This window comes from Mustelus asterias, chromosome 28, assembly GCF_964213995.1.
Source record: "Mustelus asterias chromosome 28, sMusAst1.hap1.1, whole genome shotgun sequence".
In the NCBI taxonomy this organism is placed as follows: Eukaryota; Metazoa; Chordata; class Chondrichthyes; order Carcharhiniformes; family Triakidae; genus Mustelus; species Mustelus asterias.
This window is the reverse complement of record NC_135828.1, coordinates 21,184,674-21,256,762: the sequence shown is the minus strand read 5'-3', so window position 1 is coordinate 21,256,762 and position 72,089 is coordinate 21,184,674. Positions and strand designations below refer to the sequence as shown.

Sequence of the window (72,089 nt, the reverse complement as noted above, 5' to 3'; positions counted from 1 at the left end):
TAACCACTGTGCCACCCAAAAGAATCCCTTCAAACTACAATGGTCATTTAGAAATGCCATATTTATACTGAACCATTGAAAACTATAGCAGATCACAATGTTGGTTAGAAGTCAGTAGTTAGCAGTAATACCCCTCAGAGTGGGCACAAGTTCAGAGCAACAGTGATGCAGAATTTCTCCCTCAAGCTGAGTGCAGATGTTAGATAGTGAATGAATACAATACCTTACACTATATTCTCATCTGTGCAAACTCCATCTTCTCTTTTAGAAATGTAGCGACGACAGAACCTGGAGATAAATTTTTGAAAAGTTTAAAGTTCATTTATTAGTGTCACAAGTAGGCTTACATTAACACTGCAATGAAGTTACTGTGAAAATCCCCCAGTCGCCCACACTCCGACGCCTGTTCGGGTACACGGAGGGAGAATTTAGCATGGCCAATGCGCATGTCTTTCAGAATGCGAGGGGAAACCGGAGGAAACCCCACGTAGACACGGGGAGAATGTGCAGACTCCGCACAGACAGTGACCCAAGATGGGAATCAAACCCGGGTCCCTGGCGCTGTGAGGCAGCAGTGCTAACCACTGTGCCACCGTGCCGCCCCGGGTCCCTGGCACTGTGAGGCAGCAGTGCTAACCAGTGCCACCATGAAAAAGTTAATTAACCCAATCTTCTTTTGGTCAAAGATTTAAAGGTCATGTCATTCAAATCAGGTGCTAAAACGCAGTTTTGTGGTTTATGATTATTTTATTATAACATGTTAGCAAAGATTCAAGGCTGTTACATTATGGAATACTTTAGAAGTCAAGATCTAAAATGATTACAGCAGGGAGCCATCGATATTATGGCTGAATGGTTTATGGGGGGTTTCTTTTCCTCAGAGCAGTACAGCCCAGTGTCAGAAGCCAACAATTAATTCAATTAGAGCCCAAATCTTGGCAAAGTGTACCAAGCAAGTCCACATTTTGGAACAACGGATGTCGTCACGTGAATCCTTGCACCACCTAGTGGTGGGGCAAGAAATCCAAGCACACACAGCGCCCCGGGAGAATTCAATCATCTATGGACAAGGATGATTACACTCTTCCAACATTTAAGGTGTCCTTAACATGGGTTAAGCATCCTAAAGTGCATCACAAGAAGCAGCATCAAACAAAACGGCCTCTGGCTCCGTGACAGATTAAACACTTGGGTTAAAGAGATAAGGTTTTTGAAAGGAGAGTCTCAAGGAGGAATTTCTAGAATTAGAACCTTGGATCCACTGTTGATGACTGCGGCCTCAGCTGTCACTCAGGGATGAAAGATGCCAGAATTGGAGGCTTGCAGGGTTGTGGGAAGGAGCATGTAGGAGAACAAGGGAATAATGTGGATCTGCAAGGACAGAGTTGGCGGAACAGGGCTTTTGCGAGTTACACATGGGCTGCATAGATGTGGTTGTGTGGATAGAATTATAGAATCTCTACAGAGCAGAAGGAGGCCATTCGGCCCATCGAGTGTGCACCAACCTCAATCCCACCCAGGCCCTATCCCCTTAACCCCATGCATTTACCCTAGCTAGTCCCCCTGACACTAAGGGGCAATTTAGCGTGGCCAATTTAGCGTGGCCAATCCACCTAACCAGCACATCTTTGGAGTGTGGGTGGAAACCGGAGCACCCGGAGGAAACCCACGCAGACACAGGGAGAACGTGCAGACTCCGCACAGACAGTGACCCAAACCAGGAATCGAACCCAGGTCCCTGGAACTGTGAGGCAGCAGTGCTAACCACCGTGCCACCCTCGATAGGGTCAAGGAATCTGGAGTCATGACAAGATAGGATTCTTATTCGAGTCCAGCATTTCAACTATGGATCATGGTCTTGTCCAGCTGACAGACACACTGGAGAAGGATGGCATGGTCAACTAGGTCAAAAGGTTGCAGACAGGTCAAAGGTTGGCAACCCCACTGTTAAAATAAGTGGTTGCTCATTTAATACAGACGAGGAGAAACTTTCTCTGAGTGATGAGTGTCTGGAACTCTCTCCCTCAAAAGGCAGTGGAAGCAGAGTCTTTGATTTGATACTATACTCCTGGAACACCTCTGACTGTGTGGCCTCTCCAACTTGATTTTCAAGCTTGCTGACAACACCGTAGTGGGTCGGATCTCAAACAATGATGAGACAGAGTACAGGAATGAGATAGAGAATCTGGTGAACCGGTGCAATGACAATAATCTCTCCCTCAATGTCAATTGTCAATGATTATTAAGTTAATCCCTCCCTTAATGTCAACAAAACAAAAGATTGCCATCGACTTCAGGAAGCATAGTGGAGAACATGCCCCTGTCTACATCAATAGGGACAAAGTAGAAAGGGTCGAGAGCTTCAAGTTTTTAGGTGTCCAGATCACCAACAACCTGCCCTGGTCCCCCCATGCCGACACTATAGTTAAGAAAGCCCACCAATGCCTCTACTTTCTCAGAAGACTAAGGAAATTTGGCACGTCAGCTACAACTCTCACCAACTTTTACAGATGCACCATAGAAGGCATTCTTTCTGGTTGTATCACAGCTTGATATGGGCTCCTGCTCTGCCCAAGACCGCAAAGAACTACAAAAGGTTGTGAACGAAGCCCAGTCCATCATGCAAACCAGCCTCCCATCCATTGACTCTGTCTACACTTCCCACTGCCTTGGCAAAGCAACCAGCATAATTAAGGATCCCACGCACCCCGGACATTCTCTCTTCCACCTTCTTTCGTCGGGAAAAAGATACCAAAGTCTGAGGTCACGTACCAACCGACTCAAGAACAGCTTCTTCCCTGCTGCTGTCAGACTTTTGAATGGACCTACCTTATATTAAGTTGATTTTTCTCTACACTCTAGCTATGACAGTAACACTACATTCTGCACTCTCTCCTTTCCTTCTCTGTCTGTATCACATGCAAGAAATAATACTTTTCACTGTATATTAATACATGTGACAATAATAAATCAAATCACAGAAAGAGAGTACCAGAGGAGAGGGGTTCATTAATACCAATTAACATTGGTCCTTGGAAGCAAAGTCAGGTGGTTAGCAGTTTGTTGGGGATAGGGTCAAGGGAGCTGGAGTTTGGATTCATGGACAAGATGGGCTTGGAGAGGGTATAGAAGAGAAATGAGGGGAAGGGGAGAGTTCCGCACTGGAGTGGCAGGGACAGCGAGACATTCACTGGTTATCCAATATGCACTGATTGGATTCTTCAAAACCGGAGAGTTAAAAAAACTCAATCCAACAGTCCGATATATATTTATCATCCCGAAATTTACCAGGGAGCGCGATTCAAATTTACTTGCGAGTTGAATCATCGTAGAATCATAGAAACCCTTCAGCACAGAAAGAGGCTATTCGGCCCATCGAGTCTGCACCGACCACAATCCCACCCAGGCCCTACCCCCATATCCCTACATATTTTACCCACTAATCCCTCTAACCTATGCAACTCAGGACACTAAGGGCAATTTTAGCATGGCCAATCAACCCAACATCTTTGGACTGTGGGAGGAAACCGGAGCACCCGGAGGAAACCCACACAGACACGAGGAGAATGTACAAACGCCACACAGACAGTGACCCAAGCCGGGAATCGAACCCAGGTCCCAGGAGCTGTGAAGCAGCAGTGCTAACCACCGTGCTACCGTGCCGCCCAAGTTTGTATCTTAAGAAAAAAGGATTTCTGTATATAACCCTTCAGACAACATTAGACAAATGTTCACTAAATCTTACCGTACGCAAAGGCAGTACGTCGTAGCCATACTTGTAGCCAGAACAGGAATCATGACAAACATGAGAATTTTCCTCGTCTCTGGATTCTCAGACAACACAAGCAGGAAGTCAAAATTCTGACATCGGGATCCAGTGTATCCTGTCGGACACCTTGAATTGAAGAGGGAGGGAGAGCGGTGTTAGGGCAGTGCAGTTTGTAATTGGTTTGTTTCCCTCTAGGCAGTTGTTGTTACTCGCAATTGATTCTGTTCCGTTGATCAATCAACTTCAGTGACCCAAAGAAAATTATTTTCCAAAGTGTTTATTGCAAGAGCGAGTGCCAACATCTCTGATCAGCTGAAGGCAGTGGAGATGGCCAAAGCTACAGGCCCTGACAACATCCTAGCTGTAGTACTGAGATTGATGTTCCAGAACTAGCCACACTCCCTGTTACAGTACAACTGAACACTGGTATTTACTGGACATTGTGGAATCTTGCCCATATCCTGTTTATAAAAATCAATCAAGCCAATTATCACCCCATCAATCTATTCGCCATCTGGCAAAGTGACAGAGGTATTGTCGGCAGTGCGGTCGAGTGATACTTACTCCGCAATGACCAGCTCACTGTTCAGTTATCGGGTTCCACCAGAGCCACTGGAACCAGAATCTCCACAGTGCAAAAGAGGCCATTTGGCCCTTCAGGTCTGCACCAACTCTCTGACAGAGAGTCTTACCCAGGCCCTCTCCCCGTAACACCACACATGTACTATGGCTAATCCACCTATCCTACACATCTTTGGACACTAAGGGGCAATTTAGCATGGCCAATCTACCTAACCTGCACATCTTTGGTGTGGGAGGAAACTGGAGCACCCGGAGGAAACCCACACAGATATGGGCAGAATGCGCAAACTCTACACAGTCACACGAGGCCAAAATTGAACCCGGCTTCCTGGAGCTGTGAGGCAGCAGTGCTAACCACTGTGCCACCATGCCAAGGGTGGAATGTCAGATGCAAAATGAGAGTGATTCCAATGCTGCATTAATATCAAGGGCAAACTGTGGCATCCAGTGAAATTGAAGACAACGGGAATGGAGGACAAGAGTTCTCCACTGGTTTGATTCATACCTAGCACAGAGGAAGATAGTTATGGTTGTTGGAGGCCCATCGTCTCAACCCCAGGAGATCACGACAGGAGTTCCTCAGGGCAGTCACTTAGGTCCAATCATCTTCAACTGCTTCAATGGACCTTCTCTCCAATGTGAAGTCAGCAGTGGGGATGTTTCCAGTGTTCAATGGCATTTTGCAACTTAAGATGCTAAAGCAATCCATGCCAACTGGACACAAATCAGGTTTGGGCTAGAGTGGTTGTGAATGTTAGTTGGCACAAGTGCCAAACACTGACCTTCCCCAACAAGACAGTCCAACCACTCCCCTTGATATTCACATTAGTCCCAGCGCCAATCTCACAACAACTTCCTGGGGGGCATAAAAAAGGAATTACCCTTCACTGGATAGGTGACTGGACCAACCATACGAACACCGTGTCTACAAGAGCAGGTTAGAGGGGAGTAACTCATCCCCTGATTGTCCAAAAATCTCTGTCCACCATCTACAAGTCAGGAGTGTGATCCCCACTTGCCTGGATGGGAGCAGCTCCAACAACACAAGAAGCTCAACACCATCCAGGACAAAGCAGCCCCGCTTGATTGGCACCCCTATCACTGGTGCATAATGACTGCAGTGTACACCATCTACAAGATACTCCACAGGAATTCACCAAGGCTCCTTAGGCAGCACCTTCCAAACCCATGACCACTACAACTTAAAAGCACAAGGACAGCAACTGGGTAGGAAAATAGCACCCTGAGAGTTCCCCTTTAAGTTTACTTATTAGTGTCATAAGTAGACCCACATTAACACTGCAATGAAGTTATTGTTAGTCACCACACTCCAGTGCCTGTTCAGGTACACTGAGGGAGAATTTAGTGTAGCCAATTCACCTAACCAGCACGTCTTTCGGACTGTGGGAGGAAATTGGAGCTCCTGGAGGAAACCCACGCAGACACGGGGAGAATGTGCAAACTCCGGAAAGACAGTGAACCAAGCCAGGAATCGAACCCGGGTCCCTGGCGCTGTGAGGCAGCAGTGCTAACCACCATGTCACACACACACACACCATCACGACTTGGAACCATACAATCATTTCCTCACCGTTGCTGGGTCAAAGTCCTGGAACTCCCTCCCCAACAACATTTTTGGGCTGATCAAAATCTGCAGTTGTGAAAGAGGTGAACCAAGAACCTGCAGTAGTAGGCCATTCAGCCCCTCGAGCCTGCTCTGCCATTCAATACGATAAATGGTTGACCTCATCTCCCATCTGGGCGGCATGGTGGCACAGTGGTTAGCACTGCTGTCTCAGTGCCAGATGTGAATGTGTGGGTTTCCTCCCACAGTCCAAAGATGTGCGGGTTAGGTGGATTGGCCACAAGTGTCAGGGGGATTAGCTAGGGTAAATGCATGGGGATAGGGCCTGGATGGGATTGTGGTGAGTGGAGACTCGATGGGCCGAATGGCCTCCTTCCGTACAGTAGAATTCTATGATTCCCACCCACTCCCTATAACCCTTCATCCCGCGACTAATTGAAAAACCTATCCATCTCTTCCTTAAATCTGTTTAGTGTTCCGTCGTCCATTTGTCTCTGGGATACAGAATTCCACAGATACACCCCTCTTTGAGCGAAGCAAGTTCTCCTCCTTTCCTGTTTTCAATCTGCCACTAAAACTATGACTGTGAGAGTGCACCATCTTCAAGGACAATTCGGCTGGGGAACAAATGTTGGCCTCGGTTACAATGTTCACATCTCATGAACAAAACAGCGATTAGGTAATTGGGATTTACACAATGCTGTTCCAAGGGCTATAGAGGCCAGAGTATCAATACACACACACACACACAAAAGCATGCAGCTTTTATCTAGATTATGTAGCATTGGACCCATAACCATTGGTTACAATAACCTGCGGTGTTCAACTTCCAAAGACATTTAGCAAATCCCAAAATTGGTGTTCGAAACAAAGGAAATAAAGTTTTAAAAGAAAGTGCCCCCACAGCTACTTACATGCAAAGTATAACGTCTGTCGGTAGTTGATGCTTGCATGTTCCGTGAATGCAGAAACCAATGCCAGAACTGGAGCAGCCTGCAAATGGTTCCTGAGCACCTGTCACTTTTTTGAGAGAAAAGATAGCAAAAAAAAAAAGAACAATGCTTAAGATCAAACATTTGGTACAACAGCCTTCAAAAGCCAGCAACATTGGTTAGGGCAGGCTATTGATTAGTTTATTTATTTGTCACAAGCAGGCCTACATTAACACTGCAATGAATGTTACTGTGAAAATCCCCTAGCTGCCACATTCAGGCACCTGTTCAGGTACACTGAGGGAGAATTTAGCTCCAAAATATAGCACAAACATTGAGCACAAAATAGTTAAGTTTATGCAGTAAAGAAGAAATTTACTAGTGATACAAGCTGTTCCGAAGTGTTGGACCACTGGCGGCATGGTGGCACAGTGGTTAGTACTGCTGCCTCACAGCGCCAGGGACCTGGGTTCAATTCCCAGCTTGGGTTCACTGTCTGTGAGGAGTCTGCACATTCTCCCCGTGTCAGCGTGGGTCTCCTCCGGTTTCCTCCTACAGTCCCAGAGGCGTGCTGGTTAGGTGCATTGACCCGAACAGGTGCCGGAGTGTGGCGACTAGGGGATTTTCACAGGAACTTCACTGCGGTGTTAATGGAAGCCTACTTGGAACACTAATGAACATTAAAAACAAACTTGTTATACCAAACAAGGGGGAAAAAAAATGTACAGGTTACCAACTTCCCCATAAATATCTCCACACGTAACCATTGGTTACAATAACCTGCGGTGTTCAACTTCCAAAGACATTTAGCAAATTCCAAAATTGGTGTTCAAAATAACAGGTTAAAATTAAATATTCCATGTATTTGGAGAGATCCAAAACTCTCATGTAAACCCAGTTCCTATAAATATTTACAGTTTTTTGTGAAGCAAAGTATACAGCAATTATGCTGCATCCTAGCTGGGTGCAGAGCTCCACACATTCCGTGTGACATTCTACCAGAATGGATGTGTGAGAGAAAAAAGTAATTGCTTAGCTGTCTACAAGCCTTTGTCAAAATAAAATAGGTTTGTTCCAAACGCATTTCAGCAATTATTTATGCTTGCTTTGAGTTTATGGCAACCTACGTCACTAAAACAAACCCAAGAAGTTTTAGTCCAATTTTGATATTGTGCAGTTTGACATAAAAGTCCAGTCACTTGATGGTTTATTGGGCAATTTCAAGATTCACTTCATCTTTAAGTCTCTCGGTGAGTCTTGCAAGTTACTCATTTTCCTAGTTAGCACACTCTTGGGGAACTCAATTTTTTCCAGCCCAAGATTTGCGGTCAAGAGGGCAGCACAGTGGTTAGCACTGCTGCCTCACAGCTCCAGAGGCCCAGGTTCAATTCCAGCCTTGGAAGACTGCCTGTGTGGAGTTTGCACGTTCTCCCCGTGTCTGCGTGGGTTTCCTCCCATGGTCCAAAGATGTGTATGTCAAGTGGATTGGCCATGTTAAAATTGCTCCTTAGGTGTCCAAAGATGTGGTTAGGTGGATTGGCCATGCTAAATTGCCCCTTAGTATCCAAAGGTGTGTAGATTAGATGGATTGACCATGGGAAATGTGTGGGGTTATGGGGATAGGGCCTGGGTAAGATACCCTGTCAGAGTCAGTGCAGACTCGATGGGCTGAATGGCCTAGTCTGCACTGTAGGGATTCTATGATGAGATTCTACAACCTGAAAAAACACGATCTATTCTTACCCAGACCCTATCCCCATAACCCCTACACATTTACCATGGCCAATCCATCTAATCTACACATCTTTGGATCGTGGGAGGAAACCAGAGCAGGTTGATAGGACTATTCCTAAAACTCGGAATTTGAAAAATTTTCCAACATTCAGAAAGATTAAAGGGTAAACCATTGGTTTTATTCATTGCAGTTGCTATTGAGCTGTGCGTTCTACAAGGGTATTAAAGTAACCAGTGATTAAGAATAGATTGCAAATCTAACAGGACCATTTGTCATACTGGAACTAAACATTACCAAGTGTTCATTATTACATCAGGGTCTCCCCTTACTGCAAAACAGTAGAATGAACAAATTAGAGTTCCTAGTCAGTGTCTATCTGAGAACCAAATATCACCAGTTGGGAGTGAAGCAAATCCGATGTGAAGTTGTATGCACAACCCAAGTAGATTGCTTTATGCGCTTGCAAGTAACCTTCTATTAGATGTCTTCACACTTGCCCACCCCCCACCCAAGGAAATGGTGCCAATTCATAATTAATATAGATTGAATGGGTGCATCACAACACAAATGTCTGCGTGGGTTTCCTCCCTCAGTCCCAAGATGAGGTTAGGTGGATTGGCCATGCTAAATTGCCCCATAGTGTCCAAAGATGTGTACTTTGGGGGGGGAATTAGTGGAGTAAATAAATGTGAGTTGCAGGGATAAGGTGGGTTTGGGCCTAGGTAAGTTACTCTGTTCGAGAGTGTTCCAAGAAGTGCACGTTCAGGGGATTAGTGGGGCAAATAGTTTAAAGTTCATTTATTAATATCACAAGTAGACTTACATTAAACACTACAATGAGGTTACAGTAAAAATCCCCTAGTCGCCACACTCCAGCGCCTGTTCGGGCACACCAATGGAGAATTTAAGCACGGCTAATGCAACATCTAACCAGCACGTCTTTCAGACTGTGGGAAGAAACTGGAGCACCCATACAGACTCCGTACAGACAGTGCCCAAGCCGAGAATCAAACCCGGGTCCCTGGCAATGAGGGGCAGCAGTGCTAACCATTGTGCCACCAGAGTGTCCCAAGACGTGTAGGTTAGGGGGATTAGTGGGGTAAATACATGACAAGGATAAGGCAGGTTTGGGCCTGGGTATGGTACTCTTGTCGGATAGTCGGTGCAGACTTGATGGACCGAACGGCCTCCTTCTGCACTGTAGGGATTCTATGGATGACTATTATAAACGGCAGATGTTGCTTGATGCAAACTGGAGACTCATTTGCGGGAATTCAAGGCAGAGTGTGAATTTATAATTTTGTAAGAAGCTTTGTACATATTCCATCGACAAAAGCAACCTTCTTCACCAGCCTGACACTGGAAGCTATCAGTTTGATTTGCCAGGAAGCTCAATTTATATATATTTTAAATGGTTAATCTCACTTCTGTTAACATAGCTGATTGGGTGAAGGAATTAGATGCAATTCTAATTGTTGGAACAAGATGCACAAATTCAAACTATCTGGTTGTTAAAACTGGTTCACTTAAAAAGATTTTTAAAAGTTACATCAATGGGAATACAGAGATTTAATTGCTGTGATCTAACTTTACAAAGGTTTTCTTTGTGGTATTAACACATCTTTCACAACACCTCAATATCCCATTGATTCTAAAATGCTTTTTGTCATTAATTTTGGACATTGCACCATTGAAGTGTTAGTTGCTTTGGATAATTTTGGCAAAAACAGAATAAATCCAGCAGTGTATCAACCAGGCTCGGTAAAATCAGGACCTTTCACCAGGATGCTGCATGGGATGGAACATTTAAGTTATGAAGAGAAGTTGGGTAGGCTTGGGTTATTTTCGTTGGAGTAGAGAAGACTGAGGGGGCGATCTGATCGAGGTGTTCAAGATCATGAGGGACATGGATAGGGAGCAACTGTTCCCCATTAGTTGAAGAGTCAGTTACAAGGGTACACAAGTTAAAAGGGAGGGGTTGGAGGATTTGAGGAAAAACACATTTTTTTTTAACCCAGAGAGTGGCGACGGTCTGGAATGCGCTGCCTGGGAGGGTGGTGGAGGCAGGATGCCTCACATCCTTTAAAAAGTACCTGGATGAGTACTTGACACACCATAACATTCAAGGCTATGGGCCAAGTGCTGGGCAAGTGGGATTAGGTGGGTAGTAAGAAGTTTAACAACACCAGGTTAAAGTCCAACAGGTTTATTTGGTAGCCCAGTCCAACGCCGGCATCTCCACATTAGGTGGGTAGGTCAGGGCATGTCATGCATCAATGCAGACTTGATGGGCCAAAGGGCCTCTTCTGCACCGTAGGATTCTGTGACCTCCATAACTCACCAATTTTGAAAAAAAATGATAAATTCAATTCATGCTTAACCCAGTCTTAATCAGCTCAAAAATATAAGTTGGATTCAGTTAATAAATATTGCGCAAGTCATTTTGCTTAGAAATGTTTAGGATATTTATGGGTAGTTTAAAAATTGTAGGTATGCATTTTACATTTACAAAAGGCATTTAAAAAGGGCAACAAAAAAAAAATTACCTTACCTGTTAAAAGCAGCAAGAGTCCATACAAAGTGTTCACTCCATGTTGTGAACTACCAGTCATTTCTAGCTAAGGAGAATCAGTGGGAGGTAATGCTTCAACACAGGCTGGATGTGGGGACTGGCAAGTCAGAAACAAACATTCAGCAGAATAGTGGAAGGACACTAATTAGCCTCAAAATTGCAGCAAGGGTGGGGGGAAAAGATTAGTGCAATCCATATAACCAACAAGTACCAGAGAACAGAAATAAAAGCTCACCAAACAGGAGCAAGAATGCAGATCCAAAAAATTCCCCTCAATTAATTACTTTCCCCTTCCTACTTCCACTCCCACCACCACCAAAAGAACACATCACTCTGATTGCCAGACTTTTCCTTATTCACTATTGCACACCTATAACTCGTTTTGGATTAAGTTTGGAGGCAGAGTCACTAATGTTGTGTTTAACAAGGGGGTAATTGAGTTTGTTTGATTCTCATTGGTGACACATTGTTCTGATCCAACATTCATGGAGAAATGTTTCCATATGAAAAATATTTTATTCCTATATGTAATTTGGAGTTTATTATTTATGCCTGACATTATATTTCCCCTGCTTGTTGTCCTGGTCATTATTTATTTTAACCATGAGTCAAAGCTTGGGTTAAGAATATCTGATCCCGGCCATATAAAACCTTGGTTCGGCCGCATTTGGAGTATCGCGTGCAGTTCTGGTCACACAACTGCCAGAAGTACGTGGAAGTTTTGGAGGGTGTGCAAAGAAGGTTCACCCAGATGCTGCCTGGCCTCGAGGGTGTTGGCTATGAGGAGAGGTTGAATAAATTAGGATTGTTTTCACTGGAAACACGGAAGCTGGGGGGAGACCTGATAGAGGTCTACAAAATTCTGAGAGGTCGCCAGAGTCTTTTTCCCAGGGTGGAAGTGTCAATTACAAGGAGGCACAGATTCAAGGTGAGAGGGGGGAAGTTTAAGGGAGATGTGCGGGGGAAGTTTTTCACGCAGAGAGTGGTGGGTGCCTGGAACGCGCTGCCGGAGAAGGTGGTGGAAGCAGGAACATTAGCAACATTTAAGAGGCATCTGGATGGGTCCATGAATAGGGAGGGAATAGAGGGATACGGACCGAGTAAGGGCAGAAGGTTTTTTTTTAAGTTTAGTTAGGGCATCATAATTGGTACGGCTTGGAGGGCTGAAGGGCCTGTTCCTGTGCTGTACACTTCTTTGTTCTTTAATATTTTCTAGAAGACATCCTGCAAAAGGTTTCTCCATAGATTTCAACGCTGGGTTCCGATTCTTTTTCGGACTTCCTGATACAGGTTGGTACAACTGAAGAAGATTGGAACTTAGGAGACAGGGGCAAAGGACAGAAAGACCAAGCTTCCCATCATCATAAGGTCATAAGAAATAGGCCAGTTGGCTCAAAGAATAAAGAAAATTACAGCACAGGAACAGGCCCTTCGGCCCTCCAAGCCTGCACCGACCATGCTGCCCGACTGAACTAAAACCCCCTACCCTTCCGGGGACCATGTCCCTCTATTCCCATCCTATTCATATATTTGTCAAGACGCCCCTTAAATATCACTATCATGTCTGCTTCCACTACCTCCCCTGGCAGCGAGTTCCAGGCACCCACCACCCTCTCTGTTTAAAAAAGACTTGCCTCGTACATCTCCTTTAAACCTTGCCCCTCGCACCTGTGGTGAACGATTGTTGGTTACCACCAGAAGTGCTGAGCCATGGTCTGGCCAGTACTATGAGTCTGTAGATATGTTACTGTTGGGGTTAGGGTTGGGCTGTTCTACCTGGTAATATAGTCCTATGGTACACTCCAGTTGGCTCTGCCTTCCGGGAGAGGTATAAAGATCACTGCTCTGCCTGGTGACCCTTTACTCTGGGATTGTATATTGTATATAGTAGCTCCGTTATTGTTGGTAATAAAAGCCTTTATTTCCCGGGTACATCCAGCCTCCCGTGTGATTTATCGCGCATCAGCACCTTAAACCTATGCCCCCTAGTAATTGACTCTTCCACCCTGGGAAAAAGCTTCTGACTATCCACTCTGTCCGTGCCCCTCAGAATTCTACAAGATTATATCAGGTCGCCCCTCAACCTCCGTCGTTAGTGAGAACAAACCAGGTTTCTCCAACCTCTCCTCATTGCTAATGCCCTCCATACTAGGCAACATCCTGGTAAATCTTTTCTGTACCCTCTCCAAAGCCTCTACATCCTTCTGGTAGTATGGCGACCAGAATTGCACACTATATTCCAAGTGTGGCCTAACTAAGGTTCTATAAAGCTGCAACATGACTTGCCAATTTTTAAACTCAATACCCTGGATGAAGGCAAGCATGCCATATGCCTTCTTGACTACCTTCTCCACCTCCGTTGCCACTTTCAGTGACCTGTGTACCTGTACACCCAGATCCCTCTGCCTATCAATACTCTTAAGGGTTCTGCCATTTACTGTATATTTCCCATATGTATTAGACATTCCAAAATGCATTACCTCACATTTGTCCGGATTAAACTCCATCTGTCATCTCTCCGCCCAAGTCTCCAACTGATCTATATCCTGCTGTATCCTCTGATGGTCCTCATCGCTATCCGCAAATCCATCAACTTTGTGTCATCTGCAAACTTACTAATCAAACCAGTTACATTTTCCTCTAAATCATTTATATATATTACAAACAGCAAAGGTCCCAGCACTGATCCCTGAGGAACACCACTTGTCACAGCCCTCCATTCAGAAACGCACCCTTCCACTGCTACCCTCTGTCTTCTATGACCGACACAGTAAGGAGTCTAACAACACCAGGTTAAAGTCCAACAGGTTTACTTGGTTTATTTCTATGACCGAGCCAGTTCTGCATCCATCAGTTCACCTCTGATCCCGTGCAACTTCACCTTCTGTACTAGTCTGCCATGAGGGACCTTGTCAAAGGCCTTACTGAAGTCCGTGAAGGCAACATCCACTGCCCTACCCTCATCAATCATCTTCGTCACTTCCTCAGAAAACTCAATCAAGTTGGGTTCTTCAAGCCTGTTCTTCATTCAGTAAGATCAGGGATGATACGAGGGTCTCAATTCCAGTTTCCTTTCCGCCCCTGCCATTGTTCACTTGTTAATCAAAAATCTCTCCACCCCAGTCCTGAATATATTCAATGACCTCTGGGGGACAGAGTCCCAAAGACTAATGACCCTCTGAGAGAAATTTACCCGTGTCCCCATCTTAAGTGGGAGACCAGCTAATTTTTTAAGCTGTGATCAAGGCAGCTTGTGAAGGAGTTTGGTGAGGAACTTAACGGTAATACTGAGGAAATTTCAAAAAAGAAAGCAAATAAAGACTTACATTGATGTAGCGCCTTCCAGAATATGCAAAGCGACTTATGGCCTAGTTGTTGTTGCAATGTGGGGAAATGCGGCAGCAATTTTACATAATGGAAAGATGCCACAGCAATACCCCACAGCAATACCCCATAGCAATACCCCACAGCAATACCCCATAGCAATACCCCACAGCAATACTCCACAGCGATACCCCACAGCAATACCCCATAGCAATACCCCACAGCAATACCCCATAGCAATACCCCACAGCAATACCCCACAGCAATACCCCACAGCGATACCCCACAGCAATACCCCACAGCAATACCCCATAGCAATACCCCACAGCAATACCCCACAGTAACACCCCACAGCGATACCCCACAGCAATACCCCACAGCAATACCCCACAGCGATACCCCACAGCAATACCCCACAGCAATACCCCACAGCAATACCGTACAGTAATACTCTAAGGTAAGATCCCACAGTAATACCCTACAGTAATATCCCAGCATGACAGTGACAGACATAATCTGCCTTTATGTTTTTGTGGCAATTTTGATTGAGAGATAGATATTGACCAGGTGGCAGGGTGGCACAGTGGTTAGCACTGCTGCCTCACAGCGCCAGCGACCCGGGTTCAATTCTGGCCTTTGGTCACTGTCTATGTGGAGTTTGCATGTTCTCCCCGTGTCTGCGTGGGTTTCCCCCGGGTGCTCTGGTTTCCTCCTACAGATTGAAATTCGTGCTGGTTAGGTGGATTGGCCCTGCTAAATTGCCTCTTATTGTCAGGGGATTAGCAGGGTATATATGTGAGGTTATGGGGATAGGGCCTGGGTGGGATTGTTGTCGGTGCAGGCTCGATCGGCTAAATGACTTCCTTTTGCACTGCACAGATTCTAGGATACCGGAGAAAACTCCCCGACCCTTCTTTGAATAATACCATCTGGTTCACTAATGTCCTTTAGGGAAGGAAATCTGCCGTCCTTACCCGGTCTGTCCTACATGTGACTCCAGAGCCACAGCAATGTGGTTGACTCTCAACTGCCGTCTGAAATGGAGGACAGTTAGGGATGGGCAATAAATGCTGGCCCAGCCAGCGACGCTTCCCTTAAAAATGAATTTAAAAACAATATAGGATCTTTCGCATCCCACCCAAGGGAGCACCAGTTTAATATCTCCTCTGATAGGCCTCTTGATAAACCAATTTAATGGATTGTTTGGCCTGGATTAGGGGCACTCAGCCATAATATTGTTCCCACTAACTGACAGGAACAGAGGAAACAGGGAGAAAATGAGCAACGTTTGAGAAGATTGTTGGAAGATTCGACCCCTGGTTTGCGAAAGAGGTGAATTAAAATCGGAAGTTCCGACTTCATACCTCAGCATTCATAGAATCATAGAATCCCTACAGTACAGAAGGAGGCCATTTGGCCCATCAAGTCTACATCAACCACAATCCCACCCCACATATTTACCCTGCTAACCCCCTGACACTAGGGTCAATCTACCATGGCCAATCCACCTAACCCGCACATCTTTGGAGTGTGGGAGGAAACCGGAGCACCCGGAGGAAACCCACGGAGAGAACGTGCAAACTCCACACAGACAGTGACCCGAGGCTTGGAATTGAACCCGGATCCCTGGCGTCGTGAAGGCAGCAGTGCTAACCACTGTGCCACCGTGCCGGGCATTGGCAGCTCTGCTTTTGACGAGGGCAGAGCTGTTACTTGTGGGGAGAACGGTTGAAAGAAAATCCTCCAGCTTTTAGACATGTGAAGGATTCCCAATCAGTACAAATTGCTGAAAGCTTTGTGTGAATGAGATCATGCAAGTGCAACAGCGCGGAACAACTTTGAAAGCAAGGGATACATTGGCCACAGTGGCGAAGGTGATAGAAGAACCAAGCAGAGATTACAAAGAATAAGTGATGGGTCATTATAACCACTTAACCATCAAACAACACCCAGTGGGGAGAAGTTCAGGATTGGAGCTTAAATTGAAGGGAACTTGGAAGGAATGCTGCAGCTTGAAGGCTTATTTGGATTGCTATGTTCTGAGGTTGTTTTCACAGGAAGAATTAATTAAACAGTGATTTGAAAACATGCCTCAGAGTGAAGGGCATTCGCGCAAGTTTGAAAACCTGTGGTGAGTGAGATGCCAACCAGCCACCTGTGCTTCCTGTAGGCAAGTGCTCAGTACATAACTAAGGAGAGATGTTGGCCAAGTGGTATTATTGCTAAACTATTAATCCAGAAACTCAGCTCATGTTCTGGGGACCTGGGCTTGAATCCCGCCATGGTGGAATTCGAATTCATTTTTTTAAAAATCTGGAATTAAGAATCTACTGATGACCATGAAACCATTGTTGATTGTCGGAAAAACCCATCTGGTTCACTAATGTCCTTTAAGGAAGGAAATCTGCCGTCCTTACCTGGTCTGGCCTACATGTGACTCCAGAGCCACAGCAATGTGGTTGACTCTCAACTGCCTTCCAAGGGCAGCTAAGGATGGGCAATAAATGGTGGCCCAACTAGTGACGCCCATGTCCCACGAATGAATAAGTAAAAACATGACTAAAGAAGCATTTCTTTACTATAACTCACCCTGGTCACCTGTTCCTGCAGGGTAACTACCTCGCTAACCCCGCAGTTTCATGTCGGATTCTTTGTGGGCATGGAGTTTGTGCCAGGGCACCGCCTCAGTCCTTGTGCCCACCTGTGGAGCGATCACCTTCAGCTTGTGAACATTATACACGCCCCAGGCTGGTGCCTGACCTTTGCTGTTTCTTAGAACATGTGTCCACTTGCCTTAGCACGATTAATAATGGCATTGAGTGCAAGGACCTTAGAGGGATGTCTGACCACCCCACCCCCCAACCCCTTGCATAAGAACTAGGAGCCCCCCTCGCGCCCCCCCCCCCCCCCCCACCCTCCACCAAACCCCTTGCATAAGAACATAAGAACTAGGAGCAGGAGTAGGCTATTTGGCCCCTCGAGCCTGTTCCGCCATTCAATAAGATCATGGCTGATCTTTTCGGTCCCCATAACCCTTAATTCCTTTACTGTTCAAAAATCTATCCATCTTTGCCTTAAACATTCAATGAGGTAGTCTCAAATGCTTCACTGGGCAGAGAATTCCACAGATTCACAACTCTTTGGGTGAAGAAATTCCTCTTCTACCCAGTCCTAAATCTGCTCCCCCTTATTTTGAGGCCATGCCCCCTAGTTCTAGTTTCACCCGCCAGTGGAAACAACCTCCCTGCTTCTATCTTATCTATTCCCTTCATAATCTTATATGTTTCTATCAGATCCCCCCTCATCCTTCTGAATTCCAATGAGTATAGGCCCAGTCTACTCAGTATCTCCTCATAAGCCAACCCTCTCAACTCCGGAATCAACCTAGTGAATCTCCTCTGCACCCCCTCCAGTGCCAGTATATCCTTTCTCAAGTAAGGAGACCAAAACTGCACACAGTACTCCAGGTGTGGCCTCACCAGCACCTTATACAGCTGCAACATAACCTCCCTGTTTTAAAACTCCATTCCTTGCAGAGGTGGTAGATGGGACAGACTCTGAGCAGGCTGAATGTGTATGTCTTCCTCCTCCTCATGATCTAGGCTAACTTCATAATACACCTTGGAGTTTCTAATATGACCCCTAACAGTACATCAAGACTTCCATTAATTATAACACGAAACATGAAATGCAAAGTACCTCATTCAGGAGTGTAAGACATAAAACGCAATAAAATCCATCACTCCCTGAAACTGTCATTTTACTGTTTATTGAAGCGTTATAATGTACAAAGCTAGCTAGTCAGGAAGCAATGGCATTGCAATATGTTTGCTCATGCAATAAACATATGTCGTAGCATTGTTGAAAACAGATACACATCGTCAAAGCTTTTCATCTTGCACCCATCAGGACAGTTCGCAAGAATTCCAATGGTAAAGGGAACAACAATTTAGACTGCATGAGGAGAGCATGCTGATTGCGTGGCAAGTGGACTCTGATTGGCAGTGGCATTTCTATGGAGAATGCACTGGAGAGCAGTTAACTGCCGATGTTTGGATTCAAAGCTGGTCAAGATTGGTCACGACATCGCCATGAGGAATGAACCAGGAAATGGCTGTCCCCCAGTTTCCTGTTCAGTTGAAAAGGGCTCAATGTGAACAGTTGAGGGGATGATGTGGTGCCGGGTATGAAGGCTGTGCCCAAAGTCTGTACCGCCAAACAACCATACATTTATAGTATTCGATATTTTACTGTGTAATGGAAGATAAGAGAAGACATAAAAAGATGCCACCTCAGAAGGGAGACCACAATCTCCCTCGACCAAAAGGAAAAACAAAATATTTACGAATATTTAGAACAATAAATACCTTCCTTTATTCATCTGTTCCTTAATTTGAATTTCATTGAAGCTCCCACATCCTTTGAAACTGTAAACTTATCACAAGTTCAGAATCAACATGACTGGTAAGCAGTGAAAACCTCTGTGATCCTCTATCATAGGATCCCTACAGTGCAGAAGGAGGCCATTCAGCCCATCGAGTCTGCACCGACCACAATCCCACCCAGGCCCCATTCCCGTAACACCACATATTTACCCTGCTAACCCCAAGGGTTAATTTAGCATGGCCAATCCACCTAACCTGCACATTTTTGGAGTGTGGGAGGAAACCGGAGCACCCAGAGGAAACACACACAGACAACGTGCAAAGATAGTGACCCAAGCCGGGAATCGAACCCGGGTCCCTGGTGCCGTGAGGCGGCAGTGTTAACCGTTGTGCCACCGTGTCGCCCTATCACTGGAGGTGGGATGGAGGTTTGCTTTACAGGTAGGTTGTTATATTCTAGAATGCAATCTAAGGGTGTGGCCAAGTAGATCCAATCAAAGCATTCCAAAGGGTATTGAATAAGTATATGACATTGGAGGGCTACGGGGAAACAAGTTGGTGAATGGAACTAATTGGTAGCTTCATCCGCAGTGCTGGCATGGGCAGCTGAAAACATCTGAGTTTTCGCCTTGCCCTCCTCTGAGCTCTTGGGTGGAATTTGATGCCCTCCTCCTGGTGGGTTTGGTGCCAGCTCCACCACCCACATGAAGGCCCACCAAATCGGCCAAAAGGGTGCGAAAGGAAACTGTGATACCCGCCACAAGGTCCATGGGGAATCACTGATTCCCGTAGGACCAACGGTATAAATGGGGGATTGGTTCCTGAACCAAGGCGAGAAATCATTCAAGGAGCACCGGTATTTCAACTCTTGTCCAGTCAAGTCTCATCACAAGTTGGGGCGGCACGGTAGCACAGTGGTTAGCACTGCTGCTTCACAGCTCCAGGGTCCCGGGTTCGATTCCCGGCTCGGGTCACTGTCTGTGTGGAGTTTGCACATTCTCCTCGTGTCTGCGTGGGTTTCCTCCGGGTGCTCCGGTTTCCTCCCACAGTCCAAAGATGTGCGGGTTAGGTTGATTGGCCAGGTTAAAAATTGCCCCTTAGAGTCCTGGGATGCGTAGGTTAGAGGGATTAGCGGGTAAATATGTGGGGGTAGGGCCTGGGTGGGATTGTGGTCGGTGCAGACTCAATGGGCCGAATGGCCTCCTTCTGCACTGTAGGGTTTCTATAATTTCTATGATTTCTATGAAGTCACTGAGGTGACCCTTCAAGCCTGCACGCCTTAGCACAAGTTCCTCGGTTAATGTGGGGAGATACAATGAAACCATCATTCACTGTCTGTTTCCTGTTCAACAATGAGCTTCTGCGAATCTGACCACATATTCAATACAACACAAGCTTAAAAGTGCATAAAAATCGCAACAGTGATGGCAAAGATGTTTTAACAAATTAAAGCATTTGTTTCCAACATGTCCAGTCACACAGATGGGCGAAGCAGAACGTCAACACACATGTCAGTGTAGCATCGTAAAGTTGAAAGCGACATTTTAAGTCGAAATGAGATGTCAATTTCCAAACATTGTTTGGGCCGTTCGTCATAACCCAAACATTGCAAAGTCAAGGGCTGCCTGGATAGAGTGGACGTGGGGAAGATGTTTCCATTAGTGGGAGAGACTGGGATCCGAGGGCACAGCCTCAGAGTGAAGGGACGGACACTTTAGAACCGAGATGAGGAGGAATTTCTTCAGCCAGTGGGTGGTGAATCTGTGGAATTCATTGCCACAGAGGAGGCCAGGTCATTGAGTGTATTTAAGACAGAGATAGATAAGTTCTTGATTGGGAAGGGGGTCAAACGTTACGGGGAAAAGGTAGGAAATTGGGCTTGAGAAACTTATCAGCCATGATTGTACAGCGGAGCGGACTCGATGGGCCGAATGGCTTAATTCTGCTCCTATATCTCACGGTCTTATGCATTTAATTGGCTGTAAAATGCTTTGGGCTATGAAAGAGACTGGTTAAATGTAAATCCTTCTTTCAGTTGAACTGGATCCCATTGTATTTTTGAAACAATCTGATTAAAATATGTTCCAGGCACCCAGTTTTACTCAACTAAATGACCTTAGACAATGGTAGCTACACAAACATCATTGGTAAATGTATATCAACACCAGACACAACAGAAAGGAAAAACATTCAACCGTGGCCTGACGTAGATGGTATCTCCTGGCGAGAGTGGCAAGGAAGGAATTCTAAGTGTCCAGGCTCGCTAATCGCCCGTTTGTAAGTCACACACCAGTTCAACTCCACGTGTTCAATCTGGTCATTTCTCTTGGACTTGACTTGGTGTTTGGGATGGAGTTCTCCTGCCCAGGCCACCTGCCTCACGGACACGTTGGGCTTCTGCGCGCGAACCGCGACGTTCCGACGCGGCCGGTGAGCGCAGCAGGACAGGAAAGAGAAGCAATCGTTCTTGAAGGTTTCATTCAGGAAGGTGTAGATGACGGGATTGTTGAAGGAGTTGAAGAATCCAATCGCTTGCACGACGGCGATGATCATGTTGATGGTGACATCATCGTATTCCTCCTCCAGTTCGTCTGCGGAAACAGAATTCCGTCAACGTTAAGGAAATGGAGGCAATGGAGCGGAACGTGGCTCCAGCCCTGAGGTATTAGATAACCAGTTACCAGATAATCAGCAAGATAACCAGTTGTAAGCAACAAAATGGAGTCCAGTCATAATGCCTCAGTAGCTCAAGGCAGTGATAGGTCACCATGTTCTCAAGGCAAGTTTAAGTTCATTTATTAGTGTCACAAGTAGGCTTACATTAACACTGCAATGAAGTCACTGTGAAAATCCCCTAGTCACCTGTTTGGGTGGCACGGTGGCACAGTGGTCAGCACTGCCGCCTCACAGCACGAGGGATCCGGGTTCAATTCCGGCCTCGGGTCACTGTCTGTGTGGAGTTTGCACATTCTCCCGTGTCTGCGTGGGTTTCCTCCGGGGGCTCCGGTTTCCTTCCACAGTACAAAGATGTTCAGGTTAGGTGGATTGGCCATGCTAAATTGACCCTAGAATCAGGGGGATTAACAGGGTGAATATGAGGGGTTACGGGAATAGGGTCTGGGGGGGATTGCAGTCGGTGCAGACTTGATAGGCCAAATGGCCTCCTTCTGCACTGTAGGGATTTTATGAGCTGCTTTCTTGAATCGCTGCAGCCCACGTGATGGAATGTTCCCATGGGGGGTTGGGGGGGAGCCAGAACTATTATTTTCATTTACTTATTAGTGTTACAAGTAGGCTTACATTAACACTGCAATGAAGTTACTGTGAGAATCCCCTAGTCGCCACACTCCGGCGCCAGTTTCGGTACACTGAGGGAGAATTTAGCACGGCCAATACACTTTATAAGCACGTCTTTCAGCCTGTGGGAAGAAACTGGAGCACCCGGAGGAAACCCATGCAGACATGGGGAGAACATGCAGACTCCACACAAACCGGGAATCAAACCCGGGTCCTTGGCACTGTGAGGCAGTAGTGCTAACCACTGTGCCACCATGCTGCCCTTGCCATCCAACTGGAGATGGTCAATAAATGTTGCTTCAGGAAAGGTAATGGCCTAGTGGTGTTATCGCTGGACTATTAATCCAGAAACTCAGCTAATGTTCTGGGGACCCGGGTTCAAATCCCGCCACGGCAGATGGTGGAATTTTAATTCAATAAAAAATATCTGGAATTAAGAATCTGCTGATGACCATGAAACCATTGTCGATTGGTGGAAAAACCCATCTGGTTCACTGCTGTCATTTAGGGAAGGAAATCTACCATCCTTACCTGGTCTGGCCTACATGTGACTCCAGAGCCACAGCAATGTGGTTGACTCTCAATTGCTGTCGGGCAACTAGGGATGGGCAATAAACGCTGGCCCAGCCAGCGACGCCCATGTCCCACGAATTAATTAAAAAAAGACTCACATTCTGTACTCCGTGAAAAAAGGAAAGGAACAGGAAAAACTCTATTCCTTTTCCCAAGATCAATCCTACCTTCACAACCTTCCACCACGCACCTTATTTCATAAGTAAGAATATACTAAGGAAAAGTTGGTGTGATGGAACTCATGGTGCGATGGGACTCTGTACACATACCAGTATACCTCTGGTCTAATTTTCTTTCCTCACTCAACATTCCCCCCCCACCCACCCCATCCCCCCGCCTTTTCCTTCACTGGGACTTCACTTGTCTCCAACCTGGGCTTCAATCATTTCCTTTTGATTTGAAGTGTTTCAGGTGCTGATCAGTTTTGGGGTAACAGCCAGCCAGCCAGCAGAATATCTCTGGGTCATTTGCCCATTTTCTCTTCTGGGAAATCAAAAGGCAGCACCTGAAGGATTGGGAAAAATTAGGCCAGAGTTTCCTCTACAACTTTGCGATGGGAGAGGGGTAAATACTGGGAGCTCAAACCTGTAACTGATGCGCATTCGCCCAGCTCGACTTCACTCCCCCCAACCCCACAGCCACCTATAATTGCTGCCCTACTCCCAGTCTCCCGAAGGGGGTAGGCCCAAAACAGCCCCACACATTTTTCAAACACCCTTCCTTCAAGGTGCAGTCCGAAAGACGTGCTGGTTAGGGTGCATTGGCCATGCTAAATTCTCCCTCGGTGTACCCGAACAGGCGCCAGAGTGTGGCAACGCGAGGATTTTCACAGTAACTTCATTGCAGTGTTCATGTAAGCTTACTTGTGATACTAATAAATAAATTAAAAACTTGTAAAACTTTAGACCCTTGATGGGTGCTGGTGTGGGAGAGGAGAACTGAGGTCAACAGGGGGCCGACCAGGGAGCCAGGAAAATTAGCAGCACCCTCACTGTTTCTGCACATACATGAAATAGTCAGCGCAGACAAAGGGGATACTTCACTCTATCTATCAACAGTACACAGCTGAATGTCCTTGCCAACATCATCAAAACTGTGATAAAAGACATGATTAAGTAACCATTGTCTGAATGGACATTCCATCCGTCTACCACAATAAACATTACTGATGGGACGCGATTAAACAGCTATTGCCTTGGGCTACCTCTTTGTATCATATGTAAATAATTTACTGGTGTGTGTGACTGGAAACAATTATCTTTACTAGAAGTTGTAAGAAATGCCCTATAAAAAAGGCTGACTGCACACAATTGAGCAGGGCAGACTGAAGAAGCCTTAGGAATTCTCCAGTTCTCCTCTCCTTATCGATAAGAAGGCAATAAAGGATCCATCACTCATGAACGCTGTGCCTAAATATCTTTTTCACTCCAACACTGGTGATGGATGCAGAGTAGCCCCAGTAAGAGCCCCAATATGTCACTGAACTAGTAACCCAGAGACCCAGGGGTAATGCTCGAGAGACCCGGGTTCGAAGCAGGTGGCAAAATTTGAATTCAATAAAAATCATGAGTTAAAAGTCTAAATGTGACCATGAAACCATTGTCGTAAAAACCCATCCGATTCACTAGTGTCCTTGAGGGAAGGAAATCTGCTGTTCTTACCTGGTCTGGCCTACATGTGACTTCATACCCACAGCAATGTGGTTGACTCTTAACCACCCACTGAAATGGCCTAGCAAAGATGTGCAGGTTAGGTGGATTGGCCATGCTAAATTGCCCTTTAGTGTCCCAGGATCTGTAGGTAAGGTGGATCGGCCATGCTAAATTGCCCCTTAGTGTCCAAGGATGTGCAGCTTAGGTGGATTGGCCGTGCTAAATTGCCCCTTAATGTCCAAAGATGTGCAGCTTAGGTGGATTAGCCGTGCTAAATTACCCCTTAATGTCCCAAGATGTGTAGGTTAGAGGGATTAGCAGGGTAAATATGTGGGGTTAAGAAGATCAAGTCTGGGTAAGATGCTCTTTCAGAGAGCAAACTCGATGGGCTGAATGGCCTCCTTCTGTACTGTAGGGATTCAATGATTCCATGTCTTGACAATTTAAGTGCTCATCCAGATACTTCTCAAATGTTATTTAGTTCCCAACACCACCCCAAATGAGACCAAATAACTCACAACCTGTCCAAGTGTCCAGTGAGATTTTGATCACCCATCGCAATATCTCCTCCTGTGGTTCGCTGTCTAACTTTACTGGGTGAGACCTCTGCGAAATGACCTGGGCCCTTCCTGGGCACTGCACTAAAGGTGTTGCATCAATGGCAGTTGTTGCTGTTGTTGAGAGTTGAACGAATTAAAGAGGGTTAATAAAAGAAGAAGGAGTTTACTTACTGAACTCAAACAGCATGTGCACCACATGGAACGGGGCCCAACATATGGTGAAGAGTGCGACGATAGTTATCATGATAACAACAGCCCGCTTCTTCTTACTGGAAGCGACATCAATCAGTGTCAGTCCTTGATGAGAAAGTGTATTCAACAGATGCACATTTCACATCTTCTGCCTTACATATTTTACATACACTACCTGCGGAAATCTCCAGCCCTTCCACCTGGCCAGATTTTCCAGTCCCACCATCAAAGCCGATGGGCTTTTGGATGGTTCGCCGTGTTTTCCGCCTCAGGCCCTGCCCCCTGCTGCGACGGCGCTGTAAAATTCCACCAATAATAATCAAAGAGCACCAACATGCAAATGCATTGCGATATCATGGAACCCCGACAGTGCAGAATTCGGCCCATCGAGTCTGCACCAACTACAGAGCATCCTATCCAGGCCCTATTCCCACATATTTACCCTGTTAATCGCCCTAACCCACACACCTTTGGACACTAATGGGCAATTTACCATGGCCAATCCACCTAACCTGCACACTTTTAGACACTAAGGAGCAATTTAGCATGGCCAACCCACCTAACCTACACATCTTTGGACACTAAGGGGCAATTTAGAATAGCCAATCCACCTAACATGCACAACTTTGAACACTAAGGGGCAATTTAGCATGGCCAATCCACCTAATCCGCACATCTTTGGAGTTTGGGAGGAAACCGGAGCACCCGGAGGAGACCCATGCAAACACAGGGAGAACGTGCAAGGTCCACACAGACAGTGACCCAAACCGGGAATTGAACCCGGGTCCCTGGCATTGTAAGGCAGCAGTGCTAACCACTGTGCCACCGTGCTGCCCCCAGTAAATGATCTATTTAATGCTAGAGAAGCTTCAAAGAACATGGGGGTCACCGTCTAAAACTAAGGGCCGGATTCACGAGCCTCGCACGCCGTATTGTGTTCCCCCACACATTTTACCCGCTAATCCCTCTAACCTACGCATCCCAGGACTCTAAGGGACAATTTTTTTTTAACCTGGCCAATCAACCTAACCCGCACATCTTTGGACTGTGGGAGGAAACCGGAGCACCCAGAGGAAACCCACGCAGACACGAGGAGAATGTGCAAACTCCACACAGACAGTGACCCGAGCCGGGAATCGAACCCGGGACCCTGGAGCTGTGAAGCAGCAGTGCTAACCACTGTGCTACCGTGCCGCCCTAGTGCGGGTTAGGTGGATTGGCCATGCTAAATTGCCCCTTAGTGTCAGGGAGACTAGCTAGGGTAAATGTATGGAGATAGGGCCTGGGTGGGATTGTGGTCGGTGCAGACTCGATGGACCAAATGGCCTCCTTCTGCACTGTAGGGATTCTATATCTATGTCAAACGGCAGTGGAAGCAGAATCTTTGAATATCTTTAAGGGAGAGTTAGATTAACAAGGTGGTGAAATGTTATCGGGCTCCGCAGGAATATGGGGTTGAGGTTTCAATCAGATCATCCATGATCTTGTTGAATGGTGGAGCAGGCTCGAGGGGCTGAGTGGCCTCCTCCTGATGCTAATTCCTATGTTCGGTTGAGTTTTCCTCCTCTTAAATGCGTGGAAATAGAACGCCATTCAATGTTAGCACTCAGGATACACTCAAACATGGGGTATGGAAACAGCTGCTTGTGGGGAAAGCTACAGAAGAGCAGTAGGGGACATTCAATAAAGAAATGGGGATGACACACACTCAACATGTTCCCTCTCAGGTGACAGGAAGGAGCAACAAGCCCAGAGAACCATGGATGACCAGAGATACTCAGGGTACAGTGAGAAGGAAAAGGGAGACTTTTAGCAAGGGGAGCAAATCAGCTGAGGCATTCGTAAAGTACAGGAAATGTAGGGTGGAGTTAATAAAGCAATTAGGAAAGTTAAGACGGGGTATGAGAAAGCTCTGGCTGGTAAAAGTATGGGAAATCCCAAGATATTCTATCAAGAAAGTTTATTTATTGGTCACAAGAAAGGTTTACAATAACACTGCAATGAAGTTACTGTGAAATTCCCTTAGTAAGGTGCCTGAAGATTGGAGGGTGGCAAATGTTGTGCCTTTGTTTAAAAAGGGCTGCAGGAAAAAGCATGGGAGCTACAGGCCGGTGAGCCTCACATCTGTGCCCTCACATCTGTGGTGGGTAATTTGTTGGAAGGTATTTTGAGAGACAGGATCTCAAGGCATTTAGAGATGCAAGGACTGATTAGGGACAGTCAGCATGGCTTTGTGAGTGGAAAATCATGTCTCACAAATCTGATTGAGTTTTTTAAAGGGGTAACCAAGAAGGTAGATGAGGGCAGTGCAGTTGATGTTGTCTACATGGACTTTAGCAAGGCCTTTGACAAGGTACCGCATGATAGGTTGTTGCATAAGGTTAAATCTCACGGGATCCAGGGCGAGGTATCTAAATGGATACAAAATTGGCTTCTTGACAGAAGCCAAAGGGCGATTGTAGACGGTTGTTTTTCAAACTGGAGGCCCGTGACCAGCGGTGTGCCTCAGGAACCAGTGCTGAATCCACTGTTATTTGTCATTTATATTGATGATTTGGATGAGAATTAGGAGGCATGGTTAGTAAGTTTGCAGATGACACCAAGATTGGTGGCATAGTGGACAGTGAAGAAAGTTATCTCCAATTGCAACGGGATCTTGATCAATTGGGCCAGTGGGCTGACAAATGGCAGATGGAGTTTAATTTAGACAAATGCGAAGTGATGCATTTTGGTAGATTGAACCAGGGCAGGACTTACTCAGTTAATGGTAGGGTGTTGGGGAGAGTTACAGAACAAAGAGATCTAGGAGTACAGGTTCATAGCTCCTTGAAAGTGGAGTCACAGGTGGACAGAGTGGTGAAGAAGGCATTCAGCATGCTTGGTTTCATTAGTCAGAACATTGAATACAGGAGTTGGGACGTCTTGTTGAAGTTGTACAATACATTGGTAAGGCCACACTTGGAATACTGTGTACACTTCTGGTCACCCTATTATAGAAAGAATATTAAATTAGAAAGAGTGCAGAAAAGATTTACCAGGATGCTACTGGGACTTGATGGTTTGAGTTATAAGGAGAGGTTGGATAGACTGGGACTTTTTTCTCTGGAGCGTAGAAGGCTGTGGGGTGATCTTATAGAGGTCTATAAAATAATGAGGGGCACAGATCAGCTAGATAGTCAATATCTTTTCCCAAAGGTAGGGGAGTCTAAAACTAGAAGACATAGGTTTAAGGTGAAAGGGGAGAGATACAAAAATGTCCAGAGGGGCAATTTTTTCACACAGAGAGTGGTGAGTGTCTGGAACAAACTGCCAGAGGTAGTAGTAGAGGCAGGTACAATTTTGTCTTATAAAAAGCATTTAGACAGTTACATGGGTAAGATGGGTACAGAGGGATATGGGCCAAATGTGGGCAATTGGGATTAGCTTCGGGGTTTTAAAAAAAGGGCAGCATGGACAAGTTGGGCCGAAGGGCCTGTTTCCATGCTGTAAACCTCTATGACTCTATGACTCTAGTCACCACACTCCAGCGCCTGTTTGTGTTAATGCCCCTAACCAGCACGTCTTTCAGAACGTGGGAGGAAACTGGAGAGCCCGGAGGAAACCCACGCAGACACGGGGAGAACGTGCAAACTCCACACAGACAGTGACCCAAGCCGGGAATCAAACCTGGGCCCCTGGCGCTGTGAAGCAGCAGTGCTAACCACTGTGCTACCGTGCTGCCCATATAAGTACATCAATGGGAAAAGGATAACCAGGGAAAGAGTAGGGCCCATTAGGGTCCAAGTGGGCAATCTGTGGGTGGAGCCAGAGGACAATTGGTAGAGTGTTGAACGAATACTTCACATCCATCTTCATGAGGATGAAGGTATAGTCATTGGGGAGAGAGGTTGCGAGGTTCTTGAGCAAATTGCCAGAGGGAAGAACAAGGTATTGGAGGTGTTGGCAGCTTTAAAAAGGGACAAATCTCCAGGTCTGGATGAATTGTGTCCTAGGCTGCTGTGGGAAGCAAGAGAGGAGATTGTAATGTCTCTGACCCATATTTTTAATTACTCTCTGGACATGGGGGAGGTCATGGTGTGGGGATGCCGGCATTGGACTAGGGTAAACACAGTAAGAAGTCTCACAACACCAGGTTAAAGTCCAACAGGTTTATTTGGTAGCACAAGCTTTCGGAAAGTCGCTCTTCTTCAGGTGAGTGGGAGTTGTGTTCACAAACAGGGCATATATAGACACAAACTCAATTGACAAGATAATGGTTGGAATGCGAGTCTTTACAGGTAATTAAGTTTTAAAGGTACAGACAATGTGAGTGGAGATGGGGGGGCGCCGATAGGATCTTCCAGTCCCGACAAGGTCAATGAGGTTTTTCAAGGCTGGCCGCATTTTCTGCCCCCCCCCTCCCTTGCCCCCACCGCGATGGAGGTGGGAAAATTCCACCCCTCCCCTCCATGATATTTGGGTTAAAAATGCTCACCTTGTAATCTTGGACATTTCCCTCTTGTTCAGGGTGTTTAAGAAGGAGTTATCCCCAACACGTTTCTTAACCCACAGCTCAAAAACGATTCTGGTGCAAAGCAGCAGCATTACCGTGAGGGGCAGCAGGAAGAGAGCCACCAAGATGAACGTGGCGTAGACTCTGCGGAGCGATGGCGAGTCCCAACGTTCGAGGCAGGAAACGTAATGGCGGTCATAGAGAAAATCGTACTTCACCTGTGGAGCAAATCACCACCTGTAGCTTATTGTTGGATTTCTACTGCTTGACTCACCAAAAATGAGCCAATCATTTACGCCAATTAAATGCGGACAATTAATTTTACTTTGGCCCAAATTTACCAGATGATGAATTTGACCAGTTCCCAAGCCAATCTCACACCAACTAGAACAAAGAACAAAGACAATTACAGCACAGGAACAGGCCCTTCGGCCCTCCAAGCCTGCACCGACCATGCTGCCCAACTGAACCAAAACCCCCTACCCTTCCAGGGACGGTATCCCTCCATTCCCATCCCATTCATGTATTTGTCCAGACGCCCCTTAAATGTCACTATCATATCCACTACCTCCCCCGGCAGTGAGTTCTGGGCACCCACCACCCTCTGTGTAAAACACTTGCCTCGTACATCTCCTTTAAACCTTGCCCCTCGCACCTTAAACCTATGACTCCTAGTAATTGACTCTTCCACCCTGGGAAAAAGCTTCTGACTATCCACTCTATCCATAGAACCATAGAACCATAGAAAATTACAGCTCAGAAACAGGCCTTTTGGCCCTTCTTGTCTGTGCCGAACCATTTTTTGCCGAGTCCCACTGACCTGCACTTGGACCATATCCCTCCACACCTCTCTCATCCATGAACCCGTCCAAGTTTTTCTTAAATGTTAAAAGTGACCCCGCATTTACCACTTTATCCGGCAGCTCATTCCACACTCCCACCACTCTCTGCGTGAAGAAGCCCCCCCTAATATTCCCTTTAAACTTTTCTCCTTTCACCCTTAACCCATGCCCTCTGGTTCTTTTCTCCCCTAGCCTCAGCGGAAAAAGCCTGCTTGCATTCACTCTATCTATACCGATCAAAATCTTATACACCTCTATCAAATCTCCCCTCAATCTTCTACGCTCCAGGGAATAAAGTCCCAACCTATTCAATCTCTCTCTGTAACTCAGCTTCTCAAGTCCTGGCAACATCCTTGTGAACCTTCTCTGCACTCTTTCAACCTTATTTACATCCTTCCTGTAACTAGGTGACCAAAACTGTACACAATACTCCAAATTCGGCCTCACCAATGCCTTATATAACCTTACCATAACACTCCAACTTTTATACTCGATACTCCGATTTATAAAGGCCAATGTACCAAAGGCACTCTTTACGACCCTATCCACCTGTGACGTCACTTTTAGGGAATTCTGTACCTGTATTCCCAGATCCCTCTGTTCAACTGCACTCTTCAGAGTCCTACCACTTACCCTGTACGTCCATGCCCTTCATAATCTTGTAGACTTCTATCAGGTCGCCCCCTCAACCTCCATCGTTCCAGTGAGAACAAACCAAGTTTCTCCAATCTCTCCTCACAGCTAATGCCCTCCATACCAGGCAACTCAGGTACACTGACTACCCCTATGCACCCTGGCTCTCGGTATTGCGATGTCTTTTAAGTTTATTTACCAGTGTCACAAGTAGGCTTACATTAACACTGCAATGAAGTTACTGTGAAAATCCCCCAGTCGCCACACTCCGGCGTCTGTTCGGGTACACCGAGGGAGAATTTAGCACGGTCAATGCACCTGACCAGCACGTCTTTCAGACTGTGGGAGAAAACCGGAGCACCCGGAGGAAACCCACACAGACATGGGGAGAACGTGCAGGTTGTATCACAGCTTGGTATAGCTGACTATAGCCATGTTGACTATCCCTGATCAAGTCTTACCTCTCCAAGTAGAGATAGATTCTGTCCTTCAGAAGTTTCTCCAATAGTTTCTCTACCGCTGACGTGAGACTCACTGCTCTGCCCAACACCGCAAGAAACTACAAAAGGTCGTGAACGTAACTCAATCCATCACGCAAACCAGCCTCCCATCCATTGGCTCTGTCTACACTTGCCGCTGCCTCGGCAAAACAGCCAACATATTCAAGGACCCCACGCACCCCGGACATTCTCTCTTCCACCTTCTTCCGTCGGGAAAAAGATACAAAAGTCTGAGATCACGTACCAACCGACTCAAGAACAGCTTCTTCCCTGCTGCTGTCAGACTTTTGAATGGACCTACCTTGCATTAAGTTGATCTTTCCTTATACCCTAGCTATGACTGTAACACTACATTCTCCACTCTCTCCTTTCCTTCTCTATGAACGGTATGCTTTGTCTGTATAGCGTGCAAGAAACAATACTTTTCACTGTATGTTAATACATGTGACAATAATAAATCAAAATCAGACTCTGGACAGATAGTGACCCCAACCAGGAATTGAACCCGGGTCCCTGGTGCTGTGAGGCAGCAGTACTAACCACAATGCCACCGTGCCACCCATTTCAAATCTACAAGGAATACAATAGCATTTAAATAACACCCTCAATATCATTAACATGTCTCAAGCTACGATAACATTTCCAAAGATTTGCAAGTTAGGTTGATTGGCCATGCTAAATTGCCCCTTAGTCTCAGGGCCTGGGTGGGATTGGTGTCAGTGCTGGTTCAATGGGCTGAACAGCTCCTTCTGCACTGTAGGGATTCTATGATCTTGTGAAAATTTGACACCGGACGGAAATCTGCGACCTCGCCCGCGGTTGGGATTCTCCAGTCCCGCTGCCGTGAATAGAGATTTGGCTGGGCGCCAAATTCTCCGTTCTTGTTGCCAGTGGTTACCGCTGGGGGGGGGGGGGGGGGGTGGGGAGGAGGGGGGGAGAGAGGGAGCACCAAGTCACCGAAGACAATAAAAAATCAGGTGACCAAAAGCTCAATCAAAGAAGTTTTTTAAAATATATATTCAGTCTTGGATTGTGCACATCACAGCCTGGGTTACCCATTCCGAAATGCCCTTAACAAGGGTGGGTGCTGGGCCGCCTTCGCACACAGCTACAGTTCCAAAAGACCATAAGAAATAGGAGCAGAATTAGGCCATTCGGCCCATCGAGTCTGCTCCGCCATTCAATCATGGCTGGTATGTTTCTTAATCCCATTCTCCCACCTTTTCCCATAACCTTTGATCCCCTTACCAATCAAGAATCTATCTATCTCTGCCTTAAATACACTCAATGACCTGGCCTCCAAAGCCTTCTCATAGAACCACAGAATCATAGAATCCCTACAGTGCAGAAGGAGGCCATTCAGCCCATTGAGTCTGCACTGACAACAATCCCACCCAGGCCCTATCTCTGTAACCCCACATATTTACCCCGCTAATCCCCCAACAATAAGGGGCAATTTAACATGGCCAATCCATCTAACCGGCACATCTATGGAGTGTGGGAGGAAACCAAAGCATCCAGAGAAAACCCATGCAGACATGGGAAGAATGTGCAAACTCCACACAGACAGTGACCTGACGCTGGAATTGAACCCAGTTCCTGGTGCTGTGACGCAGCAGTGCTAACCTCTGTGCCACCGTGTGAATTCCATAGATTCATCACCCTCTGGCTGAAGAGATTCCTCCTCATTTCGGTTCTAAAGGATCGCCCCTTTACTCTGAGGCTGTGCCCTCGGATCCCAGTCTCTCCCACTAATGGAAACATCTTCCCCACATCCACTCTATCCAGGCCTTTCAGCATTCTGTAAGTTTCAATGAGATCCCCCCCTCATCCTTCTAAAAACCATCGAATAAAGACCCGGTGTCCTCAGACACTCCTCATACGTCAAGCCTTTCATTCCCGGGATCATTCACGTGAACCTTCTCTGGACCCTCCCCAAGGTCAGCACATCCTTCCTCAGGAACAGGCCAGCCAGGAGAACGTGGGAATGTTCAAGTTCAGCTGGTCTAGATGGGGGCAGAGTGCTGTTAGACTGGGAACTCCAGGAATTTGATCCGGCTACAGTGAAGGGACGGCGATATATCTCCAAGCCAAGATGATGAGTGACTTGGAGGGAAACCTACAGATGGTGGTGTTCACTGCCTTGTCCTTCCAGAGGTTAGAGGTTTAAGAGCACCTTAAAAGAGGAAAGTGAGAGAGGCGAAGAGGTATAGGGAGGAAATACCTGACTTCAGGGTCTTGGCAACTAAAGAAATGGCCACTGGAAAATGGCCACTGGAAATGACCACTGCGACTAAGGCGAGAATTCATTAATTACAGCGATGTAGGGTGGGGGAGATGGTGAATTAAGCAGCGGCAAATCCATGGAGGGATTTGAAAATGAGGATGAGAATTTAAAATACTGCCAAATATTGGTCAGCGAATGCAGGAACAAATGGGTGAATGGGTTTTGATTTGATTTGATTTGATTTATTATTGTCACATGTATCAGTATACAGTGAAAAGTATTGTTTCTTGTACGCTATGCAGACAAAGCATACCATTCATAGAGAAGGAGAGAGTGTAGTGTAGTTAGGGTGTAGAGAAAGATCAACTGAATACGAGGCAGGTCCATTCAAAAGTCTGACGGCAGCAGGGAAGAAGCCGTTCTTGAGTCGGTTGGTACGTGACCTCAGACTTTTGTATCTTTTTCCCGACGGAAGAAGGTGGAAGAGAGAATGTCCGGGGTGCGTGGGGTCCTTAATTATGCTGGCTGCTTTTCCGAGGCAGCGGGAAGTGTAGATAGGGTCAATGGATGGGGGGGCTGGTTTGTGTGATGGATTGGGCTACATTCACGACCCTTTGTAGTTTCTTGCGGTCTTGGGCAGAGCAGGAGCCATACCAAGCTGTGATACAACCAGAAAGAGTGCATCTGTGAAGGTTGGTGAGTGTCGTAGTGGACATGCCAAATTTCCTTAGCCTCCCAAGAAAGTAGGGGCATTGGTGGGCTTTCTTCACTATGTTGTCAGTGTGGAGGGATCAGGACAGGTTGTTGGTGGTCTGGACACCTAAAAACTTGAAGCTCTCGACCATTTCTACTTCGTCCCAATTTGTTTATTCATTTGTTTAAATTTATTTACTAGTGTCACAAGTAGGCTTACATTCACACTGCGATAAAGTTACTGTGAAAGTCCCCCAGTCGCCACACTCTGGTGCCTGTTCAGGCACACTGAGGGAGAATTTACCATGGCCAATGCATCTAACCAGTACATCTTTCGCACTGTGGGAGGAATCCGGAGCGCCCGGAGGAAACCCACGCAGACACGGGGAAAACTCTGCACAGACAGTGACCCAAGCCAGGAATTGAACCCGGGTCCATGGCGTTGTGAGGCAGCAGTGCTAACTAACCACTGTGGTGATGCAGACAGGGGTCTGTCCTCCATTATGCTTCCTGAAGACGATGACAATCTCCTTCGTTTTGCTGACTTTGAGGGAGAGATTATTGTCGTTGCATCAGTTCACCAGATTCAGGTATTGCAGTGAGTTGGGCCACGGGTAGAAGTATTTTGTTGAGCTCAGGTTTACAGAGGACAGAGGTGGGGGGGGGAGGGGGGGGGGGGGGGGCAGCCAGGAGAACATGGAAATATTCAAGTCTAAAGGTAGCAATGGCATGGAGGTGGTTTCCACAGCAGAGGAACTGAGATGGAGTGGAACTGGGCGATGTTTGACTCTGCTCATCTGAGGCACTGAGGGATGTTTTTGCTATATAAAGGTAAAATCTGGGCCATTATCTCAAAAAGCCTCTGACAGCTGACCGTTTGAGATAGTTCTGTTTAAAATGTCCCCTTTAACTTAAGGTTCGGCACGGTAGAACAGTGGTTAGCAATACTGTCTCACAGTGTCAGAGACCCCGGTTCGATTCCTGGCCTCGGGTCACTGTCTGTGTGGAGTTTGCACATTCTCCCCGTGTGATCTGGCATGCGAGCTGGCAGTTACTTTGGAACTGTTCCAATAATGTTATATATCTCCCAGTGAAGTGCAGCATACAGTGAAAGGAGTTGAAAGGTCGCATTAGTTAATTCATGCAGAACTATATTTTCTTTAGTTTCATGTATTAGTTGCCTGTTTGACCTCTATTGATTTTGGGGTTTTTTTTTCAGTAAAAGTCTTACAACATGAAACCTTGTCCTTCTGGGCTTTCCATCCTTGTTTTTAAGTTATTGGTCTCAATGAGAATCATACCACATACAGTAACTTGAATCAATAATTCAAGAACATTTTCATTTTGAATAATGTAGAGTAAATGGTAGAACTTGCCTCAAGCTGTTGGACATACAACATAGGAGCTCCAACGATGATAGCCACGACCCATGCAAACCCTGGCAATGAATAATACATATTAAAATGGCTCACACTAGAAAGATTTCCAGTCAACTTATGAGGACAACAGACCTTACAGCACAGGAGGATGCCACAGATGGAGAGATGGACTACGCGGTAGTTACTCTGGTGCATAGATTCAAGCGGTACCTCAAGCTGCTTCCAAGATCCTAACATGGAGCCATGCTCAGAGTTAGCAGCAGTTTGAGAATCAGCGCAGTACGGTGGCACAGTGGTTAGCACTGCTGCCTCACAGCGCCAGGTATCCGGATTCAATTCCGGCCTCGGGTCACTGTCTGTGTGGAGTTGGCACTTTCTGCCTGTGTCTGCGTGGGTTTCCTCCGGGTGCTCCAGTTTCTTCCCACACTCCAAAGATGTGTAGGTTCGGCGGATTGGCCATGCTGAATCGCCCCTTAGTGTCCAAAGATCATAGAGTCACAGAATCTCCACAGTCCAGAAGGAGGCCATTTGGCCCATCGAGTCTATGTTGACCACAATACCACCCAAACCTATTCCTGTAACCCCACACATTTATCCTGCTTATCCCCCTGACACTAGGGTCAATTTAGTATGGCCAATCAACCTAACCCATGCATCTTTAGACTCTGGGAGGAAACCCACGCAGACACAGGGAGAAAGTGCGAACTCCACACAGACAGTGACCTGAGGCCAGAATTGAACCCAAGTCCCTGGCGCTGTGAGGCAGCAGTGCTAACCATTGTGCCACCGTGCCACCCAGATGTGCGGGTTAGCTGGATTGGCCATGCTAAATTGCCTCTTAGTGTCCAAAGACGTGCGGCTTAGGTGGATTGGCCGTGCTGGCCCCTCGAGCCTGCTCTGCCATAGATCAAGCCCAAAGCCTCTTACTTCTGGCCTTTCCATGATCTTTTACATTGATCAAGATTCAATTTGTCCGAATCAGGCCCCACCCCAGGTCGACGCCTGTCCATTACACTGACTCAGGAAATTTCTTCAAGTTGTAAAGGCATAAAACTACTGGAAGCCTGAAATAAAACCAGGAAGTGCTGGAAAAACTCAGCAGGTCCGGTGAGAGGAAGTAAGTTAACATTATGATCCGATTTGCCAATAGTACTCTAAACATTATTCTGTTTCTCTCTCCACAGATGTGGACCAACCTGCTGAGATTTTCTAGCATCTTCTTTTCATAGAATCCCTACAGTACAGAAGGAAGCCATCAGGCGCATCGAGTCTGTATCGACTTTCTAACAGAGCATTTTACCTAGGCCCAAACCAACCCCATAACCGCACACATTTACCCCGCTAATCCCCCAACCTGCACATCTTTAAACACTAAGGGGCAATTTAGCACGGCTAATCCCCCAACCTGCACATCTTTAAACACTAAGGGGCAATTTAGCACGGCCAATCCACCTAACCTGCACAACTTTGGACACTAAGGGGCAATTTAGCATGGCCAATCCACCTAACCCACAAATCTTTGGACACTAAGGGGCAATTTAGCATGGCCAATCCACCTAACCCACAAATCTTTGGACAGTAAGGGGCAATTTAGCATGGCCAATCCACCTAACCCACACATCTTTGGACACTAAGGGGCAATTTAGCATGGCCAATCCACCTAACCCACAAATCTTTGGACACTAAGGGGCAATTTAGCATGGCCAATCCACCTAACCCACAAATCTTTGGACACTAAGGGGCAATTTAGCATGGCCAATCCACCTAACCCACAAATCTTTGGACACTAAGGGGCAATTTAGCATGGCCAATCCACCTAACCCACAAATCTTTGGACACTAAGGAGCAATTTAGCATGGCCAATCCACCTAACCCACAAATCTTTGGACACTAAGGGGCAATTTAGCATGGCCAATCCACCTAACCCACAAATCTTTGGACACTAAGGGGCAATTTAGCATGGCCAATCCACCTAACCCACAAATCTTTGGACACTAAGCAGCAATTTAGCATGGCCAATCCACCTAGCCCACACATCTTTGGACACTAAGGGGCAATTTAGCATGGCCAATCCACCTAACCCACAAATCTTTGGACACTAAGGGGCAATTTAGCATGGCCAATCCACCTAACCCACAAATCTTTGGACACTAAGGGGCAATTTAGCATGGCCAATCCACCTAACCCACAAATCTTTGGACACTAAGGGGCAATTTAGCATGGCCAATCCACCTAACCCACAAATCTTTGGACACTAAGGAGCAATTTAGCATGGCCAATCCACCTAACCCACAAATCTTTGGACACTAAGGGGCAATTTAGCATGGCCAATCCACCTAACCCACAAATCTTTGGACACTAAGGGGCAATTTAGCATGGCCAATCCACCTAACCCACACATCTTTGGACACTAAGGGGCAATTTAGCATGGCCAATCCACCTAACCCACACATCTTTGGACACTAAGGGGCAATTTAGCATGGCCAATCCACCTAACCCACAAATCTTTGGACACTAAGGGGCAATTTAGCATGGCCAATCCACCTAACCCACAAATCTTTGGACACTAAGGGGCAATTTAGCATGGCCAATCCACCTAACCCACAAATCTTTGGACACTAAGGGGCAATTTAGCATGGCCAATCCACCTAACCCACAAATCTTTGGACACTAAGGGGCAATTTAGCATGGCCAATCCACCTAACCCACAAATCTTTGGACACTAAGGAGCAATTTAGCATGGCCAATCCACCTAACCCACAAATCTTTGGACACTAAGGGGCAATTTAGCATGGCCAATCCACCTAACCCACAAATCTTTGGACACTAAGGGGCAATTTAGCATGGCCAATCCACCTAACCCACAAATCTTTGGACACTAAGGGGCAATTTAATATGGCCAATCCACCTAACCTGAACATTTTTGGACTGTGGGAGGAAACTGGAGCACCCGGAGGAAACCCACGCAGACACGGGGAGAATGTGCAAACACCACACAGTCACCCAAGGCCGGAATTGAACCCGGATCCCTGGCGCTCTGAGGCAGCAGTGCTAACCCACTGTGCTACCGTCAGGAGGAGAGGACTAGTAAACAGCACTTAGAGAGTTGCTCATTTGAAGAGCCAGGGCAGACATGACGGGCCAATTTGACCCCGTTCCGTGTTGTAACGTGTGCTGTGATCACGTGTGCCACTGAAAGGAGAGGAACGAGATTTACTTTGTCAACATTCCTCCCTAAAACCGACAAGTGCAACAACATTCATTTACCAGTAGCTCATCGCATGGCCTCTCAAGGGGTGAAGGTTTGGTGGAATGTGAGCTCTGGAACAAAAAAGTAATTGTTCCATTGAAAACCTACCGAGCATTGTGTACACCCTTGTGTTCAGGTCATGTCTCTTGAGTGGGTGTACTATGCCTTCATATCTCTCCACAGCTATGCACATCATTGTTAGGATGCAGCTCACAACAGCTGTAGTCTGAACAAAAGGAACCATCTTGCAGACAAAAACCCCTGCAAATGAAATTTCAGACAAAAGATTGAAAACGATCCGCTGGAAGTTTCTCTGACAACGCAAAGCCACTTGGCATTGCAAGGTTTAATGGAATGGCTGCTCCATTCAATAAGAGACTGGGAAAGAAAATTGTGCAGCAAAATGGCCGCCGGATTTTTCGGCCGACATTCCATACCTGAATAATACACCCTACCATTAAAAAAAGGTTCTGGTTTTTAATGACATTGCAATAATTGCCTTGAAGTGCCAAGTGGTGTAGTCAATAAATAAATCTGAAACATTGGCAAATCAATTAGCAGATGTGCGTGGAGTTATTTTTCTTTGCTTTCCACCATCCAATAGTAACTCTTCACATACCCATTGCTGCAACGTGTCAACCAGATTCAGTCAATTGCTCCTTGATGTTGCACCCTCTTTAAGATTAAACTCATCTAAAACCCTGCAGCCCCTACCCTGATTGGCACCTAGACTCGTTTACCCATTACCCTGGGTGGTAAAGACTTGCCTCCATTCTCATGTACAAAATATTTTGATTTTTAGAGCTATTCTAAACATCAATATGTATGCACTTAGAACCATAGAATCCCTACAGTGCAGAAGGAGACCGTTCAGCCCATCGAGTCTGCACCATCTTTCTGAAAGACCATCTTTACCCAAGCCTAACATGCACTCCTGCTCTATCCCCACAACGCACGCATTTTCCATGGCTAACCCCCAATGTTGTCCATATTTGGACACTAAGGGGCAATTTAGCATGGCCAATCCACTTAACCTGGGCATCTTTGGACACTAAGTAACAATTTAGCATGGCCAATCCACTTAACCAACATATCTTTGGACACTCGGGGGTAATTTAGCATGGCAAATCCACTTAATCTGGGCATCTTTGGACACTAAGGGACCATTTAGCATGGCCAATCCACTTAACCAACACATCTTTGGACACTCAGGGGCAATTTAGTATGGCCAATCCACTTAACCAACACATCTTTGGACAATCAGGGGCAATTTAGCACAGCCAGTCCGACTAACCAGCACATCTTTCAGACTGTGTGAGGAAAGCGGGGGAAACCCACGCAGACACGGGGTGAACATGCAGACTTGGCACAGACAGTGACCCAAGCCGGGAATCGAACCATAGAACCATAGCGTGTCACAGCACACGTTTTGGGGACCGTTGCCCTAGACTGATAGTCTCCACTTTGCGTAATAAAGTATCTGTGTGTAATAAGGCAGAAGTCACCAAAATCCCTTTATTTACAAGTCTGACAACAGCACACAGAGCGCTTTCAGTTAGCAGCCTACACTCGGAGTGCCAGAGGAACTGACACGCCTGGTTAAATACAAAGCAAGAGGCTCCCTGATTGGCCCATCAATTGGGCCCTTAATCAGGGAGTCCATATTCTAACTGGCCCGCCTCAATTGCCTGATTAAACCCATTGGACTGTGTCACCCTGTTACTGGAATAAACTTTCTTCTCTCAAGCCTTCAGCGCGGTTGAACATCTATCTGTTCCTTTTTTATTTGTCCTATCCTTCACTTTTCATTCCGACTTCCTGACAGTTTACCCTCGGAGACGCTTAAAATTGTGCTTTTAAACAAATACCTTGATTAAGAGATGGAAGGAAACCAGAGTGTGTTACGCAAGTAATTATGCTGTTATACAGATCAGTCATCTCAACTCATTATGTGGACTCCGCCCCCACGCTTTACAAGTGAATTTCCTGCAATTAACTGATTCAGAGTGAATAGAAAATTGAGCCCAGAATTTTAAAATCAGCAGGAAACAAAATAATTTCCTTTGATTTATTGCAAAGTGTCAATCCAGTTTTCTTTAGTGGACAACACTTGTGAAATGCTAAGTCTGTGCCATTTCTTTCAGTAAGTTTGAATGGCGTCTGGACCTGTCATTATAAAAATTAGGAAGTTTCCATAATTACAGGCGCCTGGGCTCAAGAAACATGTGGCCAATTTCCCACTGTGTGCTCACACGTGGTTAAACGTGCTACAGGAGGCTCGCACAGTCCACAGTGTGCCTGCATTTCTTAAAGTCAGCCTCACCACCCCTCTTCAAGGGGCCGCGGACTCGGGTTACAGCACCTCAGGAGAATCTTCGATGGAAGGAAAAAGTGGAGCTGCAGTGCGGAGGAAGAGGGCTCCCAGTCTCTCAGCTGCCCTGCTGGAAGGTCGAGAGGAGCAGAGGGAGAAGATGGTTCCACAGGAGGGGACAGGAGGCACGCTCCCCAGAGGCAGTGGGAGGAGGCAACCACAAGGAAGTCAGGGCTCTGTCCACACGGAGGCGGCAGAATGGCACAGTGGTTAGCACTGCTGCCTCACAGATCCGGGTTCGATTCCCGGCCCTGGGTTACTGTCCCAGCTAATTGAGCCCAATCCCAAAACAGCCTTCTTGCTTTCCAGGGGCTCTTTATGTTCCCCCCCCCCCCCGTACAACTTCACATGTGCCTTACAAGCAATCACTTTGTAGAGGGGGGGAGGCACGGTGACGCAGTGGTTAGCACTGCTGCCTCACAGCGCCAGGGACCTGGGTTCGATTCCCGACCCTGGGTTACTGTCATAGAAAAGCTACAGCACAATACAGGCCCTTCAGCCCACAAAGTTGTGCCGAACATGTCCCTACCTTAGCGATTACTAGGCTTACCTATAACCCTCTAGGGTTATAGGTAAACCTGTCTGTGCAGAGTCTGCACGTTCTCCCCGTGTCTGCATGGATTTCCTCTGGATGCTCCGGTTTCCTCCCATAGTCCAAAAGACGTGCTGGTTAGGGTGCATTGGCCATGCTAAATTCTCCCTCAGTGTACCCGAACAGGCACCGGAGTCTGGCGACTCGGGGATTTTCACAGTAACTTCATTGCAGTGTTAATGTAAGCCTACTTGTGACACTAATAAACAAACTTAGAGATTGGACATGTTGGAAAAACTCTGTCTGTATCTTTTGGAATCATAGAATCCCTACACTGCAGAAGGAAGCCATTCGGCCCATCGAGTCTGCACTGACCACAATCCCACCCAGGCCCTATCCCCATAACCCCATGCATTTACCCTTGCTAGTCCCCCTGACATTAAGGGCCAATTTAGCATGGCCAATCCATGACCCAGTGACAGTGACAGACTGTTCCGAAAGCTAGTGGCTTGTGCTACCAAATAAACATGTTGGGCTTTAACCTGGCGTTGTGAGACTTCTTACTGTGTTTACCCCAGTCCAACGCCGGCATCTCCACATCATTGTTACAATTATACAGGGCCTTGGTCAGGCCACACCTAGAGTATTGTGTGCAGTTTTGGTCTCCTTTTCTGAAGAAGGATGTTCTTGCTCTCGAGGGAGCGCAGCGAAGGTTTACCAGGCTGATTCCAGGGATGGCGGGACTGATGTATGAGGAGAGATTGACTAGTTTAGGATTGTTTTCGCTGGAGTTCAGACGAATGAGGGGGAACTCGTAGAGACTTATAAAGTACAACAGGACTAGACAGAGTAGAAGCAAAGAGGATGTTCCCGATGGTGGGGGAGTCTAGAACCAGGGGTCACAGTCTGAGGATTCGGGGTAGGCCATTTAGGACAGAGATGAGGAGACATTTCTTCACCCAAAGAGTGGTGAGCCTGTGGAATTCATTACCACAGGAAGTAGTTGATGCCAAAACATTGAATGTATTCAAGAGGCGGCTGGATATAGCACTTGGGGCAAATGGGATCAAAGGTTATGGGGAAAAAGCAGGATTAGGCTATTGAGTTGGATGATCAGCCGTGATGGTGATGAATGGTGGAGCAGGCTCGAAGGGCCGAATGGCCTCCTCCTGCTCCTATTTTCTATGTTTCTATGACCTGAACCTTCCACTTTCGTACTTTAATTGTTTAAGTCCCAACAACTGCCAATGAGATTGGCTGGAAAATTGGGCATAAGCAGATGTTTGCAAAATAAGTGCATGAATGGTAGCAATTTCAGACGCAAAGGCTGGAATTCTCCCATCCCACCTGCCACTGGGCAGGGGGGTGGGGGGGAAGTGGCCCATGTAAGCGTCCATTGAAGTCGAGTGGGAATCCCTGCTTTTCAGGCGAGCGCAACCGGAAAATCCCGCCCAACATTTGGAATTCCACCCCAATAGGAAATTTGACCCCTAGGTTTTCTTAAGCACCCAGCTACACCATAGTTATTTTCTCCCTGCTGCTCGATCAGGGAAATTTAGCATAGTGACATTGTCACTGGGTTAGTAATCCAGAGGTCCAGGCTAATGCTCCAGAGATATGGGCCGCGATTCTCCCACTGCGACCCACGACTTTTCTGATGGGTCAGGCTGGAAGATGCGCGTGTCGGCCATTTTGTGGGTTCCCCGCCAGCTTTTATGACCCGCGCGCATCTCCCCGCCGGGAACCCGCACAAAACCAGCGGGCCACTGATTAGCGTGAGTTTACATACCTTTACACGCCATTATCGGAATCCACACCGCAATCTCACATCTGCTTCTCCCACCTCTTTGGAGTGACGTAACTTTGACGTGAATCAGAGTAGGTATTTAAAAGTCTCAACCTGGCGTGGCAGCCTTGAGCTGGCGTGAGGAGGTAAATGCTGCTAGCGGAGCACGGGGGATGTTTCAGGACCCCCCTGGAGATGCCTGGTGGCCTTCCTCCTGCTGTCTTCAGGTGTTGGCCCATGGACCAGTGCAGAGGTTCAGACATGGGCTGCATGGAATCTGCTGCCACTGGGCACACATCTGGTGCTGCTTTGCAGACTGTCCCTGTCCTGTGACACAGACCAGCAACACATGCCTGTAACGGATGCTGCAGTTGCACACATAGCAATGGCTCAAGGCTGCGCAGTGCCCACGGCTGCCCACCGACCTGCATAACCTGTGCCAGCATTTGTCATGATGGGAATCTCACACAACCCTGATCGGGCCACGCACGGCACCATGGATTGTGTGGTGTTGCCAGCTCCCACAAGTAGGGGTTCTGGCCCAAGTGAGGGACTGGCTGCTGGGTCTATGCAGCCAATGAGAGTAATCCGTTATTCTATGCTCTTTCCAAGCCCCACTGTGCAGATGGCCCTCGGTTTGCCCAATCTGGAGCTGGCCATGTTGGTGGCAGCAAGGACGGAGGAGGAGGCGGCGGCTCAGGAGGTGGCAAGCGTGGAGAGACCACCGCAGCAGACCCTCAGGAAAGAGGGCAGGGGGCTGCCGCTGAGGGCCCGGAGGTGGGTGAGGATGCTCCCGAGAGGGTGCACAGAAGGCGCAGGTTGCTGAGGGCAAGGAGGTACAGGCCCCACAATTCCTTCGAGGCCCTCTCGGAGGAGATGTGCCGTCGCCGGCTGCGCCTGTCCAAGACTACGGTGCGACACATTTGTGAGATGCTCTCACACCTGGTACCTGAGGGGAGGGGCGGCCACCCGCTCCCTGTGGACGTGAAGGTGACGGCAGCCCTCAATTTCTAAGCCTCCAGATCATTCCAGACACCCAGTGGTGACCTAGCTGGGATCTCCCAGGCCTCTGTGCACAGATATGTGCGGCAGGTCACAGATGCCCTGTATGCCCGGGCAGGGCAGTTCATTAATTTTGACGTGGGCCGTGCACAGCAGGAGGCCCGGGCTCTCGGCTTTGTATCCATTGCCAGGATCCCGAATGTGCAGGGCGCAGTGGATGGCACGCACATCACCTTGCGGGTCCCCCATGTGAGGGGGCATTCGGACATCCCTGGGCTCTTTGAAGACCAGCCCAGGCTCCCGGGATGGCTTCCTCGTCCCTTGGGCTGACCAGAGGCCCCGGGGGCACTCCATGGGATGCCAGGGTAGCTGGACGGAGCTCCAGAAGCTCCGGCGTCACCTGGCTCTGCCAGTCCTGGAGGCCTAGATGTGTCGGCCCCATGATGTGTGATCCCTCAGCCCTGGCCGTCTGAGACTGGGCCAAGCTCTGGAGCCCCTCCGCTACAGCATTCTGTGAGCGAGCCAGGCTCTGGAGCCCCTCAACAGTAGCCCTCTGAGGCTGGGCTAAGTTGTCGAGGTTCGCAGCCATGGCCTGCTGAGTCTACAGAATGTCAGCGAGAGTCCCAGCCATGGACAGCAGTGTCTCCCACATGCCCCCGACACCCATGGCCATCGAACGCTGTGCCTCCTGGATGCCTGCAACACACTCGCCCGTGGCCTGTTGTGTCTCCAGGATGGCCTGGATCCTGTCACCCATGAGGACAGACCCCTGAGCCAGACTTTCCACTGCGGTCACCATCCTTGAAGTGTTGGCCTGGTTCGCAGGCTGTGTCGGCACCACTTCCTACAACAGCGCTCTGTTTGACTCCCCTTGCAGTCGCAGCCTGGTTGCTGACAGCCCTTCCACCCGGGTTTCCTGATGCAGCTCCACCAGCCTTGGGAGGAACACACCCAGGGGCCCAGCAGCTGGCTTGGGGACAGCTGAATCCTGGCCTCTGGCAGACCCTCCGTGTGCCCGAGCCCTTGGATGTGCCCGCTTCCACCAGATGTGCATCCGTGTCTGTGATGTGCTCACCAGTTTGTGACCCAGAAGCCTCAAGGCTAAACGTACCCACCGTGGTGATCGTCTCTGTGTTGGCGGGTTGTGTGGCACATGCCAGTGACGCTCCAGTGGAGGATTCCTCAGTGCCTCCCTCCGAGGTGTCATCCAGGGGGTCGTGGGCAGTTTGCTCCAGAGCAGCGGGGCGATACCCGAAGGGCCGGGTTCCTCTGGGTCCAGAGCTGGAAAAAAGAACACGCATTAGGGGGAGGGAGGCAGAATATTCTACGCAGCATCGCACTTACTTAGAGGAGGACCTAGGTTGAGGGTGCGCTTCTGCTCACTTGCATGCTGTACGCCGACCTGGCTATCGGTGACCATTTGGTATGGCCCATCACCCCTTGCCCGCTCCATGGCACGCTCCTCCATGCTGGTTAGCTGCTGCAGGTCAGGCACACCACCACCAGTCGGTGTCAACTCCCGTGCGTTGTGGGTGTTGTTTTCCTGTGGGAACATAAGGTGGATAGCAAGCATTAACATATTGCAGTGCACGGTGCGCAATGCGTGCCTGTGTCTCGGGCGTTGTGCTGACAGTTTCGGGGAAAGCGGTCACCACTGAAGGGTGCGCGTTGAGGGGTGAGGGGAAGGGGTTAGATTCTGCTCCTGGGGGAAGGGTCACTTGTTGCATGTCCTTCAGGTGTCGAAGCAGGGTTGGAGATCCGTGCCAAGCATGTGCGGGGTTCCGAGTGCGATGCTCACTCGCCCTTGCCGCTCGCAGAAGGTCGTACATTTTTTTGCGGCACTGCCTGCCCAGAGGCTCCTGGCATTCACCGCTCCTGCCACCTCCTCCCACGGTGCCGTGGCAGATGTACCCCTTCGGCGAGGGCCCTGGCCGGGGAAGATCCACTCACGCCTCTCCTTCATGGCAATGTCCCTGTGGGGGCCAGCAATGTGTGTGGCGGGGGGGGGGGTTGGGGTTGTGGGGCCAGCAATGTGTGTGGCGGGGGGGGGATTGGGGTTGTGGGGCCAGTGATGTGTGGGGGGGGGGGGGTTGGGGTTGTGGGGCCAGTGATGTGTGGGGGGGGGGGGGGGTTGTGGGGCCAGTGATGTGTGGGGGGGGGGGGGTTGTGGGGCCAGCAATGTGTGTGGCGGGGGGGGGTTGGGGTTGTGGGGCCAGTGATGTGTGGGGAGGGGGGGGTTGGGGTTGTGGGGCCAGTGATGTGTGGGGGGGGGGGGGGTTGTGGGGCCAGTGATGTGTGGGGGCGGGGGGGTTGGGGTTGTGGGGCCAGTGATGTGTGGGGGGGGGGGGGTTGGGGTTGTGGGGCCAGTGATGTGTGGGGGGTGGGGGGTTGGGGTTGTGGGGCCAGTGATGTGTGGGGGGGGGGGTTGTGGGGCCAGCAATGTGTGTGGCGGGGGGGGGGGTTGGGGTTGTGGGGCCAGTGATGTGTGGGGAGGGGGGGTTGGGGTTGTGGGGCCAGTGATGTGTGGGGAGGGGGGTGTTGGGGTTGTGGGGCCAGTGATGTGTGGGGGGGGGGGGGTTGTGGGGCCAGTGATGTGTGGGGGCGGGGGGGTTGGGGTTGTGGGGCCAGTGATGTGTGGGGGGGGGGGGTTGGGGTTGTGGGGCCAGTGATGTGTGGGGGGGGGGGTTGGGGTTGTGGGGCCAGTGATGTGTGGGGGGGGGGGGGTTGGGGTTGTGGGGCCAGTGATGTGTGGGGGGTGGGGGGTTGGGGTTGTGGGGCCAGTGATGTGTGGGGGGGGGGGTTGGGGTTGTGGGGCCAGTGATGTGTGGGGGGGGGGGGGTTGGGGTTGTGGGGCCAGTGATGTGTGGGGGGGGGGTTGGGGTTGTGGGGCCAGTGATGTGTGGGGGGGGGGGGGTTGGGGTTGTGGGGCCAGTGATGTGTTGGGGGGGGGGGGGGGTTGCTCCTGGTCGACCTCTGAAAATCTGGGTGCTGGTTTGCGCGCAGACATCCTCATGGTGTGACAGGTTTGTGTCCATTCCTGCAGCTTATCTTCAGCACTGGCTTATTAGGGGAGTGCGGCCAGTCAGGGGGGTGCAGGGGCAGTGAGTGCGGCCAGTCAGGGGGGTGCGGGGACAGTGAGTGCGGCCAGTCAGGGGGGTGCGGGGACAGTGAGTGCGGCCAGTCAGGGGAGTGCGGGGACAGTGAATGCGGCCAGTCAGGGGAGTGTGGGGACAGTGAATGCGGCCAGTCAGGGGAGTGTGGGGACAGTGAGTGCGGCCAGTCAGGGGAGTGCGGGGACAGTGAGTGCGGCCAGTGAGGGGAGTGTGGGTGCAGTGAGTGCGGCCAGTCAGGGGAGTGTGGGTGCAGTGAGTGTGGCCAGTCAGGGGAGTGCGGGTGCAGTGAGTGCGGCCAGTCAGGGGAGTGCGGGGACAGTGAGTGCGGCCAGTCAGGGGAGTGTGGGTGCAGTGAGTGTGGCCAGTCAGGGGAGTGCGGGTGCAGTGAGTGCGGCCAGTCAGGGGAGTGCGGGGACAGTGAGTGCGGCCAGTCAGGGGAGTGCGGGGACAGTGAGTGCAGCCAGTCAGGGGAGTGCGGGTGCAGTGAGTGCGGCCAGTCAGGGGAGTGCGGGGACAGTGAGTGCAGCCAGTCAGGGGAGTGTGGGTGCAGTGAGTGCGGCCAGTCAGGGGAGTGCGGGTGCAGTGAGTGTGGCCAGTCAGGGGAGTGTGGGGACAGTGAGTGTGGCCAGTCAGGGGAGTGCGAGTGCAGTGAGTGCGGCCAGTCAGGGGAGTGCGGGTGCAGTGAGTGCGGCCAGTCAGGGGAGTGCGGGTGCAGTGAGTGTGGCCAGTCAGGGGAGTGCGGGTACAGTGAGTGCGGCCAGTCAGGGGAGTGCGGGGACAGTGAGTGCGGCCAGTCAGGGGGGTGCGGGGGCAGTGAGTGCGGCCAGTCAGGGGGGTGCGGGGGCAGTGAGTGCGGCCAGTCAGGGGAGTGTGGGGAGAGTGAGTGCAGCCAGTCAGGGGAGTGCGGGTGCAGTGAGTGCGGCCAGTCAGGGGAGTGCGGGGACAGTGAGTGCGGCCAGTCAGGGGGGTGCGGGTGCAGTGAGTGCAGCCAGTCAGGGGGGTGCGGGTGCAGTGAGTGCAGCCAGTCAGGGGGGTGCGGGGACAGTGAGTGTGGCCAGTCAGGGGAGTGCGGGTGCAGTGAGTGTGGCCAGTCAGGGGAGTGCGGGTGCAGTGAGTGCGGCCAGTCAGGGGGGTGCGGGGACAGTGAGTGTGGCCAGTCAGGGGAGTGCGGGTGCAGTGAGTGTGGCCAGTCAGGGGAGTGCGGGTGCAGTGAGTGCGGCCAGTCAGGGGGGTGCGGGGACAGTGAGTGTGGCCAGTCAGGGGAGTGCGGGTGCAGTGAGTGCGGCCAGTCAGGGGAGTGCGGGGACAGTGAGTGTGGCCAGTCAGGGGGGTGCGGGTGCAGTGAGTGCAGCCAGTCAGGGGAGTGCGGGTGCAGTGAGTGCGGCCAGTCAGGGGAGTGCGGGGACAGTGAGTGCAGCCAGTCAGGGGGGTGCGGGGACAGTGAGTGCAGCCAGTCAGGGGAGTGCGGGTGCAGTGAGTGCGGCCAGTCAGGGGGGTGCGGGGGCAGTGAGTGCGGCCAGTCAGGGGAGTGCGGGGAGAGTGAGTGCGGCCAGTCAGGGGAGTGCGGGTGCAGTGAGTGCGGCCAGTCAGGGGAGTGCGGGTGCAGTGAGTGCGGCCAGTCAGGGGGGTGCGGGGACAGTGAGTGCGGCCAGTCAGGGGAGTGCGGGTGCAGTGAGTGCGGCCAGTCAGGGGAGTGCGGGTGCAGTGAGTGCAGCCAGTCAGGGGGGTGCGGGGGCAGTGAGTGCGGTCAGTCAGGGGAGTGCGGGTGCAGTGAGTGTGGCCAGTCAGGGGAGTGCGGGGACAGTGAGTGCGGCCAGTCAGGGGGAGTGTGGGTGCAGTGAGTGTGGCCAGTCAGGGGAGTGCGGGTGCAGTGAGTGCGGCCAGTCAGGGGGAGTGCGGGGACAGTGAATGCGGCCAGTCAGGGGAGTGCGGGTGCAGTGAGTGCGGCCAGTCAGGGGAGTGCGGGTGCAGTGAGTGTGGCCAGTCAGGGGAGTGCGGGGACAGTGAGTGTGGCCAGTCAGGGGAGTGCGGGGACAGTGAATGCGGCCAGTCAGGGGAGTGCGGGTGCAGTGAGTGTGGCCAGTCAGGGGAGTGCGGGTGCAGTGAGTGCGGCCAGTCAGGGGAGTGCGGGTGCAGTGAGTGCGGCCAGTCAGGGGAGTGCGGGGACAGTGAGTGCGGCCAGTCAGGGGAGTGCGGGGACAGTGAGTGCGGCCAGTCAGGGGAGTGTGGGGACAGTGAGTGCGGCCAGTCAGGGGAGTGCGGGGACAGTGAGTGCAGCCAGTCAGGGGAGTGCGGGGGCAGTGAGTGCGGCCAGTCAGGGGAGTGCGGGGACAGTGAGTGCGGCCAGTCAGGGGAGTGCGGGGGCAGTGAGTGCGGCCAGTCAGGGGAGTGCGGGGGCAGTGAGTGCGGCCAGTCAGGGGCCCATTGGTAACAACTGCGTGTGAGAGATTTTGAAGGCTGCATTCAGTTGAGTGTCATTCATCCCTCGGGGTGCTGATTGGCTGCCATTCAATAGGCTGCTGTATCCAGGGGGGGTGCAGTACTGAAGGCTCTGATTCGAGAGAGGGAATGATCACAAGCTGGAGTTGTGCACGGCAGCACAACGCAAGCTCTCTGCAGGACAGCAGTGAGGACAGTGTGTTCAAGGGATGGAGGGATTGCGTTCCCACATTATTCGGATCCATGGGGGCATGAGGTGAGCCGCCAGCCATGTCTGTGTGTGGGGGGAGACGGGGCGGGGGGGTACAGCAATGTCTGTGTGTGGGAGGAGATGGTGGATGGGGAAATGGGTGGGGGGCGCAGCAGCGATAAGGCCAGTGATGTCTGTGTGGGGGGATTGTGCGGGCCAGTGATGAGGCCAGCGATGCTGTGGGGGGGGGTGGGGGGGGGACCAGCGATGTGTGTGTTGGGGGCGGGGGGGGGTGGTTGTGGGACCAGTGATGTGTGTGGGGGCGTTCTGGGGGCCTGCAATGTCTGTGGGGGAGGTTGTGGGGGCCAGCGATGTCTGTGGGGGGTTGTGGGGGCCAGTGATGTGTGTGGGGGGGTTCTGGGGCCAGCGGTGTCTGTGGGGGGGTTGTGGGGGCCAGCGATGTGTGTGGGGTTTGGATGGCAGTGATCTGGATGCTGGGAGGTCTTTTCCACGATCTCTCAGCGATGTGCGTATGCGTGGGTTCCTGCTCATCCCGCCGATTTCAGGCTCTTTAGCACGAATAGGTCCCGCCCTCCCCGGGTTTTTAATGAGAGTTACAATTGCGACCTCTGCATTGCACAGAGTGCAGAGATTCGAGTGAGAAGGTGAACTGATCTAGAACAGTTTTCCTGCCAATTCAGCACTTTTGGGAGAATCGGGGCCATGAGTTCAAATCCCAGACAGGGCGAGTTTAAATTCCATTTTTATTTTCATTCTTTTATGCGACTTGGGTGTCGCTGGCTAGGGCAGTATTTATTGCCCATTCCTCGTTCCCCTTGAGGAGGGCAGTTAAGAGTCAACCACATTGCTGTGGCTCTGGAGTCACATGTAGGCCAGACCGGGTAAGGACGGCAGATTTCCATCCCTTGGATATTAGAGAACCAGATGGGTTTTTACAACAATCGACAATGGGTTCATGGTCACCATTCGACTTTTAATTCTAGATTTTTATTGAATTCTAATTTCACCATCCACCATGGTGGGATTCGAACCCGGGTCCCCAGGACTTTACCCTGGGTCTCTGGATTATTAGTCCAGTGACAATGCCACTATGCCACCACCTCCCTTTACAACAATCAACAATGGTTTCACGGTCATCATAAGACTTTAATTCCAGATTTTTATTGAGTGCAAATTTCACCATCTTCTGTGGTGGGATTCGAACCCAGGTCCACAGAACATTAGCTGAGTTTCTGGATTGATAGCCGAGCGAAGATATCACTGGGCCATCGCCTCTAAATCTGGCACAAAATGTTAGTTTCATTTATTTATTATAATTATCATATCGTAAAAACCTATTTGGTTCACTGAAGTCCTTTAGGGAAGGAAATCTGCCGTCCTTCCTCGGTCTGGCCTACATGTGACTCCAGAGCCATGTGGTTGATTCTTAACTGCCCTATGACTCAGGTGTATCAGACTGCCACAGAAAGTAGCACTGTGGTGGAGGCTGCATTGTTGAAGAAGGCAGTTTATCACCGCCTTAGGATCCCTACAGCGGAGAAGGAGGCCATTCGGCCCATCGAGTCTGCACCGACCACAATCCCACCCAGGCCCTATTCCCGTAACCCCACACATTTACCCTGCTAATCCCCTGACACTCGGGTTAATTTAGCAATGGCCAATCAACCTAACCCGCACATCTTTGGAGTGTGGGTGGAAACCGGAGCACCCGGAGGAAACCCACGCAGACACGGGGAGAACGTGCAAACTCCACACAGTGACCCGAGGCCAGAATTGAACCCGGGTCCCTGGCGCTGTGAGGCAGCAGGGCTAACCACTGTGCCACCCGCGCCGCCCACCTTCTGAAGGATAATTGGGCATGGTCATCTTTATTATGTTATTATGTCAAATCTCAAGAACAAATAAAAAGAAGTTTATTCTGTTCCCGTTGACTCTGGATCATTGTGTGACTCTTTGACCTTCAGAAATGAAGCCCCAATTCGCATCTCAATTTCCAAGGGGATATCTTGTTGTCAGTCAACAGCAGAAGGAAGAGTGCATGTCAAATCAGTCTAATAAAACCGGAAGATTCAAGGCCCACAGATTGGATGCAAGTGATAAGAAAGAGATTTGACAGGGTCCCTCTGGGATGAAGTGCTATTGACTGGTTTGAGCTTTGCTTTGATGTCAATGTATTAAAAGGAAGTGGAATGATACATTGGAAGTAGTGGGTTCAATATTTTATATATAAAATGACCAACTTGCTACAAGGCTTCTTTCCATCTCCAGGAAGCCTTGATGTTTTCAAAGTGCAATGACATTACAGTGCTGTTCAATGCTCCCCATGGTCAGGGTGTCGGTAACCAAGTAGCACAGAGTTAAGGTCAAGGGCAGGAGACTTAGAATCGCTACAGTGCAGAAGGCCATTCAGCCCATCAAGCCTGCGCCAACAACAAACCCACCCAGGCCCTATCCCTGTAACTCCACATATTTATCCCACCAACCCTCCTGGCACAAAGGGGCAATTTATCACGGCCAATGCACCTAACCCGTACATCTTTGGACTGTGGGAGGAAAGCGGAGCACCCAGAGGAAAGCCACGCAGACACAAGGAGAATGTGCAAACTCCACTCAGACAGAGACCAAGGCCAGAATTGAATCCGGGTCTCTGGCGCTGTGAGGCAGCAGTGATCACTGTGTGCCACCGTGATCCCTTGAAACAACCAATGATAGCTTCATGGTCACTATTGCTGAGACTAGCTTCATATTCCATATATATTCATTGAATTGCTGGGATTGGAGGGGATTTGAGTGAAAACGTTTTCACCCGGGGGGTGGTGGGAATCTGGAACTCACTGCCTGAAAAGTTGTGTCCGGATGTATCACAGCTTGTTATGGTTCCTGCTCCGACCAAGACCACAAGAAACTACAGGGTTGTAAATGTAGCCCAATTCATCACGCAAACCAATCTCCTATCCATTGACTCCGTCTACACTTCCCGCTGCCTCGGCAAAGCAGCCAGCATAATCAAGGACCCCACGCACCCTGGACATTCTCTCTTCCACCTTCTTCCATCAGGAAAAAGATACAAAAGTCTGAGGTCACATACCAACCGACTCAAGAACAGTTTCTTCCCTGCTGCTGTCAGACTTTAGAATGGACCTACCTTATATTAAGATGATCTTTCTCTACAGCCTAGCTATGACTGTAACACTATATTTTGCACCCTCTCCTTTCCTTCCCCCTTATGTACTCTATGAACGGTATGCTTTGTCTGTATAGCACGCAAGAAACAATACTTTTCACTGTATGCTAATACATGTGACAATAATAAATCAAATCAAAATCAAAATTCGGGGGGGGAGGGGGAGGGGGTGTGGTGCGGTGTCAAGGTGACATATTGTCAAGGGCAGCACAGTGGCACAGTGATGAGCACTGCTGCCTCACAGCTCCAGGGACCCAGGTTCAATTCCAGCCTTGGGTGACTGTGCGGAGTTTGCACGTTCTCCCCGTGTCTGCGTGGGTTTTCTCTGGGTGCTCTGGTTTCCTCCCACAGTCCAAAGATGTGCGGGTTAGGTGGATTGGCCATGCTAAAATTGCCTCTTCGTGTCCAGTGATGTGCAGGTCAGGTGGATTGGCCATGCTAAATTGCCCCTTAATGTCCAAAAATGTGTAGAGTAGGTGGATTGGCCATGATAGATTGCCTCTTAGTGTCCAATGAGGTGTATATTAGGTGGATTGGCCGCGCTGAATGCGCAGGAATGGGTGTGCAGGATAAGATCCTTTTTTGGAGAATCGGAGCACACTCAAGGGGCTGAATGGCCTCATGGGGAATCTATGATTCGAATATGGAGTTCAGGAGTCTCAAATCCTAGTCACTGTTCCCAATGGTTTCTGTCAGTTGCTGTAAGTAATGATTCTGCTGTGATCATTTCAGGCAAATCCCAGGTGACCATAGGGGGGGGAGAGCTGACAGGAGGCGATTTAACCTGAGGAATCACCACACCTCAGGCGAGGGGCGAGGTTGAGAAGGCGGGGCCTTCATGAATAATCTCAGCCGGTGCAGGAATTGAACCTGGACTATTGATGTCGCTCTGCATCACGAACCAGCCATCCAGCTAACTGAGCTGTTTACATCACTTTTTGTTTCTTTCCTTGTACCTCTTATATTTCACCATCATTCCTTCTGTCAGTTTATCATTCCTGCCTCATTTATTTATCAGTGTCACAATAGGCCTACATTAACACTGCAATGAAGTAACTGAAAATCCCCCAGTTGCCACACTCCGGCGCCTGTTCGGGTACACTGAGGGAGAATTTAGCACGGCTAATGCACCCTAACCAGCACATCTTCTGGACTGTGGGAGGAAACCGGAGCACCCGGAGGAAACCCACGCAGGCACGGGGAGAACGTGCAAACTCCACACAGTGACCCGAGGCCAGAATTGAACCCGGGTCCCTGGCGCTGTGAGGCAGCAGTGCTAACCACTGTGCCACCGTGATCCCTTGAAACAACCAATGATAGCTTCATGGTCACCAGTACTGAATTGAATTGCTGGGAATTGGAGGGGATTTGAGGGCAAACCTTTTCACCCGGGGGGTAGTGGGAATCTGGAACTCACTGCCTGAAAGGCTGTACCCGGATGTATCACAGTTTGTTATGGCTCCTGCTCTCACCAAGACCACAAGAAACTACAGGGTTGTAAACGTAGCCCAATCCATCACGCAAACCAGTCTCCCATCCACTGACTCCGTCTACACTGCCTTGGGAAAGCAGCCAGCATAATCAAGGACCCCACGCACCCCAGACATACTCTCTTCCACCTTCTTCCATCGGGAAAAAGATACAAAAGCCTGAGAACATGTACCAACCAACTCAAGAACAGCTTCTTCCCTGCTGCCATCAGACTTTAGAATGGACCTACCATATATTAAGCTGATCTTTCTCTACACCCTAGCTATGATTGTAACACTATATTTTGCACTCTCTCCTTTCCTTCCCCCTTATGTACTCTATGAACAGTATGCCTTGTCTGTATATACTGAGGGAGAATTTAGCACCTAACCAGTGCGTCTTTCAGACGGAGGAAACCCATGCAGACACGGGGAGAACGTGCAGACTCTGCACAGACAGTGACCCGAGCCGGGAATCGAACCTGAGTCCCTGGCGCTGTGAGGCAGCAGTGCTGACCATTGTGTCACCGTGCCTCCCCCCTCTACAAAGTGATTGCTTGTAAGGCACATGTGAAGTTGTACGGGGGGAACATAAAGAACCCCTGGAAAGCAAGAAGGCTGTTTTGGGATCAGGCATGCACACTTTATTAGTTGCATGTGATTTATAAAGTCCTTTCGGGCACTGAAAGAGGCCATTCAGCCCATCTGGACTTTGCCAGCCCAATCCAGTCAATTCCATTCCCCCACTTTACTCCTAAATTACCAGAATTACAAAGCATTACCAAGTATTGACAGCACAGAAGCGGACCAACAGGCATGTGCCTAGATTCCAGAGAGTTGAGTGGGGAAGAGGTGGAGCGAATCACCTTCTAGCTCCAAGCCTGCAGCTGTTGGCTACTTGCCTACCTTTCCTGGAGTCTGAAACATCTGCTAACAAAGTTATTTTCAATGTGTGCAGCTGAGTTGCTGCTGATAACAGGAGCAGCTCGCTACTGGGATCTAAGCATCTCTGCCTGTGTTGGATTTGTGATTCACTTTAATCATAATTCATTGGGTTGTAGCTTGCCTTCACGCAAGTGAGCCCTGGGGTGCCTTCTTGAAACTCCACTGCCTCTTCAACGGTGGCAATGTGGCATAGTGGTATTACATAGTGGACAAGTAATCCAGAGACCCAGGGTTCGAATCCCACCACAAAATTTGAATTCAATAAAAATCTGGAAATTAAAGTCTAATGATGACCATGAAACCATTGTTGATTGCTGGAAAAACCCATCTGGTTCACTAATGTCCTTCAGGGAAGGAAATCTGCCATCCTTACCCAGTCTGCACGGTGGTAAAGTGGTTAGCACTGCGCCAGGGCCCCGGGTTCGATTCCAGCCTTGGGTGACTGTGTAGAGCTTGCATGCTCTCCCCGTGTCTGCGTGGGTTTCCTCCGGGTGCTCCGGTTTCCTCCCACACGCCAAAGATGTGCAGGTTAGGTGGATTGGCCATGCTAAATTGTCCCTTAGTGCGTCAAAGATGTGCAGCTCAGGTGGATTAGCGGGGTATATACGTGGGGTTACGGGGATAGGGCCTGGGTGGGATGCTCTGTCGGAGGGACGGTGCAGACTTAATGGGCTGAATGGCCTCCTTCTGCACTGTGGGGATTCTATGATTCTGTCATGTGAGTCCAGATTCACAGCAATGTGGTTGACTCTTAACTGCCCTCTGAAATGGCCCTCGCATGCCAATCAGTTCAAGGGGCAATTAGGGATGGGCAATAAATGTTGGCCAGCCAGCAACACCCATGTCCCACAAATGAATTTTTTAAAACCTTCATTAAAAAGAAGCTCTTTCACGAAGGTGAGATCCCTCTTGCTTTTGTGACAAACCTTGTTTGCCTGTGTATCTGTGCAAGGTTTTGTAAGTTGTGTATTTATATTTCAGTGCTTATTAATCTACTGTGGGGTGTCATTATAAACTGCTGTGTGATCTCTCGCTGTGCTTTGCATGAATATTGTAACAATATTGAAATGTTTTAATGTTGGTTTTGTTTCTAAAAAAAACCCACAAAACTATGATTGATAAAGAGTGGGATTTTCCAGCCGCACTCGCCCCAAGACCGGAAAATCTTGCCCGAGGTCAATGGACCTTGGCATGATCCTTTTCCTGTCCCACCCGCTACGATTCCCGTGACAGGTGGGACGGGACATTTACAGAACCCCTACAGGAGGCCATCCGGCCCATCGAGTCTGCACCAACCACAATCCCACCCAGCCCCTATACCCGTAGCCCCACGTATTTACCCTATTTAGTACCCCTGACACTCAGGGGCATTTTACCGTTTACCGATTTGTCAAACCTCTCCAATTTAGCACGGCCAATCCACCTAACCCGCACATCTTTGGACTGTGGGAGGAAACCAGAGCACCCGGAGGAAACCCACGCAGACACGGGGAGAACGTGCAGACTCCGCACAGAGAGTGACCCAAGCCGGGAATTGAACCCGGGTCCCTGGCGCTGGGAGGCAGCAGTGCTAACCACTGTGCCACCGTGCCGCCCAAAGGAATTGTTAAGCTACGTCCTTGAACAAGCCTGTCTTTTCCCTGTCACATTCTCAAAACCCCTTCTTTGCAGAATTGTGACAGCACAGAAAGAGGCCATTCGGTCCATCGTGTCTGCACTGGCTCCCCGAATGAGCAACATGCCTAGCTCCATTCCCCACATTTCGCCTGTAACTTTTCTGATTGTTTTTATTCAAATAATCATTAAATTCCCTCTTGAATGCCTTGATCAAATCTACCTCCACCACACTCTCAGGCCGAGCATTCCAGACCCCAAACCACTCACTACATATAAAAGTTTTTTCTCCAATCTATTTTGCTTCCTTTGCCATTAATTTTTAATCCGTGCCCTCTTGTTCTTGATTCTTTCATGAGATGAACAGTTTCACCTTATCGACTCTATCCAAGACCCCTCGTGATTTTGAAGATGTTTGTCAAATCTCCTCTCAGCCTTCTCTTCTCCAAGAAACAGTCTCAACTTCTCCAATATTACTACATAACTGATGCTCCTCATCCCTGGAGCCATTCTCTCTCCGATATCTCCAATTCTTTACTAAAATGCAGCAGCAAGAACTGGTCACAATATTCCAGCTGAACATGAATTATTGTCCCACACAAGTTTAATATAACCTCCTTGTTCTTGTACTCTACACCCCTAATAAACACTGCTGCCTCACAGCGCCAGGAACCCGGGTTCGATTCCCGGCTTGGGTGACTGTCTGTGCAGAGTCTGCACGTTCTCCCCGTGTCTGCGTGGGTTTCCTCCGGATGCTCTGGTTTCCTCCCACAGTCCAAAAGACGTGCCGGTTTAGGTGCATTGGCCGTGCTAAATTCTTCCTCAGTGTACCCGAACAGGCGCCAGAGTGTGGCGACTAGGGGATTTTCACAGTAACTTCATTGCAGTGTTAATATAAGCCTACTTGTGACACTAACAAATAAGCTTTAAAAATTGTGCAGCTAAATTGACCTTTCGTGACCCAAGATGCGTAGGTTAGGTGGATTAGCCGCGGTAAATGTCTGGAGTTACGGGGATAGGGCGGAGGAAAGAGCCTGGGAAATATATCTGTCAAATCAGAGAGTCAGTTCAGGCTTGATGGGCCAAATGGCCTACTTGTGACACTAATAAATGAACTTTAAAAAAAATACCCAAGCTACTGTATGCTTTGTCAACCATGCTCTTGGCACAGTGGTTAGGACTGCTGCCTCGCAGTGCCAGGGACGCGGGTTCGATTCCCGGCTTGGGTCACTGTCTGTGTGGAATCTGCACGTTCTCCCCCGTGTCTGCGTGGGTTTCCTCCGGGTGCTCCGGTTTCCTCCCACAGTCCGAAAGACATGCTGGTTAGGTGGATTGGCCATGGTACATTGCTCCGTGGTGTCCCAAAATATGTCGGTTAAAAATTTTTAAAGCTTATTTGTTAGTGTCACAAGTAGGCTTATATTAACACTGCAATGAAGTTACTGTGAAACTCCCCAATGCACCTAACCAGCCGGAGCACCCGGAGGAAACCCACGCAGACACGAGGAGAACGTGCAGACTCCGCACAGTTACCCAAGGCCAGAATCAAACCCGGATCCCTGGCACTCTGAGGCAGCAGTGCTAACTGCTGTGCCACCGTGCCGCCCCTTAGGGGCATTAGCTATGCTAAATTGCTCCTTAGTGCCTCAAGGTGTGTAGGTTAGGGGGATTAGCCGAGCTAAATTAACAGAATCCCTACAGGGCAGAAGGAGGTCACGGTTACTGTGGTCAGAGTCCTGTTGGTAATAATGGCAGCAGATAAATGATGCAACCCAGAAAAGAGAGAGCTGGGGACGTTGTGAAAGAAGGTTGTGGAGGAAATAAACAAAAGGACCTTCTGAGTTAAGTCAGCAAGGACTGTACTTTGGTAATACCAGGGTTTCTGTGGTCAGAGTTCTGTTGGAAATAATAGCAACAAGAACAAATGGCATCAGATTAAAGATATATCCCAGAAAGGAGAGAGCTGGGGACATTGTGAGACAGATTCAGTATGTCTGCTACGGCCAGAGTTCTTTCAATGTTTTATAAATAACTTTAAAGTCAATAGATAACGATCAGAGACCCAAGGAACGCAAGCACAGGAAAGGGGAAATAAAGAACAAGAATCAAATTTGCCTTTGGTTGTAAATTATGGATATAAACTGAGAGTTCACAGCATGTGTAGGGAGCTCGGGCTGGACCTTGATCTTGCACTGATGCAGTGTATATTTTACCCCAAGACTGAAAGTGCTGGGAATGCTCAGAGCAACTGCAGAGAGAGACACATATCGAGTCCATAGGAGTTATGTCTTAGAATCTCTGCAATGCAGAAGGAGGCCATTCAGCCCAAAGAGTCTGCACCAACAACAATCCCACCCAGACCCTATCCCCGTAATCCCATTCTTTTACCCTGCTAGCCCCTGACAGTGAGGGGCAATTTAGCATGGCCAATCAACCTAACCAGCACATCTTTCAGACCCGTGGGAGGAAACCCATGCAGACACGGGGAGAACGTGCAAACTCCACGCAGACAGTCACCCAAGGCCGGAATCTAACCCAGGTCCCTGGTGCTGTGAGGCAGCAGTTCTATCCACTCTATCAGCGTGCCACCCCTTAGTGCCTCAAGATGTGTAGGTGAGGGGGATTAGCCATGCTAAATTGCCTATTAGTGTCCCAAGATGTGAAGGTTAGGTGGATTAGCAATGGTAAATATCTGGGGTTACGAGGATAGAGTGGTGGAGAGGTCCTGGGAAAGATATGTCAGAGAGTCTGTTCAGGTTGATGGGCCAAATGGCCTCCTTCTGCACTGTAGGGAACCTATGATTCTATGAGAAGTCCATTGACTTTGGCAGGCATGTAAAATTGCACCCATTCTGTCTCTAGTTGTCCAAATCTATGTAACGGAAGGTGAAGAGACAATCGATAGAGAAAGAGACATACTGTCGAAGCTTTCCATCTTGCACTCATCAGGACAGAAACACAAGAACGCCAAATCTCAAAGGGAACACCCTGCATGAAAAAAACGTTCTGATTGGTTGGCGAATGGACTAGTGCCAAGTTGCCACATCCTGGGACACTAAGGAGCAATTTAGCATGGCTAATCCCCCTAATCTAATCTTACTAGTGGCAAATTGCCACTAGTTGGCAAGTGGCAAGTGAATTAAGATTAGTAATTGGTTGAATTTTAGTAATTAGTTGTTGTTTGAGTCAGGGCAGCGCTGATTTGGTAAGAAATGTGTGGCAGTGGAAATGACAAAATTGTTCCTTTGTATATTTGAAAAGACACTAAATCAGACCAGTATTTCTTAGAAGGACGGTAGTCACCCTCTAACGATTGAAGATATCAACTGGAATTCACCAACCTTGCCCACAGCCAGGATTATCCAGTCCCGCTGCTGTGAATACAGATCTGGCTAAGTGCTAAATTGTCCATTCTCCCTGGCAAGAGTGGCGAATTCCGGCTTCCATAAATTTTCTTTATTCTTTCCTTGAACATGGGCGTCGCAGGCTGGCCAGCATTTATTGCCCATCCAGGGCAACTAGGGAACGGCAATAAATGCTGGCCAACCACATCGCTGTGGCTCTGGGGTCACATGTAGGCCAGACCGGGGAAGGACAGCAGATTTCCTTCCTTAAAGGGACATTAGTGAACCAGATGGGTTTTTCCGACAATGGTTTCATGGTCATCAGTAGATTCTTAATTCCAGATTTTGTTTATTGAAGTCAAATTCCACCATCTGCCGTGGCGGAGATTCGAACCTGGGTCCCCAGAACACTAACTGAGTTTCTGGATTAATAGTCTAGTGATAATACCACTCGGCCATCGCCTCCCCAAGTAAACCTTTACGCAGGTTTGGTGGAGGAAATAAACAAAAGGACCTTCTGAGTTAAGTCAGCAAGGACTGTACTTTGGTAATACCAGGGTTTCTGTGGTCAGAGTTCTGTTGGAAATAATAGCAACAAGAACAAATGGCATCAGATTAAAGATATATCCCAGAAAGGAGAGAGCTGGAGACATTGTGAGACAGATTCAGTATGTCTGCTATGGCCAAAGCTCTTTCAATGTTTCATAAATAACTTTAAAGTCAATAGATAATGATCAGAGACCCAAGGAACGCAAGCACAGGAAAGGGGAAATAAAGAACAAGAATCAAATTTGCCTTTGGTTGTAAATTATGGATAAAAACTGAGAATTCACAGCATGTGTAGGGAGCTCGGGCTGGACCTTGATCTGGCACTGATGCAGTGTATATTTTACCCCAAGACAGAAAGTGCTGGGAATGCTCAAAGCACCTGCGGAGAGAGAAACATATCGAGTCCATAGGAGTTAAGCCATAGGATCCCTTGCAATGCAGAAGGAGGCCACGGTAATGGCAATAATGAGTAAACAAAACCTTAGTCCAGGGTAGGTGTTTATGGCAGAATAAAGGTCAGCTCTGCCTGGAAACTAAAACAGGAGAACAAGATGCAGATTTTGAGTCTGCATTGGACTCAATGCATTAACTCTGTTTCTCTCCACTTGCCTGGATGGGTGGAGCTCCAACAGCACTCAAGAAGCTTGACATCATCCAGGACAAAGCAGCCTGCTCGATTGCCATCCGATCCACAAACATTCATTCCTTCCACCACTGCTGCGCAGTGACAGCTATCTGTACCATCTACAAGATGTCCTGCAGGAACTTGCCAAGACTCCATAGACAACACCTTCCAAACAAGTGACTGCCATCATCTAGAAGGATAAGGACAACAGATACCTGGGAACACCACCACCTGGAGGTTCCCCTCCAAGCCACTCACCATCCTGACTTGGAAAAGTGTCGGCCATTCCTTCACTGTTACTGGAAACTCCTGGAACACCCATTCTAGCAGCACTGTGGGTGTACCTACACCTCATGGATTGCAGCCGTTCAAGATGGCAGCTCACCACCGCCTTCTCAAGGGCAATTAGGGATGGGCAATAAATGCTGGCATAGCCAGTGATGCCCGCATGAATTTTTTAAATGAATTTTTTAAATGGTACAGCCAGACCTGCAGAGTTTTTCCGATCTCTAAGTTTATTTATTAGTACCACAAGTAGACTTACATTAACACTACAATGCAGTTACTGTGAAAAACCCCTAGTTGCCACATTCCGGCGCCTGTTCGGGTACACTGAGGGAGAATTTAGCACGGCCAGTGCACCTAATCAGCACGTCTTTCAGGCTGTGGGAGGAAACCGGAGCACCCGGAGGAAACTCACGCAGACACGGGGAGAACACGCAGACTCCACACACAGTCACCCAAGTCGGGAATCGAACCTGGGTGCTGTGAGGCAGCAGTGCCAACCACTGTGTCACCACGCGGACTGCAGCAATATTTTTGCTTTAATTCCTTAACATTTCTAGTACAGTCTTTGGGGATTCTTGGCGGACATTAAGCAGCTAAATAAATGAAATTTGCAACAAAAGTGTGTTCCAGAAAACTGTTTTAAGAGAGTCATTTTGATAAATGTATTAAAGAAACATACAAGGTTTTTGCTGTTTTATCTTTTAGTCCCAGATGAAGGGATCAATTTCGCCTTGCTAATTTCAACATTGCAGCAAAATAGTGTGTGTGAGAGAGAGAGAGGCAGACTCACTCACCCCCGATCCATTGCGAGGAGATGTTCTGAAGCAGAGTGAAGGGGATACAGAAGAAGGTGATGAGGAGATCACTGACCGCCAGGGAGCAGATGCAGATTGTGGTGACTGTTCGAGACCGCTTCCCCCGCTTGACAATGCACATCACCAGGAGGTTCCCGAAGAGGGCTAGCAGGAAAATCAGGCAGTAAATCACGACAAAAGTTGCCTTGGCCGCGAGGGGCAACTCGGGGATGTAGATCAGAGGCTGCAGTTTGTAAATGCGGATGAACTGCTGCCGGGAAAGGTTATAAAAATCCAGCAACTGGTTCAGAATCTCGGGGGTAACGTTAAAGGACTCTGAGTTTTGCATTCTTCTGTCTCTGCTCCTCTCTCGCCAGTTGCAATCGGAGTTTTTTTGATAGCCTGCCCCCTTATAAAAGGTGCCCCAACTCTGCTAACTGGATGAGATCTTTAACCTGGTGTTGTTAGACTCCTTAACTGGATGAGACACAGCGTCCAGTCTGGTCCAGGGAGATTTCAATCACAGAAAGGCATTTGCAAGTTGAATTATTTTTTAAAAAAGGTGGGGTGTGGGGGGGCAGAGGGGGAGATCTTGTTACTAGTAAAACCCACACAATGTGCTTACAGTCCCAAAGACTCTCCTTCAAGCTGGCTATGTGAAATCACACGCAACTAGTGACTCGCTATGTTTTTAACTCATTGCCACCTCACCAATGCAATGCCAATCTCTGAACATAACTGACAGCAGTTGTCCCCAAGTGCGTTGGTTCTGAGACACAGACAGGCTTTGATGGCCCTTAGGGGGTAAAACTTAAATCTGAAATTTTAAAAAGGACAAAACAGATACCGGAAACATTAATCCAGGGGTTATCCCCTTTTATCCCCTCGTGTGCAGTTTTGGTCTTTTCTGGGGAAGGATGTTCTTGCTGTCGAGGGAGTGCAGTGAGGGTTTACCAGGCTGATTCCAGGGATGGTTTGATTTTGATTTGATCTGATTTTATTATTGTCACCTGTATTAACATACAGGGGAAAGTATTGTTTCTTGCACACTATACAGACAAAGCATACCGTTCATAGAGAAGGAAACAAGAGAGTGTAACAAGTAGTGTTACAGTCATAGCTAGGGTGTAGAGAAAGATCAACTTAATGTGAGGTAGAGATGAGCTCCTCATGAAGTTACTGTGAAAATCCCCTAGTTGCCACACTCCGGCACCTGTTCAGGTACACTGAGGGAGAATTTAGCACGGCCAATGCACCTAACCAGCATGTCTTTCGGACTCTTCGGAGGTTAGGATTGTTTTCGCTGGAGTTCAGATGACTGAGGAGGGGAACCTCATAGAGTCTTATAAAATTCTAACAGGAATAGACAGGGTAGATGCAGGGAGGATGTTCCCGATGGTGGGGGAGTCTGGAACCAGGGGTCACAGTCTGAGGATTCGGGGTAGACCATTTAGGACAGAGATGAGGAGACATTTCTTCACCCAAAGAGTGGTGAGCCTGTGGAATTCATTACCACAGGGAGTAGTTGATGCCAAAACATTGAATGTATTCAAGAGGTGGCTGGATATAGCACTTGGGGCAATGGGATCAAAGGTTATGGGGAGAAAGCAGGATTGGGCTATTGAGTTGGATGATCTGCCATGATTGTGATGAATGGTGGAGCAGGCTCGAAGGGCTGAATGGCCTCCTCCTGCTCCTATCTTCTATGTTTCTATGTTTAGTTGTTCATTCCTGGGACATGGGCATCGCTGGCTAGGCCAGCATTTATTGCCCACCCCGAGTTGCCCTTGAGAAGGCTACACACATGTGAATTCAGTAAGAGAATTAAACAAGTAATTATGATTTAAAACATATATGCTGATATTTTTAATGTATTTTAAGTATTGTATGTATTATTGTTCACTTTAGCCGAAGGCAGGTTACCACAAGGTGTGAAGGTAAAGGCGAATAGTTCAGAACCAAAACCAATCCTTCTTGAACCACCGGAGTCTATACGGTGCAGGTACACCCACAGTGTTGCTTGGGAGGGAGTTACAGGATTTTGACCCAGTTTTGAGGAAAAACGTTTTTACTCAGAGGGTGGTGAGGGTCTGGAATGCACTGCCTGGGGTGGGTGGGGGGCGGGGGGGGGGGGGGGGGGGGGGCGGTGGTGGTGGAGGCGGGATGCCTCACAACCTTTAAAAAGTACCTGGATGAGTACTTGGCACGCCATAACATTCAAGGCTATGGGCCAAGTGCTGGCAAGTGGGATTAGGTGGTCAGGGCATTTAATGCGCTGGTGCAGACTCGATGGGCCGAAGGGGCTCTTCTGCACTGTAGTATTTTGTGATCCTGTGATTCTGTGAAGGAACGGCGATATATTTCCAAGTCAGGATGGTGAGTGACTTGGAAGGAAACTTGCAGTGGTGGTGGTGTTCCCCATGTGTCTGCTGCCGTTGTCCTTCTAGATAGAAGTGGTCATGAGTTTGGAAGGTGCTGTCGAAGGAGCCTTGGTGAGTTCCTGCTGTGCATCTTATAGATGTTGTACACACTACTGCTACTGCGTGTCGACGGTGGAGAGAGTTAATATTTAAGGTGATGCATGGGGTGCCAATCAAGTAGGCTGCTTTATTTTGGATGGTGTCGAGATTCTTGCGTGTTGTTGGAGCTGCATTCATCCAGGCAAGTGGAGAATATTCCATCACATTCCTGACTTTTGCGTGGTAGATGGTGGACAGGCTTTGGGCTTTGGGGAGTCAGGAGTTACACATTGCAGAATTCCCAGCCTTTCACCTGCTCTTGTAGCCACGGTATTTATATGACTATATCAAACAGTGAAAAGAGACATCATAATATATACCAACATTCATTTCCTTTGCTCTCTCTCTCTGTCCCTCATTCTGTATAAATTGAGCACAGAATTCAAGCATGCCAGTTTCAACGCATGTCTTATCAACCATTGGGATGATTTCATTAAGTAAAGCATGTAACTTTATGGGACAAACAGGCATTCCAGCAACAGCAACAAATTGCATTTATATAGCACCTTCAGCACAGTAAAACAATCACGTGCGTAAGTGGTCAGAAAGTGACACTGAGTCATAGAAACATAGAAACTAGAAGCAGGAGTAGGCCATTCAGGGCCTGCTCTGCCATTCATTTTGATCGCGGCTGATCATCAAATTCAACCAGCGGGGCCAATCCACCTAACCTGCACATCTTGGGACAGTAAGGGGCAATTTAGCATGGCCAATCCAACTAACCTGCACATCTTTGGATATTAAGGGGCAATTTAGCATGGCCAATCCACCTAACCTGCACATCTATGGACACTAAGGGGCAATTTAGCATGGCCAATCCACCTAACCTGCACATCTATGGACACTAAGGGGCAATTTAGCATGGCCAATTCACCTAACCTGCATATCTTTGGACACTAAGGAGCAATTTTGCATGGCCAATCCACCTAACCTGCATACCTTTGGACACTTAGGACAATTTAATATGGCCAATCCACCTTAACTTCACATCTTTGGATAAAAAGAGTCAATTTAGCATGGCCAATTCACCTAACCTGCACATCTATGGACACTAAGGGGCAATTTAGCATGGCCAATGCATCTAACCTGCATATCTTTGGACACTTAGGACAATTTATTATGGCCAATCCACCTTAGCTGCACATCTTTGGACTGTGGGAGGAAACCGGAGCACCCAAAGGAAACCCGTACAGGTCTACCCTATTGATGAAAGGCAAGGGAGAGGGAAACAATGGGCAACTACAGAACTGTCAGTTTCACGTGAGTCGTGGAATTACTAGAATCTATTACAAAGGATGTGATACAGGAGAGAAGGTTGAGGACAGCACAGAAGGTAAAGAGAGCACATTGAGTAGTAAAGGCAGTGTCAGTAATCCTAGTACCAGACAGATCAGGCAAAAGCAAGACAGAGAGCAAGGGAAGTCCAGATTAAACTGCATTTATTTCAATGCAAGAGGCCTGACAGGCAAGACAGATGAACTCAGGGCATGGATGAGTACATGGGGCTGGGATATTACAGCAATTACTGAAATATGGCTAAGGGAGGGACAGGACTGGCAGCTCAATGTTCCAGGGTACAGATCCTATAGGAAAGATAGAACAGGAGGTAAGAGAGGAGGGGGAGTTGCACTTTTGAGTAGGGAAAACATCATGGCCGTACTGAGAGGGGATATATTCGAGGGCTCATCCACTGAATCTATATGGATAGAACTGAGAAATAAGAAGGGGGAAATCACGCTGATAGGGTTGTACTATAGGCTCCAAATAGTCGGCGGGAAATTGAGGAGCAAATATGTAAGGAGATTACAGATAGCTCCAAAAATAAATAGGGTGGTAATATGAGGGGATTTTAACTTACCCAACATTGACTGGGGCAGCCATTGTATTAGAGGGTTGGATGGAAAGAAATTTGTTGAATGTATTCAGGAGGAATTTCTCATTCAGTATGTGGATGGCCTGACTCGAGAGGGGGCAAAACTTGACCTCCTCTTGGGAAATAAGGAAGGGCAGGAGACAGAAGTGTTAGTGAGGGATCACTTTGGGACCAGTGACCATAATTCCATTAGTTTTAAGATAGCTATGGAGAATGATAGGTCTGGCCCAAAAGTCAAAATTCTAAATTGGGGCAAGACCAATTTTGATGGTATCAGGCAGGAACTTTCAAAAGTTAATTGGGGGCGTCTGTGGGAAGGCCAAGGGATGTCTGGTAAATGGGAGGCTTTCAAAAGTGTGTTAACCAGGGTTCAGGTTAATTACATTCCTTTTAGAGTGAAGGGCAAGGCTGGCAGAAGTAGGGAACCCTGGATGACTCGGGATATTGAGGCCCTGGTCAAGAAGAAGAAAGAGGCACATGACATGCATAGGCAGCTGGGATCAAATGAATCCCTTGAAGAGTACAGGGGGTGTAGGAATAGAGTTAAGAGAGAAATCAGGAGGGCAAAAAGAGGTCACGAGATTGTTTTGGCAGATAAGGCAAAGGAGAATCCAAAGAGCTTCTACAAATACATAAAGGGCAAAAGAGTAACATGGGAGAGAATAGGGCCTCTTAAGGATCAACAAGGTCATCCATGTGCGGATCCACAAGAGATGGGTGAGATCCTTAATGAATTTTTCTCATCAGTATTTACTATTGAGAAAAGGATGGATGTTAGGGAATTTGGAGAAATAAATAGTGATGTCTTGAGGAGTGTACAGAGAAGGAGGTGCTGGAAGTCTTAAAGCGCATCAAGGTAGATAAATCCTCGGGACCTGATGAAGTGTATCCCAGGACACTGTGGGAGGCTTGGGAGGAAATTGTGGTTCCCCTAGCAGAGATATTTGAATCGTCGATAGTCACAGGTGAGGTGTCTGAAGATTGGAGGGTGGCAAATGTTGTGCCTTTGTTTAAAAAGGGAATAAGCCTGGGAACTACAGGCCAGTGAGCCTCACATTTGTGGTGGGTAAGTTGTTAGAAGGTAATTTGAGAGACAGGATCTACAGGCACTTAGAGACGCAAAGACTGATTTAGGGACAGTCAGCATGGCTTTGTGAGTGGAAAATCATGTCTCACAAATTTGATTGAGTTTTCTGAAGAGGTAGCCAAGAAGGTAGATGAGGGCAGTGCAGGTGATGTTGTCTACATGGACTTTAGCAAGGCCTTTGACAAGTTACCACATGGTAGGTTGTTGCATAAGGTTAAATCTTACGGGATCCAGGGTGAGGTAGCGAAATGGATACAAAATTGGCTTGATGACAGAAGCCAAGTGGTTGTAGAGGGTTGTTTTTCAAACTGGAGGCCCGTGACCAGCGGTGTGCCTCAGAGATCAGTGCTGGGTCCAGTAGTATTTGTCATTTATATTAATGATTTAGATGAGAATATAAGAGGCATGATTAGTAAGTTTGCAGATGACACCAAGATTGGTGGCATAATGGACAGTGAAGAAGGTTATCTCGGATTGCAATGGGGTCTTAATCAATTGGGCCAGTGGGCTGACGAATGGCAGATGGAGTTTAATTTTGATAAATGCGAGGTGATGCATTTTGGTAGATTGAACCAAGGCAGAGCTTACTCGGTTAATGGTAGGGCGTTGGAGAGAGTTACAGAACAAAGAGATCTAGGGGTACATGTTCATAGCTCCTTGAAAGTGGAGTCACAGTTGGACAAAGTGGTGAAGAAGGCATTCAGCATGCTTGATCAGAACATTGAATACAGGAGTTGGGACATCTTGTTGAAGTTGTACAAGACATTGGTAAGGCCACACTTGGAATACTGTGTACAGTTCTGGTCACCCTATTATAGAAAGGATATTATTAAACTAGAAAGAGTGCAGAAAAGATTTACTAGGATGCTACCGGGACTTGATGGTTTGAGTTATAAGGAGAGGCTGGATAGACTGGGACTTTTTTCTCTGGAGTGTAGGAGGCTGAGAGGTGATCTTATAGAGGTCTATAAAATAATGAGGGGCATAGATCAGCTAGATATATTTTCCCAAAGGTAGGGGAGTCTAAAACTAGAGGACTTATATTTATGTTGAGAGGGGAGAGATACAAAAGTGTCCAGAGGGGCAATTTTTTCACACAGAGGGTGGTGAGTGTCTGGAACAAGCTGCCAGAGGTATTAGTAGAGGCGGGCACAATTTTGTCTTTTAAAAAACATTTAGACAGTTACATGGGTAAGACAGTTACATGGGTAAGATGGATATAGTGGGATATGGGCCAAATGTGGGCAATTGGGACTAGCTTTGGGGTTAAAAAAAAAAGGGTGGCATGGACAAGTTGGGCCAAAGGGCCTGTTTCCATGCTGTAAACCTCTATGACTCTATGATAAATAGGCACTTAGAAAAGAATTGTCAGAATGGGACAGAGTCAACATGGATCCACGAAAGGGAAATCATGTTTGACAAACCTATTGGAGTTTTCTGAGGATGTTACTCGTAGAATAGATAAGGGGGAACCAGTGGAAGTGTTATATTTAGGCTTTCACAGTGCTTTTGATAAGGCCCCGCACAGGTTACTAAACAAAATGAGAGCACATGGGGCAGGGGGTGATATACTGGCACAGACTGAGGATGGGGTTAACAGACAGAGATCAGAGAGTACATATAAATAGGTTATTCTCAGGTTCGCAGGCTGTGATGTGTGGAGTATTGCAAGGACCACTACCAGGGGCCCCAGCTATTCACAATCTGCATCAACGATTTGCATGTAGGGAAGCGATGGCCTCGTGGTATTATCGCTAGACTATTAATCCTGATAGTCTGGGGACCCAGGTTCAAATCCCGCCACAGCAGCTGCTGAAATTTCAATTCAATAAAATGTATCTGGAATTAAGAATCGACTGATGACCGTGAAACCATTGTCGATTGTTGGAAAAACCCATCTGGTTCACTAATGTCCTTTAGGGAAGGAAATCTGCCGGCCTTACCCGGTCTGGCCTACATGCAACTCCAGAGCCGCAGCAATGTGGTTGACTCATAAATGCCCTCTGAACAAGGGCAACTAGGGATGGGCAATAAATGCTGGCCAGCAACGCCCATGTCTGAATGAATTTTAAAAAAGGAATATTTCCAAGTTGACACAAAGCTAGGTGGGAATGTGAGTTGTGAGAATGATGCAAGGAGGCTTAAAGGGGATTCAGACAGTCTTGATGAATGGGTAAAAACATGGCAGAGAGAGTGTCATGTGTTTTGGTAGGAGCAACAGGGGTGCAAATTATTTCTCAAATGGTGAGAGACTGTGAAGTGTTGATATCCAAATAGATCTGGATGTCCTTCTTCATATGTCACTGAAAGCTAACATGAAGGTGCAGCAAGCAAATGGAGAGGCAAGTGGTATGTTGGCCTCCATCGCAAGGATATTTGAGTAAAGATGTCTTGCTGCAATTATATAGAATTTTAGTGAGACCTCACCTGGAGTATTGTGCACAGTTTTGGCCCCCTTATCAAGGGAAGGATATACTTGCCATCAAGGGAGTGCAGTGGAGATTCACCTTAGTGTCAGAGGGTTGTGCGGGGGTTGCGGGAATGGGGCCTGGATGGGATTGTGGTCGGTACAGACTCGATGGGCCGAGTGGCCTCCTTCTGTACTGTGGGGAATCTGTGATTCTATGATAATCTTGGATGATGGGATTATCTCATGAGGAGGGAAATAGGAACCTGGAACTATATCCCCTAGAATTTAGAATAGGCGATCACATTGAAACGTACAAAATTCTTGAAGGGCTAGACAGGCTAGATGCACAAAGGATGTTCCCCTGGCCAGTCCAATGCCGGCATCTCCACATCAGGGCATCTCGAACCAGGGGGACACCGTCTCAGAATAAGGCCATTTAGGACTGAGATGAGGAGGAACTTTGAGGGTAGTGAATCTAAGGAATTCTCTCCCCAAGAGGGCTGTAGAAGCTCGATCATTGAGCATGTTCAAGACAGAGATTGATAGGTTTCTGGATGCTAATGACATCGAGGGAATAGTGTGGGAAAATGGTGTTGAGCTCGAAGATTAGCCATGACCTAGTTGAGTGACAGAGTGGGCTTTAAGAGCTGAATGGCCCTCCTATGTTCCTACATGGGCAGGCTGTGTTCATTAAAAGCATTTGACCTCGATCTAAAAATAAGCAGATGCCAGTGTCGTGTTTGGCAAACTCGGTTATTGC

General features: G+C 48.3%; 1 protein-coding gene across 1 annotated transcript; it reads right to left on the bottom strand.

Annotated features, from left to right (window-relative positions):
• Nucleotides 1-21,074: 21,074 nt before the first annotated feature.
• Nucleotides 21,075-63,789, bottom strand: LOC144480138 (pyroglutamylated RF-amide peptide receptor-like). Its single transcript, XM_078199283.1, has 6 exons — nucleotides 63,441-63,789; nucleotides 39,283-39,435; nucleotides 35,922-35,983; nucleotides 29,633-29,868; nucleotides 25,138-25,235; nucleotides 21,075-21,475 (listed from the first exon to the last, which is right to left on the bottom strand). Exons 1-6 carry the CDS (start codon nucleotides 63,787-63,789, stop codon nucleotides 21,075-21,077), a joined length of 1,299 nt encoding a protein of 432 aa, XP_078055409.1.
• Nucleotides 63,790-72,089: the final 8,300 nt, after the last annotated feature.

Excerpts from the sequence above, each read along its gene's own strand:
- LOC144480138 (XM_078199283.1), bottom strand. The coding sequence starts at position 63,789 with ATGCAAAACTCAGAGTCCTTTAACGTTACCCCCGAGATTCTGAACCAG. Across the intron at positions 35,984-39,282 it reads AAGGGTGTACACAATGCTCG|GGTTTGCATGGGTCGTGGCT; the intron begins GTAGGTTTTCAA and ends ATTCATTGCCAG. Across the intron at positions 25,236-29,632 it reads GAAATGTCCAAGATTACAAG|TAAGAAGAAGCGGGCTGTTG; the intron begins GTGAGCATTTTT and ends TGTCGCTTCCAG.